The 72089-nt window shown below is 37.4% G+C and overlaps 1 protein-coding gene and 2 long non-coding RNA genes across 5 annotated transcripts; 1 reads left to right on the forward strand and 2 right to left on the reverse strand.

The window, feature by feature from the left end:
* The first annotated feature begins 2782 nt into the window (after positions 1–2782).
* On the forward strand, positions 2783–3281 carry LOC113346353. Its single transcript, XR_003358490.1, has 3 exons — positions 2783–2806; positions 2903–2976; positions 3264–3281. It is a non-coding gene; the product is annotated as an uncharacterized LOC113346353 (long non-coding RNA).
* A 797-nt stretch (positions 3282–4078) lies between these two features.
* On the reverse strand, positions 4079–8740 carry LOC113346262 (caffeic acid 3-O-methyltransferase-like). 2 transcript variants are annotated; one of them, XM_026589814.1, is made up of 5 exons: positions 8365–8740; positions 5277–5374; positions 4838–5148; positions 4614–4678; positions 4079–4504 (listed from the first exon to the last, which is right to left on the reverse strand). In XM_026589814.1, exons 1-5 carry the CDS (start codon positions 8701–8703, stop codon positions 4196–4198), a joined length of 1122 nt encoding a protein of 373 aa, XP_026445599.1. In that variant the 5' UTR covers positions 8704–8740; the 3' UTR covers positions 4079–4195. The 2 variants fall into 2 exon arrangements, with proteins under 2 accessions (XP_026445599.1, XP_026445600.1); XM_026589815.1 differs by lacking the exon at positions 8365–8740 and adding an exon at positions 5523–5634 and having other exon boundaries at positions 5277–5425.
* Positions 8741–28363: 19623 nt separating this feature from the next.
* Positions 28364–30012, reverse strand: LOC113346317. Of its 2 annotated transcripts, none has more exons than XR_003358482.1 (3): positions 29880–30012; positions 29323–29408; positions 28364–28419 (listed from the first exon to the last, which is right to left on the reverse strand). It is a non-coding gene; the product is annotated as an uncharacterized LOC113346317 (long non-coding RNA). The 2 variants fall into 2 exon arrangements; XR_003358481.1 differs by having other exon boundaries at positions 28371–28419; positions 29323–29423.
* Positions 30013–72089: the final 42077 nt, after the last annotated feature.

Here is a 72089-nt window from a genome sequence, read left to right on the forward strand (position 1 = left end):
ATTTATATCGTCACTTTCAGGTAACGTCCTTGCAGGAACTTGTTTTGTTCCATCTACAAAGCCACTGAGATCATAGCCTTTTAAGATTGGTTTGAACTGTGCCTTCCAGAGGATATGATTTGTTTCTGTGTGTTTTAACGTGACTAGGTGATGAATCTGCACCTGTCTTAGGGTATTTGTTGTCTCTGCCATGAAGTTGTTTTGGTTTTTTTTTTTGGTGGTGGGTTTTTTTTTTTTTTTTTTTGAGCGGAAGATGGCTTGGATCAGGCTGATACCAAGTTAGAAGATAGGTTATCGGTGAATGCTTCCACACATTCAGTGTGCAGAGAGTAGTTCTATTTATATTAAAACAGTTTCAATATTCTGTTACAGATTTTGGTAAAAGATACAGAGACTGATCATGCCAATATTGTAGGCTTTAGACTCTGACACAGTACTTGGTCAAGAGACTTGGTGTAGAGACTTTTTAGCAGAGTCTTCAGGAGTTTGCTTAACATCAATGTGATGGATATTTTGAATAACTTTGAACTGTTAATTGGTTTATTCGATTATATATGAATGAAATTGACAATCAATTTGATAGATTATTTGAATATTAATCTCAATTTTGAGAAATTTGTAAATCAAAAATTTCAATTTTATTTTCTCTGGACATTTCTTGTGACGGACAAGAAAGCATTTTTTCATCCTATAGATGCCTCCCTTTGGTCGGACGATAAAATGCCTTAAAGCTCTTAACCTTACACTTGGATTTCATGCGCACATACATGTGTTTGCGGTTTACCAACAAAAAATCTGTGTACTGTATCGAAAAAAAGAAAAAAACGGCCAAAAGAAATCGGGACACAAAAAAAAATGTGGGGCCAAAATCTCATGGCATTTTCCCTTCCTTTTCCACGACCCACGACTATTTGACCACAACTTATCTATCCAGGTATTAAGGCCGGTTTCTATGGAAAATGCCTAAAGCTTCCATATACCATGCCAGGTGGCCTGCAAACTGTCCGAGTCACTATGGGAGAAAAGGTAAGCGGTCGAGTCTCCACTGTTCGGTGGATTTTGAAACCTCCAACGGTTTTTTCTCCACCGCTATTAAAAGGACAAAAATTCACACAAAATTTACACCAATTTTTTTACACAAAAAATTTCCATCTTTCTATCTTATTATCTTTTAAAATGGCAAAGTTTGAATCCCAACTTGACTTGGCTACCCAACTTGATTTTTCTGGAGTGGTGTTTGAATCCGCTCTTAATAAGACATGTGAAGGTTTTAAAGAAATAGGTAAAAATCAAAGAAGTATACAAGTTTTGGATAGTAACCAAATCAAACCTCCAACTAAGAGAAGACCAAGAAAAGTTCAATGGAAGGAAAATTTGAAGGCAAAGAAGAAGATAAACAAAGGAGACTCCGTTCATGAGCGCATTGATTGGAAGTTTGGTGAAATGAAGAAGATAAACAAGATGAAGAACATTGTCCCAAATTTTTACTTTTAAAGTCTTTATTGTAAGTTATGTCAGATGAATGAAAGAGGCACTAATGTAAATTAAAATTCTAAACTTTTAATGAAAGATGCACTAGTTTTATATTAATATATCTTGAAATTAGAATTTGATACAAATGATAGTTGCATCATCCAAACGAAAGATGCATCATATTCGGGCATTTACTCTAAACTGATCATATTTGGGCAACACCCTCAAGATAAGATAACAACCCTCAAAGTGATAATTTTGACCAACTGTGTTGCGCCATTCGAGCTGACACATTTGCTCCACATCATTTGCATTTTGGCCATTTTGTCGGTTTCGATAGCCTTCAGCAAGTACAACATCCCACAACTTCATATCCTTGCTGATTATTCCAAAGCGACGACACAATCCATCTGCATTTCGATTATTGAGGTTCAATGTTTCTTCCTGAAATCTCTGAAATATGTGACTCCATACAACCTCTTGATGTTGATTTTGTCCACCATCGGCCATATCTTGCATAACAAAAACATAATGCCTGCAAATGGATTCATCTTCAGATATGCTAAATTTGCGAGTTCGAACTCGAACTGACATATTGGATTTGTGGAGTGAAAGAATGGAGATTGAAGAAATGGTTTGAGTTGAAATGAAATTTGATATTGTATTTATAGGCAGATGAAATAATGACCGTTTGCCCCCTCCATAGTGGGTGCTTAAATGGCAAACAATCATGTTTGCCACACCCATAGGAAGGGGCCTAAAGTCCATTTCTTCCCGGCTTCCCTAGCTTGACCATAGTCATTTGATTTTAAAGACACCACTGAGTAATCCATCTTTAACAGCCTCACCAAAAGTGCATTATGTGGGACACGCAACAATTTCATGCCAGCATCACCATCTTCACCGGCACCATTGACATGTACGGCCATTACCAGTACAAAATATGCCCGTTAAAATTAAGAAAATTTGCAACAATGCCGTGCAACTATATTATTTTTGGTGGTATGGGTATTTGAGGTCGATGTAAGGTTCATAAATTATATTGTCGGACAATCGTAAATTAATTAGAAAAACGGGCAAAGTGAGTAACATACAGAGTACAAATACCAATTACTTCAGCATTAGTTCTATTTTTATTTTACTTTTTGGATCGATAAAGAATTTGGATATCGTTTTCGCAGTAAATTTGGTATGCCGAGATATTCTTTATAAATTGTTGAACATATTCCGTTTACAAGGAGAAAGATCGGTGAATATCGTCCAGATACATCGGGGAAGACATTAACCATAGCTCCAGCAGTACCCCATCCTAAATTCTTTGCGCCCCCATCAGGTGCATAATCATATTATTTATTTTGAACTTATTACTTGCTTTAAGTTTATTCATTCCGTGCTGACCTAATCACATTGTTGTTTGTTGCTTTTTCAGGCCAGAGCAACGCTAATTCACATACTAGAACTTCAGATACAACGGCGGAGAGAAGCTGTTGAAGATATAAAGAGGTAATAATGTGGTATTACCCCCTGTCTTTAATTTTCTTCTGTTTGAAGTTCGAGAATAACTTGATTGCAACCGAATACATGTAGGAGTGGCCTTCTCAACACACTGCATTAGTACTTCTTTGTATCTATTATTGTTTGTAGCATTTCGTAGCTCTTTTCACTGCTTTTCTAGCAACATAACTCATTCAGTATCAATAGTGTAATCAAGTGGTGACATGTGAATTGAACCAGTGGCTAGAGTAATTTTTCTCTTTTTATAACCGGTGTTTTCTGTCTTCATAATTCAGAAGAAGAGAAGAGGCACAGAAACTTCTGAAAAAGTCACTCGGGTGCTTAGATGGTCACTAGCCGCCAAGAATTACTGACATCTCTTGCCAAAACTTGTTGTTTGCATGCTGGTTCTGACTTAACCTCATTACAAGTGCATCCCTGATTCAATAAACTCAGACAGTTGATGTCACTATGGAAAAGTAGAATGTAATACTTGTTCTTGCATATTTTCATATTGTAAAAAGCCTCCCACAAGTTTGCTAAACCTAAAATTGAAGAATATGGCTAGTCCTTGATTTGGTCTATTAGTGTGCCAGTTAACTGCTTTGACTGCTGCCTTCGTGGTCGTATCAATGTTGCAGAAGTAGGCACTCTCAGAGCCTTCTCTGAATTTAGTTTTTGTTGGCGATAATACTTGGTAGGGATGTTCATGTCTCATTATATTACTCTTACGGTTGTGTTGTTACTTTGCTTAATCTTTCTTTCAGTGAGTATTCCGAATCTGGTTATCATTCTTACTTAGTCTGTATATATAGCAAGAGCCACTTACTACCGTGCTTCTCAGACTTTAATTGTCTGAGAATTTTTTAGTGAGGCCATATCTTTGTTTCATTTTTTTGACCTAATTGCCGTCCATCACCCTGTAGTTACCTCGTCAGTCGTCACCTTTAAACTATAGCAAGGGTTTGGTAGCCCCACTATGGGATGCAATCCAACAGTTATGGGACAAAATGTCGAGACCATTATTACTACAGTGGTGGGTTAAAACGTCTGGATCGGGATAAAATGCAAGTGTACGATTATCAAGACTAAAAAAATGCAGACGATTGGAATTCATGCCCATAGGATCCGGAAGATACAGAGTTTCATCCATCATATTTTAAGCCAAACTTGCAAAGAAACCAATAAAATACTCTTAGGAACACTAATTCCTAGCAAAAATAAAATGCTAATTCTTTGCTGTTTTATGGAACTCCATGACGTAACTGTAGTAAACAGAACACAGAGTCTTACAGCTAGCAAATCCAGATTGCTTTGCCAGGGCTTCAAATTCTGAAAATGTCCTTTCTTTACCTCCAGGGTTCTGAGTTAACATGACCATATCTTGTTCAAACAAAAGTTTTGAGGTAACACTATCATCAATGACTGCGGGAAGATTCCCTTCAACAATGATCACTTTTCCGCAGTCTGGTATAGCTTCATAACAGTTCTTTAAGAGTTTCAAGCAGTACTCATCACTCCAATCGTGAAGAATCCACTGCAAGTAGTACATGCATCGTAAGTCAGTAATTTAAAATGAAAGAAGATCAATAACAACAATTGATCCAGTTAACCTAATAATGTTTACAAGAAGCAAAAATGGTCACCTTCATGAAAATGGCATCCCCTCTTGGAACACTGACAAACATGTCTCCTCCAACATTCTCCACTCCTGCAACATGGTTTTAGTAATAACTCTTGGTGATAACAGAAAAGAAAAAACTTTTATGTTTTCTTTCTGAACTGTCGACGAACGAAGAAACAAGCATACAGGATGTTTAGTTTGGCTTAAGCACACAACATATGACAACATGATGGAAAGAAGTGGTACCGGGATATGTTGGTGCATCTGCTAATACATGAGGCAAGTCTAAATTGATACCCTTAAGTTGAGGATACTTGGCAGTAATCATTTTAGTTGTGACTCCAACACCACCACCAACATCAACAAAAACTTCAATACCTTCAAATCCTTTGTATTTTTCAAATACTTTTGCCATAGTCAAGGTAGTGTGATCTGACATAGCTTTATTAAAAACTTGATTGAATCGAAGATCTGCCCCAGGATATTCAAATGCACTCATCCCATGAGCTCTATTAAAAGGAATTCCACCTTCCATTACAGCATCTTTAAAGTGGTACCTGAGGACACAGGAAAAATAAGCACAGACGAGAGGAGTTTAATTTATGAGCTAAACGTTTTAAAGCCAAGCAAGAGTTTTGGCTGCTGAATCTTTGCTATATTTTACTCGTACTAAATAAAGTCTTACCAACTATCCATGAAGACCCTATCTGTATTCATCACAGCTAAAGGAGCAATGGAGACACCGTTTTCTGGATCCCTAGTAAAATACTTGCAAACAGGTGCCTAATGGCGCCCCTTATCTTTAGAGTGTCTGTATTTATAACTCTGTGTCAACTGCACGTGTATAGTGTAGTATAAATGCTATGTTCAGACATATCCTGTAATAACAACTACACTGATATTCATACACTTAATGAAATATCTTTTTCACCTGTCATTATGGTATCAGAGCAGGTTAAGCTTTTGATCCTTCAATGGTGATTTTTTCTTCATCTTCAACAAAATTCGGTGTTCTTTTTCTCTTGCAACACTGATTCACAGATACTCTCTTGGGTGAAGATTATTTTTCTTCATATGGAATGTAATAACAATTACCTTTATTTTGTAATGACTGTAAACTTGGAAGAATGCACAAGCTTCCTTTTAGTCTTTCTAATACTGTTGCTGCTCAACCATTAGAGCTTCTTCATATGGACTTATGGGGTCCCTGTCATGTTAGTTCTCTTTCAGGCTCATACTACTATGCTAATGTTGTAGATGAGTACTCCAAGTATTGTTGGATCTTCCCACTTCTTTTCTTTGTCTGTTAAATGTATTAGAACTGATAATGGTGGTGAATTTACTGGTAATCTTCTTAAAGCTTATCTTACTCAAAAAGGCATACTTCATGATTTTTCCTGTCCCAATACACCTGAGCAAAATGGGGTTGCTGAGGTAAAACACAAACATATTTTGGACATTGGTAGAACTCTTTTGATTCAATCTGGTCTCCCTGCCATGTTTTGGGTAGAGGCTTTTCAAACTGCAAATTATCTAATCAATAGATTACCAGCAAAAGCTCTAAACTTTGTATCTCCTTTTGAATTTCTCTTTCATAAGTCTCCTAATTATGACTTTTTGAAAGTCTTTGGTTGCTCCTGCTTTCCATGGTTGAAACCATATACTTCATATAAGTTACAACCTAGAAGTAAGCACTGTGTCTTTCTAGGATATAGTCTTTATCACAAAGGTTATAGATGTTATGACTTCACCACTGGCAGAGTATATATCTCTAGACATGTGTTATTCAATGAATCCAGTTTTCCTTTCAAGACTTTTTCATCTCATACTATTTCTGCAATTGTTCCATCCATCATTCCTACTTGTGATGCTTCTACTGCTCCTTCAATCTCTGAGTCAGTTCCTCCTACAACTCTCACCACCTCCACTCCCAATACTACAACTAAAGTCATTCCTCAAAATGATCATTCCATGATTACTAGGGCTAAGAGAGGTGTGTTTAAACCAAAAACTATGCTTGCCACTAAACATTTATTGCCTGCAGCTTACTTAAGTAATACAACATCTCCAGTTCCAACATGCTTCTCTCAAGCAATAAAGAATCCAAAATGGAAGGTAGCACTTTTTCAGGAACATGAAGCTTTACTTAATGCTGGTACTTGGTCTTATGTGCCTTCTTCACCTGAGCAAAATGTAGTTGGCTGCAAATAGGTCTTTAGGATCAAATATAATGCAGATGGTTCACTGGACAAATATAAAGCAAGACTAGTGGAAAAGGGGTTTCATCAACAACCAGGACTTGACTTCACAGAAACATTTAGTCATGTTGCCAAACCAACAACTGTGAGGATTGTTCTTTCTCTTGCAGTTCAATTCAACTGGGCAATTACTCAACTTGATGTAAGTAATGCCTTTCTCCATGGGGATCTGCAAGAAAAGGTATTTATGGCTCAACCACCTGGATTTATTAATCCCCAATACCAAAATCATGTCTGCCTACTTCATAAATCCATCTATGGACTCAAGCAAGCACCCAGAGCATGGTATGCTAAACTTGCTCAAGCTCTTATTTCTCTTGGCTTTGTTACCTCATATGCTGATACTTCATTGTTCATTCACAAAGTTGGATCATTTATTATAATTATCCTAGTTTATGTGGATGATATCTTACTCACTGGCAATGATTCAAATCATATGCATAATATTGTCACAAACCTGCAAGCTAGTTTTCCCATCAAGGATCTAGGCAACATACATTATTTCTTGGGTTTAGAAGTCAAAAGAGATAACTATGCTCTGCATCTTTTCTCAATCCAAGTATGCACTTGATCTACTGAAGAAAACCAATATGACTGGTGCTAAAGCATGTTCTTCTCCTGCCTCAGCAACAGTCAAACTGAGCAAGTCAGTTGGTTCCTTCCTTCCTGATCCTTCAGAATACAGGTCAATTGTTGGAGCTCTTCAGTATTTGACATGGACCAGACCTGATATATGTTATGCTGTTAATCAGGTCTGCCAATTCATGCAGAATCCTACCACTACTCATTTTGAAGTTGTCAAAAGAATTCTCAGATATATAAAAGGCACAATTGAGTATGGTATCAAATTCACAAAAGGTTCTTCTTTTTTACTGGGTTTTTCAGATGCTGACTGCGCAGGCAATATTGATGACAGAAAGTCCACTGGTGGTTACTGCATTTTTCTGGGTTCCAATCCTATCTCCTGGTCCTCTAGAAAGCAAAGTACAGTTGCCAGATCCAGCACTGAAGAAGAATATAAAACTCTAGCTCATAGTGCTGTTGAACTAGTTTGGGTCTGCTTTATCCTCAATGATCTTCATTTCCCACTACCTGCAGTTCCCAGATTAGATTGTGACAACATAAGCTCAACCTCTTTAGCTTCCAATCCTATTCAGCACAGTAAAATGAAGCATGTTGCTCTGGACTTTCACTTTGTCAGAGAACTGGTACAATCTAAAGCCTTGGATGTCTTTTATGTTCCTACTCTTGAACAGGTGGCTGATATCTTCACCAAAGCCTTACATGGTCCCAGATTTGGCTATCTCAGAGACAAACTGCAAGTTCATCCTTCTTCACTTCAGTTTGAGGGGGGGTAATGGTGCCCCTTATCTTTAGAGTGTCTGTACTTATAACTCTGTGTCAACTGCACGTGTATAGTGTAGTATAAATGCTATGTTCAGACATATCCTGTAATAACAATTACACTGATATTCATACACTTAATGAAATATCTTTTTCACCTGTCATTAGTGCCAACCCATAGAGTCGTTGAATCTTGCCATCTTGGGTAGTGATTTGTGAGCATTTGAGAATAGAAAAGCTTGTTAACAATCGCAAAAGCCTATCTAACATGGAAGGTGCATTGGGATTTTGAGTACCTAACTGGGATGAAATCTCTAGTGGTGAGATATATGCATTTGGATCCGCTTTAGCTACGATTTCGAGTAAATCAAGATCTAATGCAGCTTTTAAAGCCATCGGAAGTCCTGAACAAGCTGCTATTTGGCATGCTAAAATGCAGAGTTGATCATCATTTTCTTCTAAATTTTGATGGTTTAATTCATTAACATTAACGGGTATGGAAGAACTCATTTTCTTGTTTTTAGTTTTGTTTCAGTGATTGCTTGAGAAAGGCAAAGAAAGACGGTGTGATCATGATTTATGAGCTAGTTTTTAATTTTATAGCTTAAAACTGGACATTAGAATGGCCCTGTCAATAGCAACTTTTCATACTAATTAGAAACCTTCTGTACCCAAGAATCCCATATTGACCAACCATTTTGGAGCGAGTGGTAGAGTCTGTGGACACATGATCTCCTAGTACTGGGTAATTAATATAGGGAGGTGTGCCCCCACATTTCATTGTCCTAAGGGTTGATTGTTCGATAGTAGTACTAGTACCCCGTGCTATATTACATGGCTGCGGAAATGAGAAAGGAAATTAAACATCGTACAAATAGACTAGTCACCAACAATTTTGTGTGGTGTAGGCTGTAGCTGGTGCTTCTAGAGAGTATGAAAGCCCGTTGTAAAAAGATGTCTCTCGACTATGCAGGTTTCTGGTAATTAATTTGAGTATGAAAGCCGGTTGTGAAGATGTCTTGACCATACATGTTTCAGGTGATTAATGAAGGTCTCCGTCGAGGATTTTTGAATCCTTAGACTTCCTTGGTGGTAGTACTACGTGTTGGGAACGGCAAGAAATCTCAAATAAAAACAACCACTTACACGGCAAGAAATCTCCAATCAAAATCCAATGAAGAATGTTAGGAGAATTTATTTAGAGGGCGATTGTTTAAAGAGTTTTGTTATCTCGTGCATACATGGACAAGATAAGAGTCAATCATTAGTATGGCAAAGTGTAACATATAATAAAATGTATGAGAAAAAATGGTTAATTTTTTATTTATTTTTTTGATGCCAAAGAAATTTTATTAACTAGAAATACTTTCAGTGTCTAACAAAAGATAACTCTCAATTATGCCAGGAGGCTCATCTAGCCAGACTCTAGTAATACCATTCTTGCTGCTATACTTAGCTAGTTTATCAGTAGGTTTATTACAAACTCTAGGAATAAAATTACATTCCCACCGTATGATGTTTTTTAACTTATTGATGGCATCTAACAGAATGTCTTCATTCTCCCAAGCAATGACTGGCGCAGAGTTGTTGATATAGTTGACTATTCCTTGTAAGTTTGCTTCAAAGACAATGTGTGTATATATTAGCTCAATACCCCAGCTAACTGCATCAAAGAAAGCTAGGCATTTTGCTTGTTCAGAACTCCTTATTCCTGCATAGCATTTGGCTGCATAGCAATGCCTGTTAGACCTGTATTAGCGTCATAGGAAGCATCACAGTTAATTTAAATGAAAGGATAAGAAGGTGGTTTCCTCTTTGGTAAATCTGTCCTAGTTGACGGTTATATATTATGAGTAGCTAAATATATAGAATTGAGCTTCTCAATATAGCTAGCAAAAGTGAGAGCCCTTCTAGCATTAACTACTGTCTTTTTTTGAAATTGGACTTCACATCTCTCATTCCAGATGGACCATGAGACTATCATTGCAGTATTCAGCCAAGCAGCTTGATTCGACTGAGGCTGTACTTGAGTCATCCAACTTTCGAACATAGAAAAAATATTATTATAAACCCCTGCTAAAATTTGCTTCTCTCTTTACAAATGTAATAAATGCAATATATATGCGGAAAAGTAGGTGTTTCCCACTGGACTACAAACAACATTATCACTGACTGTTTAGAAGCCTGTTGATAAGTAGCAATGTCATAATGTTCCTAGGTAGACCAGTGAGGTAGCTGATTTACCAGCAAAGAAAGCTAGAAATATCCCGACCACTATGTTTTGGTCTCAAAATTTACCAGTCTGAGTAGAAATTCTATTATGAGAGAAACTTCATTTAACTGTCTAAGTCTTTTATTTAATACATCATCCTCTCTTATTATAAAAAAAAAGTGGTAAGAGCGACTCCTATAATACAGATGTAAAAATATACATAAGTTAGTGAGTATCCATACATATATGTGGATCCTCAGCGAAAAGTTAACCCATCCAACCATGGAGTCAAAACCTACCGTGGGAATACAACCCAAAAATTAATCTATCCAACCACTCATAGTCAAGATATTCAGAAAAGACATTATGCAAAAATCTTATCCGGCTCTTCGGTGACTGGATGATTGTCTACCTCAGTGACATTCAAAAACTTTAAATTCGCAATGGTTAAAATTGTTGCTAAGTTAAAAATAAACCATTGCTAGTTATAGCAAACCGTGGCTATTATCACACCTGCAAATGTCCCTCAGAAAATTTTGCGCAACTGTAACCCGGCAATACAGTGGTTCAGTGATCTCTTATAACCCACTCGTATTTTCAGCCTTATAAGTTTGCACCTATGCAAACAGCCAACTCTACCTTGAGTGTGCAACGGAAGACTTACTTAGATTTTCTCTTCACCAGCAATGTAGCCCATACTACAAAGAGGTTCCTGCCATGTTTATGCTTCACAGAATTATGGAGTATTATCGAATCAACAAGATAGTAAGGCAAAACGTATAAGCCGATAAACTTTCTTTTATTATCTTAAGGGGAAGATACAAAACTTGTCCAACCAATTAACTTACAAGCTTATTCTCTAAGCCTAACACAGAATTCACTCTCTACTGCAATGTGGTTCCTCAACACTTGAACAACTCTCATCTGCAAGGGTTATCTGGCTATTTATAATGTCAAGAACCAGGGCCAATCCGTATGCAAATCTGTTGCACGCCCTATGAACAACCATCTGTCCATAGGCAGTTCCTTAACCGCCACAATTCACTTTTTAACTACTAATTTTAATGTTGGCGTGTAGAATGGAGCCACACTTGTTTCAAACGGTTAGGCTATGCCAAACTCGGTTACAAAGCTCATTTATAACCGTCTCTACCTAGCTCTTTCACTTTGGCATGCGTGTGATGCACACACACTCGCAACTGACAGCTTGAACTCAAGTCCGACAATCATTATGCTTCACTGAACTTCGGCCCATGCCAAAGTTCGACAATGATTGTGCTTTAATCACTACTGGCTTACGCCAAATGTCCGGCAATGGTTGCGCTTCATTCAACTTGCACTTCTGCCAAGTATCTGGCAATGGTTGCGCTTCATTCATCCCGATCATGCACTTAGCTTATTTAGATGCCAATACCCAAATATCATGCCAACCGAGTCTTAACTTGCTTAGTTCAACTTCACACTTATATGCATCACTTGCATTCCTTTTGCCTGAGAAATTGATACCAATGGCACGTTTAGCCCCGCCGTTGTTGCATATGCATTGTCCAAGTCTTGGCCAAAGCTTAGGACAATGACAAAGTCATCGCATGACTTGCATCTCATCCTTTATTCCTTCCTTGATATGGGACAACTCTGAATAAGGATATGCAACACTACCGCGTTGTTGCGCATACTAAGTAGCCTTTCTTGTCTCAGCCATGTTGGCACTACATCGTCGGACTGTGCAGCTCCATTATCCAGGCTACAACTTCAGTAATACGCAATGATTGTGCACCACTGTTGAGGCATGTCATAGCTATACATTAGGAACTAAGGTATATGTTCTCAATTAAATCAACTCAAAAGGAAAAAAAATTCATCCGGTCACTTAGTGACCTGATGGAAAGAAATGTTTTATAGTATCTGGTTATTAAGTGACAGAATAATTTTTTAAGAAAAAAACAAACATCTGAACACTTAATGTTCGGATAGGGTATCCGGCCAGCCTATGACCGGATGGACTACTCCATAGCGACCTCTTCAAATTTTAGGGGTAGTATCTAGACTTCACAAACTTGTGGATGAAAAATTCACCCATAATAAAATTTCCGGTCTGTAAAATGTGGATCATCACAAAGATGCAAATGTATTTTCTCTCCATAGGAATCGGCTTAGGGAAATTCCTATGCAACTCAATATAACGAAAACTAAATTCATCCAGATGGATAGACAAAGTGGCTTTTGCACTATGGTAAAAGTGTTAGAGCACTGCTCGGTCGAACTCGCATACGTTGATATCTCAAGAATGTTTATCAACGTTAGTGATCAAAACTATAAGTCTTGATTTCTAGCCTATTTATAGATGTCTAGGACTAGGACATAGATTGTGTAGTTGAGCTTAGACTTCACGGCGTTCATCATTTGAAGACGAAGAACTACTAAGGGAGCTTGTGGAACTTCATCGACAAAAGGTATGTGGAGACTGAAACTCATCTATCACCTGGAAAGTCTATTTCTACTCTATCTCCTATATTGAGACATAAGTCATATTACGATATAGTTTTCTATATACACATTTGAGATTTCGAGCTGAGTTTATCTCGCTTACATATTTCTCGAAATATGTATTGGAAAGCTTTCGCTTCGACCAAGTTCCTCTTATATCATGTGAAAATTTCCGAGTAACATCTTACATGGTTTGTGTGATACAATCATTTGGTGTAGTATTGGAATGTTTCGTTATGATTATTTAAATATCTTGAAAATTGATTTGATGTTAATAATGTGTGAAAACGACTATTGTCACCCTCTAAGAAAGTTTCAATGATTCAAATAAATAGTTTAGAATCATGTAACCATGTTTGGATATAAACATAGTGTGTTATCACATTTGTGTATAAGTCCAAAACCGGGAACCTGAATTGTGCGTACCCGTACGCGTACTGGCGTTTGTTGGATGTCTGGGCAAGTATGCATACCCATACGCATACTGGAGGAAGTCTCACGTCCGTGAATTTTTGCTGGAGATTGGAACGTAAATTGGTATGCGCACCCGTACGCGTACTGGCGTAAGCAAACTCGGTCCAGCTACTTAAGTATGCGAACCCGTTGGCATACTTGAGTTGGTTACTTTCTAAAATCGGTTGTGTACATGAACTTAGACATTTATAAGATAAGGAATGCAATCTTTGGAAACCATGGCTATAATGTTCATGTATTGATTCAAGTGAATCAAATCGATTTTGCTTCAATTGTGTTCTTGTATACTTTTATGAGAATATAACAATTGAACGGCTCTTTAACTAGTTTCATTTGAGTCGTTTGAACTAGTTATGGTTAAGATGAATAAGGTTGATATGAGAGTAATCATATGGCTAACTTCGGTTAACTATTGTCGAGCCAACATGGTGTACATGTTTGGGTACGGTTATATAAACCTAAATGAGGGTACATTTCATTTGTGTGTAACAAGATAAGTTCGATCTAACGGTTGAAAGATATTAGCTTGGATGAATCAGTTTTTTCATCTAACGGTGAATATTGAATGCTTTGTTACCCAGATAACTTAGATTGCAAACCCTGCTTTGAAAACTATATAAAGAAGAACTCTAGCAACTGGGAAACCTAATCCCCAGACCTGTTGTGTGTTACTAGTTGCATAAACTAGAGTCAATTCTCCTTTAACCTTAGGTTTCTTCGACACCCTGTAGGTTAACGACTTCAAAGACTTCATTGGGATTGTGAAGCCAAACCCAACTATTTTATTTGTAGTTGCGTGTTCTGATCTTGTCCGATTATGTCGTTTGAGTACTATCTTCTCTAAGATTTGCTCGAGATTTAATCTCCGACAGGCAAGATAAAAAGTAATCACAAACACCTTCGTCTCATCATTTGTGATTCCACAATATATAGTTTCGCCATCATACAATTAAGATTATTGTGAGGTGATTTATAATACTAGGTTGTTCTTCAGGAATATAAGTCCGGGTTATTAATTGGTTCATGTTCACCTTGATTTATCAAAATACGGAACAAAAACTCTTGGGTATTTCTGTGGGAGATATATTTATTCAATATATAGACTTTTCTGTGTTAGACAGATTTATTTATCAAGTCTTCGACTTTGGGTCGTAGCAACTCTTGGTTGTGGGTGAGATCAGCTAAGGAAATCAAGTGTGTAGTATCATGCTGGGATCAGAGACGTAAGGAACGCAAGTGTACCTTGAATCAGTGTGAGATTGATTAGGGTTCAACTATAGTCCAGTCCGAAGTTCATTGGTAGTAGGCTAGTGTCTGTAGCAGCTTAATACAGTGTGGTGTTCAAACTGGACTAGGTCTCGTGGTTTTCCTGCATTTGCGGTTTTCCTTGTTAACAAAATTCCGGTGTCTGTGTTATTTCTTTTCCGCATTATATTTGTTATATAATTGAAATATCACAGGTTGTGCGTTAAGACCAATCAATCAGATAATCCAACCTTTGGTTGTTGATTTAAATTGATTGACACTTGAACATTGGTCTTTGGTACCGTTCAAGTTACTCCTCTTATATTCAATCGAGGTCGCAGATTTCCATTTGATGATTGCAGATTGAATTAAGAGTTGGAGATATAAACTCTTTGATGACTCAAATTACTTGTGGTGGAAAATTATTATACGTGCCTTTCTTCAAGCGCGTGATTTTCAATCATGGGTTTATGTAGTTAATGGCTATGATGCCCCCGTTGTGGCAGTAGGAGATGCGACCGTTCCAAAGGATATTGGTGCATATGACGCTGCCGAGATACTTGATGCAAAGCAAAACTCTGACGGTTTGAATGCCATTACCCCAGATCTTCAGCACCATGTGACCACGTGTACTCGGTCTAAAGATGCTTGGGATATCTTAGAAACCGTATTCGAATGGAATATCAGTGAAAAGGAAGCTAGGCTTCAAAACCTAAATTCTGATTAGGAAAACCTTCGTATGGCAGATGAAGATTCATTTGATGAGTTTAATCACAAAGTGTCTGAAATTTTTAATGCATCCTTTGCATTGGGTAAGACTATTCCTGAAAAGGACATTGTGATGAAAATTCTCAGATCGTTGTCATCCAGATATGATTCTAAGAAGCATGCCATCGTTTAGGTAAATAACCTTGATGCTCTCTCCAGAAATACGTTGGTTGGAAAGCTAAAGATCTTTGATCATGAGCATAAATCCAAAACCGGAAAGGATGTTGCCTTTAAAGCACAAAAGAACACTAAATCACTTGACAAAAGTTAAAAGTGTCTGCGTCTCTAAGGATGATTTTTCTGAGGCTGATTCATCAGATGAAGATTTTGACAAGTCAGTCTCTTTGATCACAAGACAGTTTATAGATCTTTTATTGAAGAGAAGTAAACGGTTCTCCAGAGACAAACCCAGATCATCAGTTAAACCTCATAATCGCATTCCTCCTAAAAACAGGGATGCTGACAAGGATATGCCACAGTGCTTTAAGTGTAAAGGTTTTGGTCATTTTGAAAATGAGTGTCCGAACCGTAGAAAGTACATTGGGAACAAAGGTCTTTCTGCAACTCTTGATGAAATGTCTGATCACTATGATTTCAATGAAGACGGAAAATCAAGGGTCGCACTTCTTTGTGAAGATATTGATTTTGATAATTGTAGCTATACATACATCAATCTTGATATTCTTTCAGAAGAAGACTCAACCAATATGGAAGAAAAAATTGACTTTTTCTGTTGGAAACTCTCTGTCTGATTTTTCAGGTTTCACTATGTGTCTAGCAGCTTGCACATCTCGGGCATCTGAATCATCTTATCCGTTGACATGCTCTTATTGTTCACTCAAGGGTCATGAACTTTCAAAGTGTTTCAAGTACAAACACAAGATGAGATATGTCAATAAACTTCAACAAAGAGCAAATCGACTAGCAAACAAGCTCAAACTTGTTCAAAAAACCGCTAAGGTGTGTAAGATTTTATCCTCTTCAAAGAAGTTAGTTTCCAAAGATGAGACAAGACCGCTAGAAATAATAATTTGGTCTAAACATTTTGATAGACATGGTTCTATAAATTTCTTTCAAAAAGGTTATGGTGGACAAATGGTTGTTCACCGCAGCACAACTTAATTGTGTTGTTTTGGTGCATCTTGTCTCATGTGCCTGATCAAAAGAGACAAGATTTTGCACACCTCAGGCTTTAAGAAAAGAAAAATATTTTGTTGTTTTCTTAGCTTTGCCGTGTTTTGCAAATTTTGGAATTCTTTCATATCTAATCGATATTGGAAGGGACTTCCCTGCTTTATCATTAAAAAAGGGTTATTCTCGACAATTCTACTCTCTTTAGGGTTGGGTTGTGAATAGTATGTGCGTGAACCTGTGTGGTTAAAGGTTCTGTAACCCTACATTCATTTTCCTTCTCTGAAACTCTTTGTATCTTAAGACTGCTTGTTGAGCTTAAATTGTGATTTCCTCTCACAAACCCATACACGTATGGATACTCCAAGCATCATATTTTATGATGGAAAAGATGTTAATATGATTGTTAATCCATCAATCATGAAGGAAAAGGATAAATCTCCATTTCCTCCAACTTTAAAAAGAAAAAGAAGGAATGTGAGGAAGCCAAGAGTTGTTCCTTCAAATTCTCAGAAGTTTTCTGGTGTTCTTGAAGAGTTGAAGGAAACAAGGAAGGAGATTCAGAAAATAAAGGCTATTGTTATGAGAACTCTTGAAATTCAGAAGATCATGGTTCGACATCATCAGCCTAGAAGGTTTTTGGAATTGACTCCTTTCTTCACGAACCCTATGTACTTATAGTTGTTGATGACAAGGAGTTCGGGGACGATAAAGAATTCTTCAAAGGTCTCAATGTCTAGGAAACTTCTTATGAGAATTTATTTCTTGTATTTTAGAAGGATTACTAGGGTTTGGAATAGCCATTATTGTGAGTACACATAGCTATTTCAAATGTTTTCATTTTCAATGTTTTTAGATTTATTTATTCAATTTCTAAGTTTTTTGGAAGATGATTTATTGCAATTTTAATCTTTATGATTTTATATATTGCAAATTTTTATGGGATATGCTGTTTACGTCCGTGAACCTGTGACTGTCCCATACTTGTTCAAAAGTTATCTCTATTATGTCGGTATGAAAGTATTGATAAAAGATAGAATGAACTTTTGACAAATAAAATCTAAAGCCTTTTATGTCATTATGCAAATATTGATGGAAGAAATGGTGCACTTTTGTTTACAAGGATTAAGTCTACTATACATTGTGCAAATAGTGAGGAAAAATATAATGAGTCCTAGTGTATTCCGCAGTATTGGTCGATCTCCGATCCACATTTTTTGTGCATATACTGTATTGCTGCGTAAGTCCTCTTATGTCGAGCATGACCAATTGAATTGATAATTTTGTGGTTGATTCAATTGAGATTTTTGGATTCAAATCCATGTTTTCATGTGATTTGGTTATGTCCAAAGAAAGCCTTCTTTTCTTGTAAAAGCAAGGTCGCCTTTGTTTTTCTTTCGGGAATGAAATTTTATGGGGGAGAGTTATTTTTGAACTTGTGCTTTATTGCCAAATCTTTGTGGGGAGTGCAGTTGTGGAATATTATAGAGGTTATCTTGTATGTTTATAAACTCCTTGATGAATGCATTTAGCTTCGGCTTTATGATTACATCTAAATAAGTTGGTATGTTATTCTCTTTTGGTCATGAAGTATCTCTATGAAAATTTCATGAGGATCCCACTAGTTTTCGTACCTTTGCCAATTTATATTGACAAAAAGGGGGAGAACTAATGTGTAGTTTTATAATACAAATACATATGGTTTATGGATCATTATGCAAGGGGGAGTGGTTTTCATGTCGAGATGAAGTATTGACTAAGGGGGAGTGATACATATCACCATAGTATTGTTGTCAAAGTTGTGATACAATTGAACTTTGATGTTGTGTAATAATACTATGACACTGTATAACAATGATCGAGAGCATTTTTTTCTCATTGTTATCGCTACTGATCTTCAAAAACTATGATGCTGAGTTGAACATGTTTAGATTTATGGAGTATTTGGAAGTGACGAATATTTCAAGTCGTGTTGAAGATGCCAAGGAGATCAATCATTTAGATGAGAAGCTACAAAGTTTTATTTATTTTGTAATCCATATGTATTGATAGTTTTGTCACTAAAATTGACAAAGAGGGATATTGTTAGAGCACTGCTCGGTCGAACTCGCATGCGTTGCTATCTCAAGCATGTTTGTCAATGTTAGTTATCAAAACTATAAGTCTTGATTTCTAGCCTATTTATAGATGTCTCGGACTAGGACATAGATTGTGTAGTTGAGCTTAGACTTCACGGCGTTCATCATTTGAAGACGAAGAACTACTAAGGGGAGCTTGTGGAACTTCATCGACAAAAGGTATGTGGAGACTGAAACTCATCTACCACTTGGAAAGTCTATTTCTACTCTATCTCCTATATTGAGACATAAGTCATATTACGATATAGTTTTCTATATACACATTTGAGATTTCGAGATGAGTTTATCTCGCTTACATATTTCTCGAAATATGTATTGGCAAGCTTTCGCTTCGACCAAGTTCCTCTTATATCATGTGAAAATTTCCGAGTAACATCTTACATGGTTTGTGTGATACAATCATTTGGTGTAGTCTTGGAATGTTTCGTTATGATTATTTAAATATCTTGAAAATTGCTTTGATGTTAATAATGTGTGAAAACGACTATTATCACCCTCTAAGAAAGTTTCAATTATTGAAATAAATAGTTTAGAATCATGTAACCATTTTTGGATATAAACATAGTGTGTTATCACATTTGTGTATAAGTCCAAAACCGGGAACCTGATGTATGCGTACCCGTACGCGTACTGGTGATTGTTGGATGTCTGGGAAAGTATGCGCACTAGTACGCATACTGGCGGAAGTCTCACGTCCGTGAAAATCTGCTGGACTTTGGAATGTAAATCGGTATGCGCACCCATACGCGTACTGGCGTAACCAAACTCGGTCCAGCTACTTAAGTATGCGTACCCGTTTGCATACTTGAGTTGGTTACTTTCTAAAATCGGTTGTGACATGAACTTAAACATTTATAAAATAAAGGATGCAATCTTTGCAAACCGTGGATATAATGTTCATGTATTGATTCAAGTGAATCAAACCGATTTTGCTTCAATTGTGTTCTTGTATACTTCTATGAGAATATAACAATTGAACGGCTCTTTAACTAGTTTCATTTGTGTCATTTGAACTAGTTATGGTTAAGATGAATAAGGTTGATATGAGAGTAATCATATGGCTAACTTCGGTTAAATATTGTCGAGCCAACATGGTGTACATGTTTTGGTACGGTTACATAAACCTAAATAAGGGTACATTTCATTTGTGTGTAACGGTTGAATTTGTTCGATCTAACGGTTGAATTTTCCCCACATTCTTCGAGAATCAGAAAGATCCTTTTCGAGTTTGAATTTGTTCGTTTGGACAAGCTAATTTCGATCTAACGGTTGAAAGATACTAGCTTGTTTGAATCAGGTTTTTCATCTAATGGTGAATATTGAATTCTTTGTTACCAAGGTAACTGGATTGCAAACCCTAATTTGAAAATTATATAAAGGAGAACTCTAGAAACTGGGAAACCTAATCCCCACACCTCGTGTGTGTTACTAGTTTCATAAACTAGAGTCGATTCTCCTTTAACTTTAGGTTTCTTCGAGACCCTGTAGGTTAACGACTTCAAAGACTTCATTGGGATTGTGAAGCCATATCCAACTATTTTCTTCGTAGTTGCGTTTTCTAATTTTTCCCGATTCCATCGTTTGAGTACTATCTTCTCTAAGATTTTCTCGAGATTTAATCTCTGATAGGCAAGATAAAAGTAATAACAAACACCTTCATCTCATCGTTTGTGATTCCATAATATATAATTTCGCCATCATACGATTTAGATTATTGTGAGGTGATTGATAATACTAGGCTGTTCTTCGGGAATATAAGTCTGGGTTATCAATTGTTTCCTGTTCACCTTGATTTATCAAAAGACGGAACAAAAAATCTTGGGTGTTTCTGTGGAAGAAAGATTTATTCAATATATATACTTTTCTCTGTGAGACAGATTTGTTTATCAAGTCTTCGACTTTGGGTCGTAGAAAAACTTGGTTATGGGTGAGATCAGCTAAGGGAATCAAGTGCGTAGTATCCTGCTGGGATTAGAGGCGTAAGGAACGCAACTGTACCTTGAATCAGTGTGAGATTTATTAGGGTTCAACTATAGTCCAGTCCGAAGTTCTTTGATAGTAGGCTAGTATCTGTAGCGGCTTAATACAGTGTGGTGTTCAGACTGGACTAGGTCCGGGGTTTTTCTGCATTTGCGGTTTTCCTTGTTAACAAAATTTCGGTGTTTGTGTTATTTTTTTCCGCATTATATTTTGTTATATAATTGAAATATAACAGGTTGTGCGTTAAGATCAATCAATTGGATAATCCAACCTTTGGTTGTTGATTTAAATTGATTGACACTTGAACATTGATCTTTCGTACCGTTCAAGTTACTCCTCTTATATTCAATCGGGCTCGCAGATTTATATTTGTTGATTGCAGATTGAATTAAGAGTTAGAGATACAAACTCTTTGATATACTTTTCTCTAGATTGAGTCTGACTGTCTAGTTGATTCTCTAGAAAGTATATTGGAGTAAGTCCTCTCAGATTGCCAAACGAATTGTTGGGTGTGGTTGTTAGACCCCCGCATTTTCAAAAAGTACTGGGCGGGTCATGAAGCGCGCGGTCGAAGATTACCCGTTGGCGGTTTTAGAAAATCCGCGCTGACGTATTCAGCCCGCTTGCGGTCTAAGTAAATCCGCCAATGGTTATTTCTCCACAGTAAAAAAATAATCATATTTTTACTACTTTAAAATGCCACTAACTTCAAACACTCCATTGTCACCAAAATTCACTCATCTTGAGTTTTATCTACTAATCTCTTTTAACTTTTATTATAATGTTTTGAATTGCTTAAGTGAAATGTCTCAAAAAGCTATTGCACTTTTTTGTGGTGCAAAACTTGAAGATGTTGTTTCTAAGATATGTGGTAGTTTTAAAAAGATTGAAAATAGTAAAAGGGAAGTACACGTTTTAGAAGTTAATCCAAGCAAATGTTCCACTGAAAGGCAAAAAAAAAAAAAAAAACTCCAGTTTTGAAAGTTAACAATCGAAAATTCAAAAACAAAGGAGAAACGTTTCACGAGCACGTTGAACGGAAGATACGTCAAATGAAGATAATTAGGAGGTCAAATATTGTACTATATTTTTTTATTGAAGTTATTATTAAAGTTCTAATTATTGTGTAAGTTTATATTTTGTAAAAGAAATGGCAGTATGATGTATCGTTATACATTACAGTAATATTAATTAATGAAAATATTTAGACCTTAAATTAGACTTCCATTTTATATTAGACCTTAATTTGATGCTTATTACATTTATACTTACATATATAATAGCTTGATTTCATAAAAACAACAACAAACTGTGTCGAATCCCGCGACATTAGCCTTATAGAGTTCGTAACGTTCAAAATGCTTAAACTCTCTTCTGTTTTCTTCAACAAACTGGGCTTGAGCCATGGTTTTCTGGAAAACTATATAAACAACAAGTTATTTAATATACGATTTTAATTAAACTATGATGCAGTTGCTCAATGAGGACAAAGGTATAAATACTCACAAGTTCTTCGTTGGACAATCCATAATTATCACAAGTCCTTTGATAAATCCTACCAACATGGGCTAGAACTTAATTCCGTTAAATCAAAAAGCCACACAAATCATAAGGGCCACACCATATGAGATAGAATATTAAGGTTGATAAAAACTGAAATCAGACATCTCATAAAACTGAATAATCACATAGAAAAAATATAAGCATCCATACACAGGCTATGTAATCAGAAATTATCTCATGAAACAAAAATTATTCATCAAAATAATATTCATAGTTTTATTCAAAATAGACCTTAAAAATATCGAAATAAATCAATACATTGATGTCTATTTTCTGGATCAAATCTATGAACAGTTTTTCTCAAAGATCATCTTAAATATCCTCAAATTTCTCGGGATCTTCACCTACAACATCACGACTGATTTCCCGAATTTTACATGCAGTACCTTGATTATGTTCACAGGCCAAAGCATTAACCTTTCGATTAATATTCGGAGCATACTCCCTATAAGTGATTCCAAGTTTAAACAGTTTTCTTTGGTATGGATAACAGTTTTTAGTAATGTTGTCTGTTTATCATGAGTTTCTAAAAGGACTTGACGAATATTGAGAATATCAATATTAGCATCCATACAGCTTTGGACAAGAATATTGAGATGTTACATCATCATTCTCTTTTCCTTTATCCTCACCACCAGATTTCTTGAAGGAATCAACAATATTAACAGTTTCAATGGAAACCATTTCACTCAAGGCTTTCACAATCTTAGCTTGAGATCTGGTTTGAGGATACATTTCTTAGTATAATTTATCAAAAGATAAGCAAATATACCAGAGTATTTCAATACATACCAAACATAGGTATCAACATTAAATAAATAATTTTGACCAAATTCAAATATAATTTCACATATTATGTGTTTCCAAATCCTAAAGATATTTTTGATAAGAATTAATATTTAAAATCATGTATCTAAAAATACATCAGACCAGAAAACTCATCTTGTTTACACAAGTTTTTGTAAGACAACTTTTATACACATAAAGAACTATTAAATATCTTCAAGTAGTTTGTGTATTCTCTCTATGTTAAACAAGAGATATTTACAGGATACCAGATGCCCAGATACTTGTGCTTCCTTACATCAAAAGACTAGGCATTGTAAGGATGCACTTTACAACATTGTTAAGTGTTGGGTGAGAGGAATTTTCCTCACCAAGTACCATTGGAAAAGCGTTTTGATTATCGTTGTGGGATTGAGATTTACTCTAAATAGAGTTGTTGTCTACATAATGATAATTATTAGAGATTTTATCGATAGTGTTTTTCTGAATCTGCTCAGAAGAAATTCCTTCTTTTAGTTTTTCATGAGTTTGATCAGACAAATTTTCCCACAATGAGATCTTTGATTCAAGATCCTTTTTTTGTATGCACAAGATGTTGTGACTTAACATACATTGAGTCTCAAGAGAACTTACATGAAGTAATTTCTATTTGAGTTCATCATGATGACTTTTTTTGAGACTGCTGATCTCCTTTTGTATACTATTATTTCCCAAGAATACCTTGATAAATTCTGCCAAATTACTATTAGAGGTCATTTGAGATTGTAATAGTTATTGGAATAGTTCAAAATTTGTTTGCAAAGTACAAAACAACTTTACAACATCATCCAAGCAAGTGATGGAAGTATTACATATCTTTGGAAGTCTATTGATCTTTATGAAGAAACCTTACAAGATAGTCATATCTTCCATCGTTGATCGAGGTATTTGGATGACATTCTCCTCAAAAGAAACAAAGCTCTTTGTATGATGATTGTTTCTGGTTCCAAAACAGATTCCGGTATAGGAAATTGTACCTCTATTTTTGGATATACCCTTCTTTTGTCATGAGAAGTTCCTTTCAGGGATTTATCAGAGAGATGCTCAGGACCTGATTTCAACTTAGAACCAATATTTGACCGGATACTTTTAACTTGTTTAGAGACAATATTCACCAAATCTTGATTACGCTAATTGAGTCATTTATAAGTTCAACTTTACTTTTCTTATTTCGACTCATGTCCTATAGGTTGGATCACATCAAACACAGATTGTTATATCTTTTCGTGTTATCTGGCTCTGTTATCAATTGAAAAGACGAGGGTACCCAAATACACCACAATCTTTTATTTATCAACCTATAAGTCTTGTATCGAATGTGATCGTCTATGGAGAGATTCGAGACAATACAACAAATTTGGTTCATACTTCGTGTGATCGTATATGAATACGAGATCGAGACAATACAACAACAAGGTCACTTGTGCGATTGACTATGGATACAAGATCGAGACGATACGAAAACAAAGTGTACACTTGATAATAGGTTCAGTAATAACCGAAACTCTATAAGATCAATATCAAGTGTTACAAAACTAATGTACGTGTATAATTTACTTAATTATAATAACAATTATAATACGGAAAACAAAGTAAATAACACAACAATATTTTGTTAACGAGGAAACCGCAAATGCATAAAAACCCCGGGACCTAGTCCAGTTCTGAATACTCACAGAATTACGCCGTTATAAAAATCTAATACCAACTTCGTATAGTTGGGACCAAGCAGACTACCACTAGCTACTTAGTATTGTCAGTATCCTTGCGCCTTCGACTTCTGGAATCACGCACGTGAATAGCAAGTCCTTTGGATCGTATTCCAAACAACAAAGGAAGAATATGTTTGGTAACCACTCTAATCAATCTTGATAGAAGATATGTGAGTTGTTGACAAGGGATTTTATGTTTAATATAATAAACTCCTTTGTCTGGTTAGATCAATCTGTCCAATAACTACCGAAATAGTCAAGTTTAAATTTGCAATCAATCGATACAGATCTCAAATAGAAATTAAAGAATGGTTATCTCATGCAACTAATAAATCGGATATATCAAAGATAAACTGATTCTATTTGGATCCCAGCCGATCAAGGTTTGTGTACTAAAAAACCATAAGATACGAAAACTAATAAGAATTCTTCTTCATCTTCAAATCTTCTATTGCCTTCAAATACCTACACAACAACACTTGAATCCTCTTCTGATCGATCACACACAGAGCGGAGTCTGTTAACTATGATTATCACAAGATGTGTTTAGATCTAACAACAGTTTTAAAGATCCCGTCGTTACTTTGATCTAGTATGAGTGAATCTTATATCAGAATAGAAGATTCTCAAGAATAAACAAACTAGGTGCAATCAAAGTTTCAACAACCGTTGGTCAATCAAATCAAATCAAAAACTAATAACACTGCAATTATCTAGTGTCCCACCAACGGTAATCGTAGAGCTTCTTGATCCCACAGAAGTCTTTACGAGCGGTCGTAAGAGATTTCACCTAATTAGGATACTTTCCTCTCTGAATAGATGGATCCACCAGAAACAACACGAAATGAAGTTTTCCTGGCTTTTAGAATAGTTTGCTAAAAATGAAAACTTAGGCATTTATATACCAAGGATGTTTGGACACCAAGGAATTTCCAAAACCGGAAATATACTTAAAATATGGAATGAATGCCCAAATTTGGTTTTCATATTTCAATAAATGCAATCCAATATGTTTTTAGATCTGTTTTATTTGGTGTTCATTCGAAAGAATAATTCTGTTTTTATCCATAGCAATGAAAGTTTTGTTGTGTGTTTATTTGAAAGAATGGACTCTATTTTATATAGGTTTTATTAGGTGTTCATTTGAGAGAATGAACTTTGTTTTCATATAGGTTTTATTAGGTGTTCATTTGAAGCATTGAACTTGGTTTTAGTTGATTTCGTTTTATTAGGTGTTAATTCGAAAGAATGAACTCTGCATTTTTGTTCACAACAATGGAATTTTTGTTGTGTTCATTTGAAAGAATGAACTCCATTTTCATATAGGTTTTATTAGTTTCGAACGAACTCTTATTTATTTTTTAAATAAAAAGTTTGTGTTATGCAGTTATGTACTGTAAAGTTAAGATTTCATTGAATGTAATGAAGTTCATAAAATATAATGAAGTGCAGAGTTTTCGTGAAACAAATATAACTGAAATCTACAAAAAGCATGATAGTTCATCAAACAAAATGAATTGCTACAAAAAAATAAGTAGGAAATTAACACGAACGAATATTTTTGTCCATTTTATATTTTTAAATAATTATGGACCAAACGGGAAAAGCGTTTTCCCACTGGACCAAATAGTCATGAGACCACCTAAAAAAGGACCAAACGAGAATTTCCCCCAAAAAAAAACATATTCTTATTTTTCTCCCTTTTCTTTTTGGCTAACATGAATTTTCCTCAGAAACTTGTATCCAATAAGACCCAATGGTGACAATTAATACCATTAGTTAAAAGGAATAGTAAAAATAAATTTGACAAAACAAAATTTAATTATTTTTTAATGTAATTTTATTTTTATTTAATAATACTACATTACACAACAGAGCTTTTAGTTGGCAGCCGAGCAACAAGATAGGCACCAACTCCTTTTTGAATAGCAACACCCAATCTATGAAAAATAAAACTACCTAGGCCACTACCAGCATCGTTACTAACTAAGCAGTTCTTTAGACGCTTGAAAAACAAACAAAATCTTCACTAAGCTCTCCTAAAGTAGTGGAAGCTAAAACACCTAATCCATAACCATGTGAATCACATTCATTCAAGTATTTAGTAAACTTGCGCGAAATTTCCTTCGAAATAGCCTGGCCTGGGACGAAGGAACGAACTCCGTCACCAGTGAAAGGTGAAACACCTGTAACATCCATACACACGTCTTGTCCATTTTTCCAGTTGAGCACAAGGATATCCGCCGGGCGTAAATCCTTGTTATTATCTGACGACAAAAAAATGTATTTTAAGTAAAATCTTGAACTGGTAAGGAAAATTTGTTGGTTGGTCCTGGGCCCATATAGTTATTTATAGTAGGGTCCAACCGGAATTTTCTTTTATCTGGAGGTCCAAAATTAATTGAAAACATTGAAATGACCATAATACCCTCTACTACCAAACGCGTGTGTGTGTACACCCTTATTATATTGAGTACATATCTGCTGCACTGCTTACAAATTTGAGTACACATAGCTTATATACTTATAAATTCGAGTACATATCTTCTGCACTGTTAACTATCAAAATCAACGGCAAGAAGCTTCACTCTCTTAACTGTTTTTTCGTCCAAGTTTTACAAACCCAATCTTTGAATATTCGACCAATGTTTCCATGTTTATCTCAAGTTCTAAATCAAGCTTTTGCCTTTGCCAGACAAACCTTGTGCACAGCCTCGAGCCAAGTCTAGCAGCTACACAATACTTGGCCAGAACTGTTGCCCTCTTCACTGATTACTCGCCTCAAACTCTTGTCGAAAGTCTGGTCGAACCCTTGTACAACCAATGTAACCATGGCTAATAACTGCAAAAGACTTACTTGGATTTGTGAATACTGGTTGCACAATCCCTTGTCTGCATTTTTAACATCTCCTACATCTGACATACTAAGCTGGTCGCAGCTGATCTTGAAACTGTGAAGAAATGCTCTTTCCGGCCTTTCTACAAACAACCTGTGTGCAGTTTGCTTATATACAATTCTGAGCTTGATGTTGAATCCTAAGCTCTTTCAATCTCCTTCCCTGCGACAATAATTAAATTACACAAGCATCCACATTTCTAATTCATTCAAAAATCAGAAACATTCATCATCACTTATCATCATAACGGCAGCAACTTGTCTTCTCTTCACTGCCTTCTCTTGGCAGCAAAACGACTTCAAAATCAAACCAAACTCTCCAAAATTGAATACCCAATCTTTATTTCCTTCTCAGCTTCGAGATCCCAGTCCTGATCTCCCTTGATCTTCATTCCAATCAATGACAGACAACAACTCTTTCCCAACTGGTTTCTCGGTATTAATCTCTCACTCTGTCGTGTTGTTCTGAGCTTCTGTATCACGCCTTTCCTCCTTAAACACGGCCACAAGAACCGTGACTATCTGCTGGTCGACTTTGTTGGACAACGGTGAACTCTTGGCAGCAGCTCTTCGTATTTTGGTTGTAGACTGAGATGAAATGAGCGGAACTGGTCGAGTGTATTAGGACCTAGCTTTGTTGTTGCTGCATATAATACTGGCCCTTATCACAGCAGGTGGCTACCCCGATTAATAAGTGCGACTGCCTTGGCTTCAAATCCATTAGCACCTAGCGTAACCAAAATGATGAATTATGCCTCTTCTCCTCTTATTTCATGTAACATGACTCCAAAATGCCTGCAAAATAAAACAAGCGTAATATACAAAATACAAGAGAAATAACTAAGAAAAGCATAAAAAATTGACATTCAAAAGATATATTTAAGGCACTTATCACCCATTACCAATGAAAACTCTTAAGACATGTAGGCGTTTAGCAAACCATACCAACTAACGAAGAGTAATAATCCTGCAAAATGTTTTCCAGTCTATAAATGATGTACTTAATTTCTTGACAGTACATCTGCACTCAATTTATTCGGTCCTTTCTTTTTCGAAGGCAACAAATAACTATTTCTTGACATTACTTATACACCCAATTTATTGACAGTATACCTACACTCAGTTCATGTTTTACATCTACACTTGAATAAACTCAATTCATACTGTATAATCCAAAAAAAAAAATCGTTCTCGAACCGATACATAAACTGCTTAATAAGCCAATTCCATTACCAACCCAAAAAGATCATATAACCAATGGATAATGCTAAGAAACAAAATTCTTCCTTTCACACCATGACAGTGATTGCGTTACAAAACACAACTAATTCTATCTAAACCTATGTGTAATGCTAAGAAAGGCAAGTCTTCGTTTCACAACTATCAGTACATATTGGATGCACTCATATTTTCAGTGGATTTTAAACATAATAACACGGATTTAATGTTAAGAAAAATATGTACAGGATCCTATCAATGTCCCCATAATGAACAATACTTCACTTAGTCCAACTTGGGTAATTATAGAGTGAATATACTTAAAAATTGAAACTAAAATCGTTATGGGTTGTCCAACGGATAGACGACGGTGCTGGTATACTAAGAGAAAAAGGTATAGCAAGGAGATAAACTGTTTATTAGTTGTTGTTTTTTTGGTATTCCTCTATGCGAAAAAAGAAACTTAAGCAAGAGTCTTACGTAGTTGTGTTGATAAGGTGTACCAATCTCTGCTTGTAAGAATGACTTTATGCAACCATATCAACTAGCACGTCTTGTTGAGCCCCCTGCTAAGTGACCAACTGAGATGATCAAAAAATGTATGAAAACTCCAAGAGGATTACTTGGTTATGCTTAGTGCAGAATAATAGTTATGGAGAAAAAAACCAGCAGCTACTGTAATGTTCAATGAAGTGTAGACTATTATTTTTACAGAGTGCAACATTTATACACTGATTTCTCGTCAGTGTAGCGTATATAAACTGAATTTTCAGCAGTGCAGCATATACGCACTGCCAAATTATACCAAATGAAGCTGCAAAAACCTTCTACAATACTTATCTGGGAATAATACAGTACATTCATTATGGACTCCATCAAACTCACTAAAAATGCATGAGAATGCAATACATGCATTACACACTCTCATCAAAACACACTAAAAATGCATGAGAATGCAGTACATACATTATGCACACCCATTAAAACACACTTCATACTAAACAAGATTACATAAACAAGAATATCGAAACACTTACATGTTTGCATTATATCGTCCCAAGAACTTCACCGGAGTTTGATCCTTCAGAGAAAGGACGCAACCATCAGGAAATTCAGGAAATCCCATTATACGCCACGGCCACCACGATCCATTCCTACGCCTAACCCGAACTAAACTACCAACAGAGAAATCGTTCTTCTTCGACCTATATCCACTAGACGGATTCAAAAACTAAAAATCAATTGCATATCAAAACAAGTAATGAATATAAAAAAAGCAAAACAATTCTTTTTCAGTATCCATATATGCACTGCTGGATTCTTTTGCAGCACTACATATATAGCATACTGATATAAACAGTACATCATATATGCACTGTTGGATCACACCCAAAATCAACTGAAAATAGAATCAACTATAAAAGAATAATCAGAATAAAAAACTTAAGAGCTACCTACCTGAATTATGTTAGTCTCTAGATCAGAATAAGAACAGAGCATGAATCCAACGACAAAGGCCTGCACCAAATTAAAAGAAAGACATATACCAATGCTGATTTATTAGATTATCAAACTGATACTTATTTTTTTTTACACAAATCACACACATATACACAAAATTTAGATGTTACACATTTTATAGACATACAACGACCGTATTATATTCAGTACATCACATATGTACTCCTGATTATGAAATTAAAACAACAAGAAAAAGTATGATTTTAACTGGGAAAAAAAATAATCTACCAAAAACGGAAAATTATCTCAAATTGACAATCCACCCAATCAAAATAATATCAATTACAAAAACAGATTCATAAACAAGAAAAATTCAAAACAAAGAGATGGATTTTACACATCTTAAACATATACAACAATTATAATACCATCAGTACGACATATATGTACTACTGGATCCTGCAACCACGGATCTACAATCAGACATCAACAACTCAGATCTATACAACCAATCTTTAGCTAAAATCACCGAGAAAGGAAATGAGATTACAGATCTAAAAACTAATTGTGAATCGAGTTAGGAATACAAAGTGAATTTAGTGCTATTAGGGTTTTTGAAACCATAGATTTTTCTGTAAATTCTTATCCAAACTGATAAATCAAGGATTACGACCGAATTAAACAATCAAAATATATGAAACTTATCTTGTTGGTTAGATTTTATTGATGATTCATTCAATAAAACTCGTCGGTGATGCTTTCAAATGGAGTTTCTTCGATCTTCAACGCAGAGCTGGAGTCGTGGAAAGAGAAAATGAAAATAAAAATGAAAATCTCTGTGACTGATTTAGTCTTATCGTTATTATGTATGAAGGGTAATCCAGACATTTATCGAAAATATTTTCCTAGTTTCGCACGTGTACAGGACCAAGTGATAAAAAATTGGGTCCATTTTTCTTCTTTCTTTTAATTATGGACCTCTGGTTATTGGGCTTTAGTGGGTGGACCTGCCACTAACTAAGAACATTATAATAGGATCTATAGGTAATTCCTACAACTGGTAATGCCAATTTTATGGAAATTCGGAGCATATGATAGGATTGTGGACAAACCTTAGCCTACCCTTATGACCTGACTTAAACCACACAGGCATTGCACACGTATGAGAGATTAAAATATTCTTTCACATATTGAATACAACCTTTTAAGACTTTTTTTTACTAAAAAAGGGCATATAGATTAAAAACAACTCACCACTAAGAAAGTGATAGAGTTTGAAAGAAATACAAAAACAAACTCATTACATTTGAATTTGTAAAGCAAAAGAAACCAAAATACATAACCAACAGAAGTCTGAAAACAAATATCACCAAAAACAAAAGAGGCAAAGCCTTATCTCATGACTGCATCCCAACTACGAAATACAGTATTTATCGAATAGCCATGAAAAATATCAGTTCCCATGCACCAATTAAGGATCAAAGACTTCACAATGTTTTTAATTAAATCCAAAGTCTTGTGTTTTCCATTAAAATGTCTTGCATTTCTTTCAATCCATAATACCCGTCAGATAGCAAAAGCCAAATTCTCGTACTTATAGAGAGACCATTACATTTCTTCTTACTCCATTCCGAAATAGTATTTCTAGCTAAATTATGAAACACCCACTGCACATTGTAAAAGCTCCAAAAATAATGCCAAATTGACCTTGCGGTGTCACAATGAAGGAAGGTGTGTTGGTTTGATTCAGAGGCTTTTTTGCATATGAGACAACCATTTATCATAATTATGTTTCTGTAAAAGTCCATGATAGGAGCATCCTCGTATCAAAGAGTCCAAATGAAAAATATTACCTTTTGAAGATTCTTGGGTTCCAAATACATTTGTAAGGGAACATGATAACCACATCCTCTTCCAAAGATTTGTACCATTCTTCCACAGAGAATCCTTTACCTCGTGTGTGCCAAATTCTTTGATTACTCCCACTGTTAATGTTAACTGCTGGAAGTAAATTGAGGAGATGAGCAATCTATTCAACTTTATCATCTTTTAGCAATCTATTAGACGTTAATGGCTAACATATCATAAAAAATAAAATCTTTTTTCTTGCTGATTTTGAAAAGAGAGGGATGCAAAAATTTTAGAGCTTGGCCATTCAACCAAATATCCTCCAAAAGAAGCATTTATTCCTACTATTCACTTGTATTGTAGAATTCTGCTCCCCACAAGCACTACTCTTCATCCGATAATTTTTCTTCTATTGGTTTACCATTAGAATTAGGGTGAAAATCTTTAAAATTGCCGCCAAAGTGTTTTATAATCTTCCTCCATAATGCATTTTTCCTCATTCACATATCGCCAAATCCACTTAACATGTAAATCCTTGTTCATTAACCTCAATTTTTTTTTTTTGACTCCAACTCCTTTTTTTTTAAAGCATATTTATCCCAACCCACCCAACTTCTCTCCAAGAATCTGAAACAAAGACAAATAGCATATTGGAAGACTAGCAAATACTTGATCAACATCAACCTACCTCATTTTTGAAAGATACCTCCTCTGTTATGTATTCAACATTTTCTGAAAATTATGCAGAATAGTCTACCATACGCCAATAGCTTTGGATTTACTTCCCAAAGAAATGCCTAAGTACTTCACAGGAAAAATAGTTAAAGAATGATGGGTGCCGTAGGCTCAACAAATTAATAATCTTATTTCAACACAATTAACTGGTAATATAATGGAAGTAAGGATCGTTCCTACGAAGAGAAGTGAGTTTTAGTTGTCAAAGTGTCACAACGGGGGTTTTTGTTTTAGAATTTGAATAAAGTAAATAAAACAGATAAAGTCGGATTGTAATCAATAAAGAGAGGTATGATTGAGGAATCCTTCTTCGTTAATAAACCGTCAATGAGTTATTATAATTTCCTACTCGTCGTTAATCATAGATTATCACCAACTGTGGAATAACAGCTAGCTGAGTGTTGTTCCCTAAATTCCTTTTATCACTGAGTACGGAAGCTCTCCAATACCAAATTATATTCGTCTAAACCACCTAGTAGTATCTCACTCAAGGTGTAATTTGGTCGAATGCTTTATCTTCTGTGAATTTATAGGTTGATCCTAGTAGTTAGACTCTTAGCTCAAGGTCCACTTTCTAGTGTTTTTTATACACACAGTCGCTCCACATGATCCCTCTGTAAGGTCTTGTGTTCTCTACTTGTGTAAAGGTTATTCGACGATTACTTATCTCCTAACTCAATACTAGCAATAGATAATCTATCAATCAATCATAAATATTCGAGATAGTATAAACAAACGATAATCATATGAAGAACTTCAAAGTAGATTAATATAATAACTCAAATCTTGTTTACAACTTAGAATTCATCTTCAATCAATAAGTGTTTAGATACTCATGGATGTAGAAACATCCATGATACATATGAGAAAAGTAAAGAGATAACGTTACGATTAAGAATCGCTCCGTTTGATGTTTCTTCTCTCCAAGCCTTACAATTTCGTGACCTCTTGATGTGATATCATTTCACATAACCTAATAACTTTTTATAGGTTTACATTGCTTGGCCTTCACGTATTTAATTCGGTTCAAAAACCCGACCCGAAAACACCAAATAAGGGTCCTAACCGTGAGTTTTGGCTTTCCATGGTACTTAAGTATGCGTACCCGTACGCATACTACAAAATCCAGCAGAAATTTTCGGAATTAAAGTATGCGTACCCGTTTGCGTACTTTACTGTCTTCGGTATTCGATAAAAACTCGTTTTGGCCACAACTCCTTCGTCCGAACTCGGAATGACCTCTTTTTTTTTGCATTATTTTTGTCTTTCAATTCTATTCAAGATGATGATGATGAGAAATCCTTAATTTGAATGAGTTAATATCGTTCTTTGGCATGTCTCTTGATTTTGAGCATCTTTGCTCCTTTTCATCGCACTTCTTCAACTTCTCTTGGACTTGGGCACTTGGATACTTGGAATACGTATCTTCCTAGCTCTTTTCAGCACTTTGAAGCTCCTTTTTGGATGATTCACCTAATAGAGGCAAATAAAAGAAAACAAGAGTAATAACACGAAAATATGCAAGAATAATAGCTAAAACAAGTATGGAATGGACACTAAAATCATATGAATTATGCACTTATCAAAGAACAACCAAAAATGACAACACCTTCGGCAACATTTGATAGCATCTCCAACTGCAACTAAAGCATTCTATTTGAAACTAAACCAATAGATTAACCCAAAAGCCAATAAAATGTTTTTTTTAGATTTTGAACTTGAACCACATCATCATCTAAAAACACTACCAAATCAACAACACATTGCAGATGATTTATAGCACTAGCATGAGCTGCGGGCTTAAAATCTGCAATCAACTGAGTAGAAACAACTTTCTTTATCATTACAGAGAGCACCTCCACCATGAAAATAAACAGAAAAGGAGACATTGGATTTCCTTGCTTTATTCCCTTACCACTTCTGAATAAAGTTAAGTCAGTATCATTAATAGTCACTGCAAATCTTTTTGATAAACACCACTTTATCCAGTTCCTCTAAACAAAACCAAAACCAAATCTACCAAGAGCGTAATCTTGATAAACCCAACTGATTTTATCAAAAGCTTTTTTCCAAGTCCACCCTCACCACTTGTCCGAGAGACTTGTCTCTTTTCCTTAAGTTTATTAATTCTAAAGAAATGAGTACAGAGTATACCATCACTAATTTGTCTACCATCTACAAAGTTCCCTTGGAATTCAGATTCCCTCAATGAGACTAATTGGTCTAAAGTCACGCATAATACAAGCTCCATCACATATAGGATTAGCACAATGTTTGTGCAGTTAAGCCTCCAGCCTAACTTACCAGATGTCTGAAACTCCTTCATCATATCCATCAAATCACTTTTCGTAATCTCTTATACAGCTTTGAAGAACTCCATGGTGTAGCCATATGGACCACGAGGTTTTTTAGTACCAAAACTCCAAATCACTTGTTTCGCTTCCTATTCTTCAATAGGCTTTTCAAGCAATGATATTGTCTTGCACACTGATAATTGGTAGTTGTAGGTTATCAAAGGATGGATGGTCTTGCAGGCACATTCTCAGTGAGTTAATGCGCATAGAATTTTTTTGCTTCTTCATTAATGAGTTCTTTTTATCATGGCTCATCTCTCCATCAATCAACAATGAGTTTATAGAGTTTATCTTCTGGTCATAAAAAGCACTCTTGTGGAAAATTTTGGAATTTGTTTCACCATCTGCCAACCACTGTCCTTTTGATCCGGAGAACCACTTTCTAGCCAGGTTTAGTGAAGCCTTCTTGTGCTTAATTTTAGTAGCTTCTCTGTCAGCAAAATCCTCTTCATTAAGAAAGTTTATCTCTCCCAAACTGTCATAAACATCAATGAGCTTCTCCAAATTATCAACCTCAGCTTAAAACCTTATTTAGAACTATTGTTTTCCAACATAAGTACCAAAGCTTCAAATATGAAGATAAATCGTGGGTTTGCTGCATTCATCCTTAGCAGAAGAACACATAGAACTGAAAAATAATGTGTTTCCAGAAGCACGATTATCACATGAACCAGTTGTCTAACTAGAATAAAACAGGGAGGTTGTGCTAAGAGATGTATATACAGCAACAAAGATGAGGTATGAAGGCACTGCGCATTCTTTTACACCAATATACAACTTTGGATGCCAAAGAATGCAACAATGGCTTGCAAATATAGTCAATATGTTCTTGATTTCTTTTTTACTCTTACTCGACTTTAAGTGTCTATTATTAGGAGTGGAACATACAATGTACCAGGAACTCCCGGTAAGCACCAGTGGCTGCTGTCCTGCACAGATGCAGCTCGTTCTCGATCAATCTTATAATATACTGTAACTGAAGGGTGACCATCCTTTCTGATTTTCTGTAGTCTATCAGCCTGCTTCTGTTCATATATGTTTACAGGAGTTTTCATTTGTTGCAACATGTTCCCTTCAATTACCATCTTCTTTATGTACTAAGCTAAATTAGATGCCCCGAAAGGTTGGCTTGGTTTCTTTGTGGCAATGACTGCCTGAGTTCCATTGTCCACCCTTGAAATGGGAAACTGAATACCCTCTGAAGATAACCTGAGTTCTCTTAGTATCAAAGTACTAACAGCTCATTTTCCCCAAGTACTGAGCTCTATCTTGAATGCTTCCAGTTCCGTCTCTTACCCGTTTCCCTTGTACACACCACATTTCTTCTTATAAGAACTAGCACTATTGTCCTCCTCTGCAAGTACTGAGCTCTATCTTGAATGCTTCCATTACCTCTATCTTTCCATCTCTTACCCGTTTCCGTTATACATACCACATTTCTTCTTATACCTTCATTAGAAGAACTTAGCACTATTGTCTTCCTCTGCAACTAAATTCCCCGTTAAACTTTCCTCAACGGGGCTTCCTTAATAATTAACATTCAGTTCACGGGATTTGTTTCCTCATCCCAAAATCAGAATACCTGAATCCCATCCTCCGAAATAAGTATTGAAGATCCTACTCCTGTACTAAACCTTAAGAATACCTCTGCTTTCATTGAAAACCAATGAGACAGTTCTTCCGAAATGGAAATTTCATTAAATCCATTGTCCTAAATGAAGATTGTATAACTCTCTTTGCAGATAGAAACCACTCATAAGTAGTCCATTATTGCATCCTTGAAATCTCATCAATCTCTATATACAAGATGGACAGACAAGGTGGCATTGTACGATGCTGCAGAGTAGACTTTTTAGTTGCCTCTTTCTTTTGTTCAAATGAATAATAATAAAACAGCATCAAATCTATGAACCAGATACATCGGCCATGTTAGAAGAAATAAACTAGAATAGAAATGAGGACCTCGCATTTTAACTCATGATTCATGAAATGTATCTAAATTTTTAAAACAAAAACCCAACAATTTCTTTCATTTAAAAATATATCATCAATCAATAATAATATTACATCCATGTTTTATAATGGTAATGTAACAAGAAGCAGGCCAATATTTTACTGGACGCAGCCAATCAATGTCTGAATAACATCGTTTCTCTAATTCTCTCAGTCTATCTCCTCAAATGTTGAGATATTTTACAGAAACCCTAAGAAAACAAGCAATTGAATCCCTCACCGCAATAATCAAATAATACACCTTATCTCAGAAACCCATTTCTTTCCAGCCAGAAAATTTCTTTCAATTATAGAAAAATAATTGGAAGATAAATATGAAAAATCCAGAATTGAGATTAGGAAAGAATTTAGGTGTTATCTATGTGCAGTTATTAGTGTTTCGATGAATCTCAAACCGTCGAATCTTGGCGCAAGTTGATCCTTTTCTAACGAAGAAGAAGAAGATGATTTCCCTGAAGATTCATCTTTTGATGGAGAAGAACAACCCTAAATGAAATCAAAACAGAAGAGCAAACAGAACAGGAAAATTAAGAAACTTCTGTAAACAGGTATTAAACAACATTGATTCATACATTAAAAATCTAATCTTGGAAGAGAAGAAAATTACTAAACGAGCGATCTTTGAAACTAAATTTCAGAAACGGTTTAGTTTTACAAGGCAAATACAGGAATACCAAAACAGAATCAAATTAATCCGAAGGAAAAAAAAAAGATCTTGAAAGAAAACCCAAATATTAACAACGTGAAACAGAGAATGAAATCCTGTTACCTTATTAGAGGAAGGGTAAGCGGAAACATCCCAATCACCGGAAATAGAATAAACCATAGCAGACGAAGCAGCCATGATTGAAGCAACAAGGCTACTACTAGATCCTTTCATTATAGCTGATGATAATAGCAGAAAATTTACAGAGCAGAGAAAAAGCTGGATTTCCGAAATAATTGAAAGAAACCAGACGAATTAGACGTCGGATCTCAATCAACCCGTTTCTTGCTTCCTTCCTTCTTCTCTGTATTTTGTTCTTTCTTTTGCTTTACCTTCATTTGTTCCAACCTCTTCCTATGATTTATACCCGACCCTAAAAATAAAAAAGCATATTTAATTTAGAAAATTATTTTTTTATTTTAATAAATTAATTAGACTGATCAAATTAGCGTAAGCAGATTCGCGTGACAACTCGGTAACAAGAAATCAAAATTCGTACCAGCATTAGTTAAATCAGACTGATCAGTCAGACACCGAAAGTATACCAGACACGTGTACAGAGGGAGGTTGTGGTTTTCATTAAGATTGATTCTTGTGTTAGGTGGAAGACGATGTAGGGTTTATACACGTGTGCTCTGTTGTACTGAATAACAATTAGCTGCATTGATTACGGGGTTTGCTACTTTGCTTCGTAGATGTGAAAGCTCGATGCCGTCGAAGTTAACATCGTAAGCCGTGTAACTTTTTTAAAGGAGAGTGATAGGCAGTGACTTTCTAGAGTCTGTCTAGACTTATGCAGATTCCCACCCCCAAGGAGAGTGATAGGCAGTGACTCGAATAAAAAGAGGAGAGGGAAAGTGGGCGCAGATTCCCACCCCCAAGGCGTAAAACTCTACGGTTTTCTCACCTACTGCATAGACAAACGAAATCCAAGTTGGTCCTTGTTTCTCACCGATAGGTATGCATGGATCAGCGAGCCTCCTAGCTTTTGTCGGAGGCTAAGCTAATCGTCCTTTTCTTTTTTCAGTTCGTGGCATAGATTTTGGCCCACTGAGTCTGAGTCTCTCCCTTCGGAAAAGATATTAATACGTCGTTTAATTGGGACCCAAAAAACAATTAGGGTCCTGGCCAATTTATGCACACACCCAAAATTATAGAAGGGGTTCCAAAAGGTGGTGAAAATATTATTATGCCCTTCTCTAATAACTAAACTAAACAATCTTATTAACCTTTAACCCATAGCCCCCAATTTCATTCTTATCTAAGCAAAAAACTTTTCTTCTCCTCCCCTATTCCTCTCTGCTCTCTTCTCCTCTATTTTTTCTTTTTTCTTTTAAACATGGCAAGATTAATTTTTATTACAAAAATGGCTCCAATCAGAAAGTATGTGAACTATAACCCCCTAATCTAATTTGGATTTGCGTTTGATTTGATTTTTCGATCGAAAAATTAGGTTTTCAACTGCAAAATTGCAGTTTCAGGTGTAGGGTCGTCATAGTCGAAGTCCGTATTCCTTAATGATTTTTCATCTGTATTTTGATATTATGAAATCAACTACAAAATTGCAGTTTCAGTTCTAGGGTCGTCATAGTCGAAGTCCTTATTCCTTAACGATATTTCATCTGCATGTTGGTATTATGAAAAATCGTTAATGTTTATGCTGAGGGAGATAACGACCTTAGGTTGGAGAGGAGGATGTTTTAAGTACCCGATGACGATTCTTGTTGACGACTTATTTTATTGCTAAACGACTCTATATTATACAAAACTACCTCTCTGTCCAAAATAATGAAAGGTCGTTAGTTTTAATATATAAACCATTAACGATTTCTTATGACGACCAATTTTTAGAATCCAACGACTCTGTATTTAAAATAACTTGTTACTGTCCAAATAATCAGAAGGGTCGTTATCGATAAGCAGTAGAGTCGTCATTATGTATTTGAGAATCGTCATGGTCTAATTTGGAGTCGTCATTTGTGTTGAAGGGTCGTTTGTGATGATGGTCATGATGGTAATGGTGGTTCTGGTCGAGGTGGTGGTAAGGAGGATTTGGGGATTGAGGAGGAGAAGGAGAAGGATGAACGTAATGATGATGATGAGGAGGATGATGGAAATGGTGGTGGTAGTGATGATAAGGATGATGATGATGGTGGTAATGATGATGGTGATAAGGAGGATGAAGAGGATGATTCTACCATTTTTAAGCTTGTGGTGAGTATTTATTTTTTTAATTGTAATTTTCATCGTCATCTACATACAAATATAAGTTTGTTAATGTGAATTTGTATTTGAATGCAAATAGAGGGAACAAATGAATCTTTTTGCCAAGGCATTGTGTTTCTCGCCCGACAAAGGGGAAGTGTTTGATCCTGACAAACAACGTCGGTACGCTAATTACTGCAGACACGTTGAAAATCCCAATGCAAAGAAAATGTTTGCTGAGCTGGCTAAGGAAGGTAAGAGGACCAGGAAAATACGTAGCCAACTAGGAGAAGAACGTGCTGAACATGGACAAGGTAGCCATCATCCTCTTGATGAACAAGACAGTAGCGAAGATGGTGGTTCCCCAGAGGGCAGTGCAACTCAGGGTCCTTCTAATAGAAGATGGAAAGTTAGCCGATCAGGGAGGTACTGGGGGTTACTGTCGAAATGAACTTATGTTTTATGTTACTTTTGACTTGAACTTATGTTTCTTAACTTTTCTTAGATGCAACTATTTTGTGTATTGATACTAGGGGTTTGGTTTGGATGGTTTGTTGAAACTATTTTGTTTTTGTTGAAACTATTTTGCTTTCCTAAGATTTTAGAACGTTGTGTAGAAGTTCTTTCTTTAAATGTTGGCTAGAATGAATAAGGACTCTGAAGCTGATAGGGTTATATATTGTGGCAGTTTAAGGATCGTCAACTTTATATATAGCAGAATAACGACTCCTTCATAGTCGTAAATGTTATGGATGTCGGGAATGACGACTCTAAGCTATCTATGAAATGGTTGGTTAGTGTCGTTATTGAATATGATTACACAGATGACGACCCTAAGGGTTACATTTACAGAGAGTTTTTGGTTTTAGAGTCGTCTTGGTATAAAACAAAGTAACGACGCTAAGTGACCTAGCTAGATAGATGGAGTCGTCAATGTTTATCACACCACCCTAACGATTTTTCATACCCTGGAAAAGTTGCAGGTTTGACTCGTCATTGGTAGTGTCAATAAAGTGACAACATAGGAGAGTTGTTTAGGTATACACACACACACACACACACACACCCGACTATGACGACCCTTACACTGAGTTGTTCCATGGTGTGGATGATTCGACCACTTGGAGCAACAAACAGACAAATCGAAGAGTATAAGAAGTTTACCTGATTGTTTTGAGCTTCGGGTTCTTCATTTTGAGGGTTAGTTCCTTCATTTGCACCATTATTCAAAGTTTCCTCTACTAACATCTCTTCATCAATTAATCTTACCATCATCACAATCATGTTTGTTATTTGAACCTTCACCAACATCATTTCCTCCACTTGAATCACTCATTTCTAAAAACCCTAAGTCCCCCCCCCCCTAAATTTAACTCTTAAATATGATTTTAACTTAAACAAACTAATTAACTTAATTTAACTAATCATTTAGGGGTAGTTGGGTAGTTTAGCCATTTCAAAAAAAATGGGATAAGGGATGACCCGTATTTGCTATTTCATGACCCTTTTTGTCCTGTAGTGCAGGGCCCCTAATTGTTTTTAGAGGGCCCCAATTAAACGAGGATATAATACCATGCAATCCAAGACCAAGTGAATGTGGAGCCGTTCGTATCAAGGAGCTTCACAACCAAAGACATATCGCTTGTAAACGAAGACAGAAATTGCTTTTCTATGCACTGCACTTCGACCGTGAAGCAAAAAAAGTGTTAGGCCAAGCATTATGGGAGGGGCTATCCCTTTCCTATCCCTTAAATGTGGGGAAGGGATATGGATCATAAGGCGGCCTCGTTACGTTATGTTTTCATCCTTCCCTACACTGCACGGAAACTTAATTTTCATGTGAATAGTGCCAAACAGAAACTTAATTTTTCTATATTTTGAGTTTCCGTTTTTTTCCCCAAATTTTTTTCTTTGATTTTAGATAATTATAATTTACATATTAAGCTCTAAAAAATCAAGGTGATACTCTTGAGTTACAAAAACTCAAGTCATATGTTGGGATCTATACAAACTCCATTTCCAATAAAAATGATACAAAAACCCCTTATTTTCAATAAATTTATATTAAATCGTTTTCATTATTAAAAATCCATAACTGCCCTCCCATACCACATTTCTCCTTTATTTGTATCGTGTTTCCTCCCCTCCCTCTGAAATCAATAACACCTCCTCCTAATACTCCTGCACCACCACCAAAACGAGTCGATCATTTCCTGATACTCCACCAACACCGTCACCTTTTTTTTCTTCCCCCACCGCCACCAGCACATCGTTTCCCTTTTTCATTTTAGTTGTTGTGTAGAACCTAGGGTTTGAAATTGTTTGAAATAGAAGATTAAAAAGTTGATATTGGATGACGATGTGATGATCGTCAGTGAAACAATAACAATTCGACGGATTATTAATCAGGATACCTGTAAGTAATAATTCCTGCGAAAATTCATCATTGTTGTGATTGAATATCTTCATCCCCAAATCTCAATTTTCGTTAATTTTAATTTTAATTTTAATTGTCGTCTTGTTAGGTTTAACTTTTCTCGATCTTTCATTTTAAGTTAGATTTTCAGTATTATTCGATTAGTTGTTTTGAGAAATCATATTGACTAATCGGGTATTGAGAAATCTTGTGAAAATTAGTTATTTAATTTGTGTCTGGTTTTATTCATTTTTACTTTGTTGGTTTCATCATTTTTTTTTGTGAAACCTTTTTTCCTGTTGGTCTGTTTTTTTCCTGGTTTTGTTGTAACATTTTTTTTTCCTGTTAGTTTCATCGTATTTTATGATAAAGCCTTTTTTTCATGCTCTTTTTGTGTTCATGTTGCAGAAATTTATCCTTTAGCTTTATGCTATCCGTTGTATATCACGTTGAAATGAGAAGATTCGTATAATTATGTTGAATATTACTTTACGGTGAAGTTCTACCGAGAAGCATATTCAAGAGCAACTAATCTAGTTCCCGCAGTTGAAAGGCCAGTTATAGTGTTCCAAAAATCCCTTGTTATTAGTCCCGATACTCTGCCACAACCAGGTATTCTAAGTAAGAAGAAGAGAATTTTTAATACATGTTCATTTCCCAAGAAGAAGAAGAAAACTTGTGGTAGCTGCCATATTTTGACTACCCATAACTGAAGGACATGCCATGCTCAACAGATGTGAAGCCATTTCGACGACAATTCTTCGAATTTCAGTCTCGATTTAGTTTAGACTACATACAATATGTATTTAATCTACTTTTCAGATTTCATTTTGATATTTGTTTTCGAGTTACTTTTCATTTATTCTCTTTTCTATTCTTTCTACAGTTAAACATGTTAATTTGTTGCAGGTGTTTCGTGTTTGTTTCATTTTTAGATTAAGTTTGTCAAAGCATGCGGGTTTTACAATCTATTGTAACCAAAATATCATCATATTTTTGCTGAACCCTTTTCGGTTTCATCATATTTTTGCTGAAACCTTTTTTGGTTTCATCATTTTTTACTGCTATTTTTCTTTCGCATCTTGACAACATAAAAGATAATGTTGTCTACTGTTTTCTAAATTAAAATTACTAAGTGGTGTTTTCTTGGTGCCGCAGATATATGATACACCTATGAATTTTGAAGATCTGCTTACATGCTTATCAAGTGATACAACATAGTGAATTAATGAAAATTTGTCCCGTTTTTTTTTAGTGACAACCAATATTCCCAACAAAATTAGACATCATATTATGTAGACATAAGCTTTAAGGGACAACAAACTGAAATCCATTAAATCTTTTTTTACAGAAACTGTAATTTGTCAACTTTACAATCGGTCGATAACCATTTTACAAGTAATTTAAACTTCGACAAAAGATGAATTTTCCAAAAGAACCCTACTTTCTTCTATATCGCTCCAGTGGAACATAAAGAGGATGTTACAATATTTTAGGAACGACATGTGAGTATTATTTCTCTTTTGTCAAGGAGGATCTTACAGGCCAGCTTTGGTCCCACACTCTGCACCTTTTCTTGTTGATCATCTTGACGGCTTTCGTCTTTTTCTTTAACTCGTCTTCTTTCAATATATCTTCATAGAAAGGTTCGAAAAAGCGCCAAAATGGAGATGAAAAAATATCATGCATAGGTTGTCCCTTATTTTGTATCAAAGCATATAATGTTTCCGTGCACAAATGATGCAACGAGCATCTATATGGCTTTGTTTTTCTTTTTTTTCCCTGTTGTGAAACCAAAAGTAAACCATAAGTACCAACAAAATGATGAAACCATAATTGAAAAATGATGAAACCATAACTGAAAATGGTGAAACCAAATCTGGTTACATCAAGCAAACATCAAGTAAACACACCCAACAGAAAACACATGAAACAGAAATATGTAACCATAAGTGGAGATGGTGAAACCAAATATGGTTTCATCAAAAAAAATTGAAGACAATATAACACACCAACAGAAAATGGTTAAGCATATATAAACCACAAGTGGAAATGATGAAACCAAATCTGGTTTCATCATAAAAATAATAAATAAAACACACCAACATAATTGAACGGTTTTAAAATTGAACGATTTCACATTCAACTGAAAAAATGAAACCTAAGCTTAATTAATGGAGTGACACTGATCAGTTTACCAGATTAAACCTAAACCTAACAGAAAACCCAAAAAATCAAGAAAGATTAAACCTAATAATCTTTGTTTCACATTCAATTAGGAAAAAAATGAAGTATCAACCTAATTAATGGCTAGGCTCGTGTTTATTTCATCAAAAAAAAGACCAAAAAATTAACACCATCACCACAGAGTTGGTACGATTCTTACCTTTTGGAGCTTTTTTCGTTATTTTCTTTAACTTTTCATCTCTGTTTTTCTCCTGTTGAGTTTGCTTCTTCACCATTTTTTTGTTTGAGAGGATTTAGGTCATAAAATTGAGACGATTTAGGTCAGAATTGGTTTCATTGGTTGAACTAAGTAAGCATTGAAGAAGAGAAGAAGGGAAAATCGAAAATCGGAGGATGATTTTCGCTACGGATGAAGACAGATCTGATTTTCTCTCATGTTTCAAAGACTAGGAAAGAGAACTAGAAGAAGATAACGATGAAGATGAAATGAGTAGGGAAACTTGTTCTGTTAGTTTTGGGATGGAAAAAAGGGATACTTCTGACAGTTCGGATATTTTGGGATTTTTTTATATCATTTTTTTTGTTGGGCTTTTCTTACATCGATGTTGACAGCTCTGGGGCTGTAACGCGCGCGTTATATAATTTATGGGTAAAAAAAATTTGAAGAGAAAAAAATGGAGATATAATAGGAAATAAAGAGTTTTAGTAGAAATAAAAGAGTTAAAAATGAAAAACTAGAGTAAAACTAAAAATTCTCAGCGGACACTCAATATCAGTTTAAAATCACACGAAATCTGAGTTTTCGTAAAGTTGGTTTTTGAGTTTCCGTGTCATTTCCCTTCCCTACTACTTAGATCAGATGTAATCCAGTTTGGGGAATAGGGAAGGGATACCCCTACTTATGTAGGGATATGGTAGACCATAAGACTTGGTTTTTGAGATTTTTTCCTACATCAAGAGATAGGGAAGAGATAAAGTGCACCATAGTGCTTGGCCTTAACAATCGCCAAATACACGCTTTGTTTCATCGTCGTGATGCAAGCAAGAATCTGTATACTACGTTATGTGGATTTTTATTTTCCCGATTATGGATCACTCAATTTCAAATAAATAACAACATAATCAGCCTAATATTAGCCTTATTTTTCAATATTTCAACTAGATTCATATACCCAATCTTCTGATTACTCCATATCCTTAAGACTTAATATAAAAAGAATCCGCGAAACAACAATTTCAAATTCATTACAATCAATATCGCTTCATGCAAAAAAACTAGTCCTTTACAACCATTCCAACGACAAAACCATTAAGAAAATTCAACATTCATGAAATTATCCAAAAAAACATAATATTATTTACATCATAACAACCATAAATATTACTAGAAATGTTATAAATCCTTGCACAAATACCCCACCCCCCTCCAACAAAGGGTAAAAAACCTTTTTTGAGCCAACTTGAGAAAGTGGAAGCAACTTATATAGAGTTACGTCAACTTCTGAAAACAACTTGTGCTAGTTGCTTCCACTTTTAAATGGTAGAGGTATTTTTTAAGTTGAATAAGGGTAGAATTTAAGAGGTATATTTTCAGGGGTATTTAAATAAGTTTCGCATATTAAATATTTGTCGATCGACAAACACCGGCAACAACAAAATTTATTACCTGCTTCCTAATTTCCATAAAACGAACTACCTCAAACCAACTGAAAAAAAACCTGATTCCTTTCCAACAGATGGAAAACTACAGAAGACCAAGTACCTCTCTCAAGTACAACAACTATAAGCATCAGAAATTTCTATGAACCTAATGTCCAAAATTTCTCCTCTAAGAGTTCCCCTAATGCTTTTAAGATGATCACCATTGATCATCATAATAGTCACTGTTAAATTCATCCTCTTCATGATAAAAGTCTCGTCCACTAGCGCTGCTGGAGAAAGTAGCGGTGTCATAACCTTTATCCCTATCTTCCTCATCATTTTCCTATGGCTCCTCATCGTGGTATTCTAGACCTCTTCTTTCGCTACAAGATTGCCATCAACATCCAATCCGAGTATATCGAGCAAATACCAAACGGAGTCTCTTCTCGGCCAGATAACATCTTTCCCTCTCTCGTGCTGCTTCCAATGGATTAGTTGAGGATTCACTATCGCTTCCTTCTTCTTCAATTTCATCTGTATCTTCTTCTTCTTTGCTATCACTTTTTATTGCGCTCATTATTTTCCTCTAATAAAACCTATGGTTTTCCAGCCTTGCCTGCCTCTCTATCGCCTTCCTTTCACCTTTTACATCATTTTTTATTATCCAAACTGACGATCGAACTCTTATTGATTTATCTTCTTGTCTAAATCTTGATTCTGAAATGGTATCAATCTCCCTATCTGGTGACTCGATAATGGTTCGATTTCTTTTTTCGCATTCTCAATTTCAAGCGAATCAATTAAACGATATATAATATTTCAATTATTTGCAACATTGCCTGGTTCTCCCATCCCTTAAATTTTTAAACTTTGGAGATATTTTTTTTTTGGTGCTTAAATAAAAATAATAGTGAAATTACTCTATTTTTCTTCTGGAATGATGAGGGTACCAAGTACACCATAATCTTTTGGATATCAACCTATAGGACCAATACCTTATGTGATATAATATCGATAGAGGTTGTCAAGAAAATGTCAACAACAAGGTATACACTTGGTACATGCTACAAGTCTGAAACTTTACCTATCTATAGGGATCAACCCAAGTGTTTTGATTAACGTACAAGTGCAATTACTTTAATTATGACTAAAAGATAACGATAAATGTGGAAAATAAAGTAAAAGCATACAACAAGATTTTCTTAATGAGGAAACCTTCAAATATAGGAAAAAAAAATACAGGGACCTAATCCAGTTTTCAATACTGTCAGAGTTGATCCGCTATACAAATACCATTACGAACTTCGTATAGCTGACATCAAGTAATCTACCCCTAGTTGCCTAGTTTCCTTAGTATCCCTGCGCCTACAACCAATCTGGAAAACACGCGTCAATCTTAGGATATAGTCCATTATCTTTAATTGCTTCAGCAACTGTGAATACTTGAAGCACTCGAATATTTTGGATCGTCTTCCGAAACAGTAAAGGACTAATCTGTTCGGTAACCACTAAATAAATCTCAAGAAGTAAATCAGAGATTATTGTTGAGTCTAACAAAGTCTCTTATGTTTAGTCTAACAAACTCCTTTGTTCGGTTTAGATCAACCAAGATCTAGGTTATCAAGATAACCAGATACAGGTTTACAAATTATCATAATCGGATACTGAAGAATGCCACCAAATGACAATTTGAAGATCTAATATGACTAGCAATCAACTGTCTATCAAAGATAAGCAAAGATTAGTCGGATCCCAGACGATCAAGTGTGTGCATGATAGACGCATTTATGTGTCTATTTTGATCCCAATTGTATATATTGTTAGTGCTCGATTTTGTGCTTATTTGGTTATTTTATGTCTTTGTAGGTGTTTTTGGAGAAATAAGCTTTTGCGAAAAAATTGGCTCAAAAAGTGGTATTTGCGCTTCTGGGAGAAAATCACTAAAGACACCCCTCATTTGGATAAGGGGCACCTTACTAAGGGACTCCCACTTGCTATTTACACCCCAGGACACCCTAAGTGTTAAAGGCACCCAGCAGCAGGATAAGGGGCGTCATCTTTTACATTTGAATTTTTGCTTTTTGCCGGGAAACTTGTTGCAGCGAAGTTCAGTTTTGGACTTGATTTTTGGGGGATTTCTGAAGAGACTCAATCGCTAGAAATAGTTTGCATGGACTCATAAGAACAAAACATGCCTGGTATAAGTGGTTTAATAAATCAAATTGGGTCATATCATCAATTGGGAAGAGACATGAAATTGGATAGTGTTCTCGGGTTTCATGTTTGAAACAGGGTTGAATTTGGACGAGTTTTCCCTGGATTTTTGTCTCATATTTGGGATTATTGGACCTGTTAACGGAAAACATGATTGGTAGGGTTCTTACAATCGAGAAGAAAGGAAGGTTCTCATCAGTTATCGATAAAACATGGAATGAAAGTTTCCCGGGATATGGTGGCTTATATTTGGCAGTTACGTCGGAAGTTGGAGAAGAAATATTACCCTATGTTTCGACTCTTATCTACTTTAGGAAGTTTCAACAAAACAGAAGTCGCGTAAAGATAAAAAAGGAAGGAAGAAGAGGTCGTGACTTGCAGAGAAGAATACGGAAAGATAATTGAAATATTACTCGAAATATCGTGGTTTATGTGTATATATATGAGCTGTATGAGTTCCAGGAGGGGGGATCGAGTAGTTGGGGGTCGGTACGAATCCTTTCAGAGAAATTTAGAACACCACAGAGCTCCAGAGATTGAGTTGCAGGAATATTCACCTGTTGCTGGTGAAGAAGAGAAGCTGAAGAACATTGGACGGAGGAGGACAGTCGCAGAGGCAGTCTTATTCAAACAACACAACAGAAGTATCGTTGTTCAACAGATCTCATATATCACAAGCTTGTCATCTTTTCTCTGTAACAGTTCAAAACCCATTGTAACAGTCTGTTTGTAACGCCTTTCTAGCGTTGCAAACTGTCTGCTTTATTAGTTTTCTCTTGTTTTTCACACTTTTGAGCTATAAACACCTATTTTGAGAACGTGAATAATATGAGGAGCTAAACCCCATTGTTGAGGCGATAGAGGAAGCTATTTTTCCAACAAAAAGCGGTACAATCTATTTTATTTAATTTATTGCAATTATTATTATGATTATTTGCCTTGAATTATTATTGAATATGATTTTTATTTGAGTGATTGTGATCTATTTTGATGGAGTATGCTTAGACTCTTGATGCTTCATACTTGGTATTTACAATTATTACTTTTGAAAATCTATTAGTTGCAATATTTTAGAATCAAATTAAACGAGAAAATTGCATGAATATAAATTTTTGGACCAAATCACAGAGATTTTGGAAAATAGTGGAATCTCAGCCTCAGTGTTCTTTTAATATTGATACCAACGTTGTCGGTGTTTGTTATAATTATTAGCGAGTTTTCTATTTAGTTTTGAATTTAAGTCTAAAGTTATCCTTCACAAGTTTGAGAATCGAATCACTTTTTACCACTATCTACAAATCAAAAAAAAAAGTTGAAAAAAAAAGAGAAATTGAGACCAGACCAACTGGAATAAATTTAATAAAGTCGACCACTGGAACCCTTGTATATGCCAGTTGTGTTGACCTAGAGTTAGGATTATCGACCACTGGTACCCTTGTATATACCAGTGTGTTGATATTAGTCAGAACGGTATCTCAGTCCATTAGGATAGGTTCATTATGGCAGTGGCCTTCAGACAGATATGAGAAACACCGTTCACTTTAATCAACATCAAAACCATCTATGTTTTTTCTATATCCATCTTCTTAATCTATCCATGTGATTTATTTGATTCTGAGTTTGGATGCAACTATCTGAGTAGAGCTCTGTCACTTTATATGAATTTTAGTATGCTTGAGTGCGAACTCGTGTACAACAATTGGAATTTCGCATCAGGGTACTTCCTCTTGTAGTCAATAAGTATGCCAACCAAGGAGATTCTTCAGTGCCTTCCAAGGTTCTGTGTAGATAGCTAGGGTCTGGAGTAAAGGTTTTGTGGGTATATCTCTTGTAAGCCCTCCGGAGACAACACTCCGCCACTAGAGACACCTAGGGGTTTAAAGGCTTATTGCATACGCTAAATGCAATCGACGATGCATGCGACAATGAGTTAGGATTTTATTTCATTTGATTTTCTCGAGGACTAGCAAATAATAAGTTTGGGAGTATTTGATAGACGCATTTATGTGTCTATTTTTATCCCAATTGTATATATTGTTAGTGCTCGATTTTGTGCTTATTTGGTTATTTTATGTCTTTGTAGGTGTTTTGGAGAAATACACTTGTGCGGAAAAATTTGGCTCGAAAAGTTGATAAAAGAACCCCAGGGCACCTGCTATTCGCACCCCAGTAACGTTTAGGGGGCATCTTTTCTTCACGTTCAAACCTGCCAAACTGGCGGGAATATAACCAACTGGCTACCTGATTTGCGGGATACGATTTGAGGAAATTTTGTTCGATGCATTTGGTGATATTGATCGGTTCTAACTTGTTGAGATAAAATAGGGAATGTATATGTGTCAGAATCGATTAAACAGGAAGGTTTGGGTATATCTCGATAAAACAGGGCAAGTGAATGATCTCGTCTATTTGGATTTAATTTGGGAAGTTACATGCAAGAATTAGAAAGCGTTTCTCGGATTTCTTCGAGTGATTGGATTGATACTAACTTGTCTCCACAAACCAGGACGGGTAATGGAATTATTTACGTAAAAAGGGAAGTTTCCACCTCGATGAAATAAAGAAAGAAAATCTAGGGATACTCTGTTGATATGTGGGGACCTAACAAAGGAAAATATACTTCCATTCGATTCTATACTTGGTAGGATTTTGAATACAGGAGACGCGTGCACGAGATAAGAAAAGAAATAAATCTGTAACTTGGGGTGGAGGAAAAGAAAAGATTGTGAAGATTTTCCCGGGATTTTATTGATCTGTTGTGTATATATAGGCTGTTAGGAGGTCGTGCATGGGAGGCGAGAGTTGGGGGGAACCAGTAGGGATAATTGGGAGGCTACAGTGTGGAACAAATCAAGTTGCAGAAAGGTATTCTGCTGGTGCTGAAGAAGAAGGAGACGAAGAACATTGGACGCACAAAGACAGTGGAAAATTCTGCTGCAATAACAAACTATCGTTCTTTCTGCAATCTTATTCTTTTGTAACGGTGTCTTCTGTAACGACTATCAAGTGTTGTAGATTCGCTGTATTATTATTTCTCTTCAATAAAAACACCTTTTGAGCCATGTTTCTATCTTATTAGTGTGTTTTTAGCATGATGAGCTAAACCCGACGGAGGAAGTCACGTTTCACAATTGCTTGGTAATTATAATTGATTCTTCATGACTTTTTGCATTGATTTTAATTGATTTATGATTTTTATTAATTAGTTGTGATTTTGTCTGATGATGTATGCTTAGACTTGCAGCTTTTGATGCGTCATGCTTATGATTTACAATTAATCTTTTACAAAATCTACCTTTGGCAAAGAAATAGAGTCCATAAAAGAGCTAGAAGTGTTATGAATCAATATACGAACCAATTAAATGTGATTATTGGTGGAAACCCGAGTCCCAGTTTTCTCGATATTTTGTGACAACCGTGTGAATATATTTTCTTTGTTTTTATTTTTTCAGTCATAAACCTAGTCTTATCAAGTCCGAGTTGAACGAACTTTACTTACCACTAGAAAAAACCACATCAATTTTTTTTTTCAACTTTTTTTTTATATGGCTTTCTCAATCACTCTATTTCACCCTAGCAATGGTAACAACTTGAATCGTGGGCCCCACCTAATCACTTAGAGAAACATATTTTTTAAAAAAAAAAAAAATAGAAGTGAAAAGGACTCAATGAGATGTGGCGAAACTACCATGTTATTTCTAACACATGAGCTCTGTGCTTTTATGAATAGACTCTTTAGATGTTTCCATCTAATCAGATTGGTCCCTCAACTCCTACAACCAAAATGCTTCCATCCACTTAGACTGGTTAGTGCCATCCTTAATAATCATAAATTTCTAGGCTCCGGAGTTTAATAATGCAACTAAAAAGTTTCTCCCATACCCCCAAACTTAAATCTAACATTGTCCTCAATGTTCCAAAGGTGAAATTAAAATCATGAACAAGGAGAAACTGTTACCATTTGAAGCAAAAGAGATAAGGAAATATATTACCGTGTCGTATGAATATTGGGTTACCTCCAAAGAAGTGCTAAGTTTGATGTCTTCAGCCAGACTAAGAAAGGATTAGTCACCTTATAAAATCATAAAGTAATAGCCGAAATATCTGTGGGTCATCAAAACCAAATAGAGCTATCACAAGTAAAAGGAATCCGCAACATGCCAAGAAAATGAACAAATAAAGCACACCCTTGTCTAGTTTCCTGTTTAAGACAACTACATCTAGTTGTGGTTCAGGTTCAGGATCTATAACTGGGTCCAAATAAAATATTTTCATGGGTTTCATTTCCTCATAAGTTAGATCCAAATGTTCAGGTTCTAGAGTCTGGAAAAACTCAAATAAAAAATTAGAAGCACATAATAATAACCTGAATAATTGAGGATCCTCTAAGTCAATCATATTTGACTTACACAGCTGACCACAATGAGAGTGGTGATCTTCCTTAAACAAGTATGTCGACCCTAATCTCCTAAAGTAATTAGGTTTAGTCTCAAAACTTAATATTCGACACATTTGAAAATCAAACATTCCCACATTTGGAAGAAAAATATTTGATGGGAAAACAAAGTCAATCTGGGTATCATAGCCTGGGTAAACCACATCAACCAGAGGATGGGTTTCTAATAACTGAAATGCCTTGTGGACATCATTAGGTTCAGGAAAACGTGTATGAAGATAATCTTGTAAAATGGTTGAGGCACATATGTCAAGTCCCAAGTGAGGGACCTTTCTAAGAGTTAAATCACATGGAGAATGATAATCACCCCCAAACTTAGAGTTTTCAGTGTCTCTAGAAAGACTAGTCACAACTTCCCTAATTTCAAGGTCATCTAATTCATGAAAATGGTCAATTGATTCTTCTAAGTCAGGTACATCCTCACTCATCTCGACGAGTTCATTTTCTTTTTCTAAGTCTATTGTTTCTAAATCGCTAGACTCAAAATATACTTGTTCCTCTAAACCATTATTAGCTTCGTAATCAAAAGGAAATACTACATCGTCTAAAACGGGGGTATCTCTAGTCAAAGCCTCGTCCTTTTGAATAGGTGAATAATTATTAAAATTATTTGGATTTGAACTAGAAATAATATTATTATGAAGCTCAGTTGGAGTAGCAAATTCCTGATCACTGCGCCTATTTATTTCAAGTTCTTCATCAACACTATCCTCATCATAATCATTATAATAACATGAAAATGGTTGAACCTCATCTAAACAAGTAGTGTAACCAATTTTATCTAACCAATTTTATCCTCGTCATCCTGTTTATGCAAATAACTATCCTCATTTTCAAGGGTATTATTGGAGACATTGTATTGAAAATTAAGATTATTTCGAGAAATTCTTTCGTTCGTCTCAGCTATCAGCTTGATCTATAGAAAGTTTTCTTTCGTCATAAACTAAGTTATTCATCTCAGCTATCCTACGTGTCGACTCTTCTAATTTCCTGAGAGACTCTTCTAAAGGAGAAATATAAGAATTTTTCTCATATGACCGGTGCCTATGTGGATAGTAATTGGGCTCACCATGGTATGGACCATAATCTTCAAAAGGATGATGTTCCCAACCACTATTCACACTATGGTCAAAGTAGTAACGTCCATTTTGAAACTTAGTCGGATATTCGTTGTATTGGCTATTGTAATACCAGTTCGACATTCTACTGCAGGCGTGTGAGTTGTCACACAAAATAAAACCCACTGACAGGGGATTTGTGGGTGGATAGAGTCTTACCTTCTGTAACAGACGGGCGATGAACCGTTGAAGTCGACTCAGGCCACCGACTCCAATGTCAGTGTACGAACCCGAGGGGCCGAGACAGTATCGTAACTGTCATCCTTCCCTGCAAACAGTTTATATTTAATTTTTTAACCTTTCCTTAGGGTTTCAAAATAATAATAATGTCAAGTCCAAAATAAAGTCCAAAAATAAAAATGTCCAAAAAGGAAAAGAAAAATTACAAAAATAAAATCATATTTACAGTTTCTAAAAATAAACAAAATAACTATATACAAAATCTTCTTCTTCACTCCTTTCGGATTCCTCTTTTCTTTCCTTCTTTGGCGATGCTTTCCTTTTATAGCAATTTTTCTTTCCTTGTAGCTTCTCTCCAAATCTGAAAAGAATCGAAAAATACCAAAACGCGTAAAAAAGAACAAAAAATAATAAAAATAAAAATAAACCTTAATACAAATCCGCGTCGGCGGCGCCAAAAATTGATGTGGTTTTCGAGTGGTAAGTAAAGTTCGTTCAACTCGGACTTGATAAGACTAGGTTTATGACTAAAAAAATAAAAACAAAGAAAATATATTCACACGGTTGTCACAAAATATCGAGAGAACTGGGACTCGGGTTTCCACCATTAATCACATTTAATTGGTTCGTATATTGAATCATAACACTTCTAGCTCTTTTATGGACTCTATTTCTTTGCCAAAGGTAGATTTTGTAAAAGATTAATTGTAAATCATAAGAATGACGCATCAAAAGCTGTAAGTCTAAGCATACGTCATCAGACAAAATCACAACTAATTAATAAAAATCATAAATCAATTAAATCAATGCAAAAAGTCATGAAGAATCATTATAATTACCAAGCAATTGTGAAACGTGGCTTCCTCCGTCGGGTTTAGCTCATCATGCTCAAAACACACTAATAAGATAGAAACATGGCTCAAAAGGTGTTTTTATTGAAGAGAAATAATAATACAGCGAATCTGCAACACTTGATAGTCGTTACAGAAGACACCGTTACAAAAGAATAAGACTGCAGAAAGAACGATAGTTTGTTATTACAGTAGAATTTGCCACTGTCTTTGTGCGTCCAATGTTCTTCGTCTCCTTCTTCTTCAGCACCAGCAGAATACCTTTCTGCAACTTGATTTGTTCCGCACTGTAGCCTCCCAATTATCCCTATTGGTGCCCCCCAACTCTCGCCTCTCATGCTCGACCTCCTAATAGCCTATATATACACAACAGATCAATAAAATCCCGGGAAAATCTTCACAATCTTTTCTTTTCCTCCACCCCAAGTTACGTATTTATTTCTTTTCTTATCTCGTGCACGCGTCTCCTGTCTTCAAAATCCTACCAAGTATAGAATCGAATGGCAGTATATTTTCCTTTGTTAGGTCCACACATATCAACAGAGTATCCCTAGTTTTTCTTTCTTTGTTTCATCGATGTGGAAACTTCCCTTTTTACGTAAATAATTCCATTACCCGTCCTGGTTTGTTGAAAAAATACAGTATCAATCCAATCACTCGAAGAAATCCGAGAAACGCTTTCTAATTCTTGCACGTAACTTCCCAAATTAAATCCAAATAGACGAGATCATTCACTTGCCCTGTTTTATCGAGATATACCCAAACCTTCCTGTTTAATCGATTCTGACACATATACATTCCCTATTTTATCTCAACAAGTTAGAACCGATCAATATCACCAAATGCATCGAACAAAATCTCCTCAAATCGTATCCCGCAAATCAGGTAGCCGTCTGGTTATATTCCCGCCAGTTTGGCAGGTTTGAACGTGAAGAAAAGATGCCCCCTAAACGTTACTGGGGTGCGAATAGCAGGTGCCCTGGGGTTCTTTTATCAACTTTTCGAGCCAAATTTCTCCGCACAAGTGTATTTCTCCAAAAACACCTAGAAAGACATAAAATAACAAAATAAACACAAAATCGAGCACTAACAATATATACAATTGGGATCAAAATAGACACATAAATGCGTCTATCAGTGCATGAAGTAACTCACTAAGATCAGAAAACAGTAAGAAATCTTCTTGTCTTCAAATATTCAATATCTTCAAAGTACCTGCACAAACAAACTTGATTCCCTTGTGATCGATTACACATAGAACGGATTTTGTTGATAATGGATCATAAGCCTATCGTCATATCTGAAAATAGATTTGAACTACCATTAATCCTTTTTCTAGTTTGACCGACCTTATAACAACAAAACAGAAGGTTCTCAAAATAAACAAACTAGGTGTAATCAAGGTTTAACAACCGTTAGACAATCGAATCAATAATCAAAAATAAAAATTCTAGTTTACCATCAACGTTACTATCTAGACGCTTCTTGATCCCACATAAGTCTTTAAACTAGCAGAAGTAAGAGATTTAGCCTGATTAGGTTACTCTCTCTCCAATACAGTATTACAAGTAATACTATTAGTCGGATACAACAATGACTACAAAATGAAGTGTTTACCTCAGGATGAGTTTGGAAGAAGAAAAAACATCACTATTTATAGACCAGGGTAGTTTAGACACCAAGGAATTTCCATCACCGAAAATATTCTCAAGATATGTTATATATTCTCATTTTTGGTTTTGTCTAACTCTGACCAGTATCCAACTATAACACCGAAATCCCTCTTGGAAAACAACTCAATATTAGCTAGATGCAAGTATACTTTACCGATATATCTTCAAGAGATGTGTTTTCTTTGCTGGTAAAATAAAACATATACATTCGAAAACTCTTAATAAAAAGATTCTCAAACATTTCAGTTTGGGATCTCTTCTCGAGTATCAAGGAATATCTTTGAACAATAAAAGATAAGATTTTACAAATGTTCAAATTACTCACAATGTCGACATATTGAAATTTCCTATTTTGCAAACCCAACATCCAAAATCACAAAACCCTAAAGTATACGTGATATCGGAAATCGGTTGTGCCATGGGGATCGGTCCTACTATAGATCCCCAATAGGTAGGAATCAGTTATGCTAGAGATTCCCAATATAGAACGGTCCTGCTACAGGTCCCCAAATAGGGAACGGTCCTGCTATAGATCCCCAGTAGGAATCGAACCACCAATCCGTTGATTTTTTTCAATTATGAAACAAGTTTCTTATGTCTACTTCCTTAAACTCGTGCAATAAAACATAGTTTTTTAGTCATTAAGTCAATCCTAAGTTCATTACACTACTTAGTAACAAGTTATAAGATAGTTTCTATATCGCAACTACGAAATTCAAAAGATAAGCTGATAGGCTCAAAAACCTACAATAAATATACTACAAGTGCACAATGTCTAACTAGTAGACAATGGCAAGTAAAGGTCGAACCTACGAGGAGTGTGAAATACTACTTCTAACTTGCATCATGAATTAACTAAAATTGAGTAATTCGAAAATTTATGAGTTTCGTAAACTAGTTGTGAAACTACGATAGTGAAATGCAACAAAGGATGTGAAAGTGTTAAGGTTCCGTTAATTTGTGTTAGGTAATTATTTGTATTCAATCACAAAGATCTCGAATTTACTCATGTAAAGTAGAAAACCTAGCTACTAGTACACGAAAAATATTTCGTTAAGAATCGTCGACAAGAATTATCATTATCAAAACGGTAGTTTGTTTTCATCTTAAAGTAGAATTGCAAAGCACTAAGTATACATGGCATAAATAGTCAAGAGATATTCATAAATCGATTATTTCTAAGGTTCAACAAGTCCTTTTACTAATCTAACTATGTACTATACATGGCATAAAACATGAAAAATATAACTAGAATGTGAAATACTGAAAGAGAATTACAAACATTATCATTAAGTTCAATTGGTAGAAGCCTTGTTCAATAACACAAAATAAATAACCTACGAGTTCATCCTTTCACCCTAACATGGATTAGCTAGACTTGGATTTTTCAAAATCCATAAATCAATATAAATAAATCCCTAGCTAATCAAAACAGAATGGAAAACACAAGAATCTCAAACCCTTTTTTTTGATGTTTCAGCTTTGTAGCCGCCTCACTCTTTCTTTATTTTTTTTAGATAAAAAGGAATTTTATTAATCTTAGGCAGGTGCAATATGCCTGCCTAGAAATAAGTCAAGACAACTTGATACATCTTGTTGAACCTCAACTGAAATACTATATATCCTTACTTTCTTTGCAATGTTGTCTGCTAAGTTATTATAATCTCTTGAAATATACCTAAAACTCCAAAAACTGAAAGTTTTAAGAAAAAAGCTTTATGTCTCTTATAGTTTTCCTGGATTCCCATATAACAAAGAGATCATATGAGGTTACATAATTAACTACATTTTTTGCATCAGCTAGTATGTTGATTCTTGTGTGACCTTGAGCTTTAATCCATCTCACTGCCTCCAGAATAACAATGCATTCACCTTCCTATGGATCCCTTACTCGATCTCATAGGAGCCTTTGAATCCTTCAAGCTCACATGTAGAAGAAACCAGCACCATTCCAGTGCCACAAGTGTTAGTATCATTGTCAAAAGATGCATCAACATAGATATTTAAGGCATTATGATCAGTTTTCGTATTCAGATGTTGATTTCTAAGAACCAAGCTATTCTGAGTGTCTATGTTCTGTAATGGCTGGCTGGATAAACTGATAAGATGATATTTAATTCTAGCCACTGTGTTGAGAGGATTGAGAATTTTATCCTCAAAAACACATTCGCATCTTTCCTTCCAGATTATCCAGCATGCTACCATAAGAGTTTTCACTCTTTGTTTATGTCTCTCTAGGAAATGTATTTATCCGCTCTAAAAGGTTCGATTGTGAGTAAAGAAGAAGTTTCCCAATATGCCAATTCAATACCCACTGAGGTTCAGCCAAAAATAAGGCCATTACCAATTCCGACCAATGCCCATTCTATCCATCTAAACACCTTCCCGTCTAAATCCCTGTTGGTGTAGACAACGTCGCTTAGCTACTGCAAATGGTCAGCCTGAACTCGACCATACCCATTTTAATTGACAGTTTAATTCGTACTCTGGCCATCTAGAGCATCTTCCAATCAACCAATATTTCTGGTATCAAAATTAGACCGTGTACTTGGGTCGCTGTCAACATCTTCATTCATGCCTAAACTGTCTTTAGAATGACCACGCAATACCCATCCATTTTCATGCAGCACCAACATTTCTCAATTCCAGTTTCTCCAACCATAAGACAAAACCACCACAAGTAACTTCAGTTCAATCCAAACTAAAAACCCACCAAATACAAAAGCCATCAAACCATAAAAATGCGTCTCTACCAATTCAGTTACGAGATAAAAACTGTTAGATCATTGCTCGGTCGAACTCACAAGTGTTGTTATCTCAAGCTTTTTGTCAAATTTAGTTGATAAAAACTATATCTTGATTTCTTGTTTACATTTAGTCAGGTCTCAGATTAGGATAGAAGTGTGTGGTAGAGTACCAGACATCAATGTGTTCTACCTTTTGAAGGCGAAGATCAACTGAAGATTTCGGAGAACTTCATCAACAATAGGTAATGAAAATACTGGGGTACCAAAAATACACCACCAACTTATTCTTAGGTAATCTGTATGGACAAAACCCAATACAATTCCGAGAGTTCAACTTAATGAATCTCAATCAAGGAATTATATAGAAAGCTTATATCTCTTTGCTCTTGCAAATAGAACGTTTACAGAACCAAGTCCGCCAACCTAATTACCAAGAGATTATTTAGACGGTACCAAAGACCAATGTCCCTAACCGAAATTCATCAAGTATGAATAAATGTTCATTAAAATTAGTATTATTTCGAGAGCTAATTACAAGATAAACTTGACTTGAAATTCCTTATATTCTTATGATAGTATAATTAGTTATGATACATCGTCTCATAGATAGTGTAGGTGTAAATAATCCACAGATCCAGGTGGAGCGATCCTAGGAAATAGTGTACCGATAAAAATAAAGATGCGAGGCACCGAATCACCTTTTTCTAAGCTTGGCATGAGTAAAGAGACACCAAAAGAACCCGTGAAGCTAACACGTGTAAAGATAAAGCTTGGATGTGATGGAAGAGACGTCTATCGGACGATAGGGTAATAAATGCTCTGACAAAGCAGTTGAGAAAATAAAAATAATCTAGTCAAAACAGGACTCGCGGATAATAACATCGGGCCAGGATAAAGGGCGACATCGACCACACTTTACTAGACAACCAACATCGGGTAGAAGAACATCGGGAGAAAACTTCACCAAGCTCGGCTCAACATCTCGGGAAGGACGTCACTCATCACCCGAGATGAACATCAAGGAAGATATACTGTGACTCACACTGTAAACTGGATGTATCAACATGTTGGCTATAAATAAGGATCCTTGTAGAGATCTAAGACCAGGTAATTCAGTAGGGGAGAGAGAACACTAAGAGCTTTGTAGAGTGAATAGAGATCTTTTTAGTGAGAAGCACCATCTTGTAACCTTGAATCTAGTAATAAGATCATCCTTTCACCCCCGTGGACATAGGTAATCATACCGAACCACATATATCTTGTGTTCGTGTTCATCTCTTGCTTATTTACTTAAGTTGTGTGTTCTTGAGATTCATTGGATGTAGTAGTAGGATTTTCCATATATATATTCTGGCGCCGACTAAGGGGACCGTATAACATCTTCGGATGCCTTGAAATTATTCGCTAAAAGGGAGAAATCCAAAGTTCCTAAACCACCTTGAGTGTTAGTTGAAGCTAAAGTAAAACTCTTTTAGTTAGACAAGTCAGTCGACGAGATTTATAGATTGTTGTTTCTTCATTTATATAAACTATAGATTGTTCTTTATTCTTTGCGTCAAAACTTCTTGAAATGATCATAAACAAAACCTCTCTTTTGATTATGACTTCGAGTTTTGGTCGATAACGATTGTTCCCTTCCATTCTCATTCTTTCACTAAGGCGAGTTGTTAGAAAGATTCAAAAGCTCCCAAAATAACATCTTTGATGTTTGGTTGTAGCTAAAAGGAAACTTCATCTCGCTGGTTGTTTTTCGTTTTAGACCAATGAGGTCTGCTAAGCTATCAAACACGACGTTAGCACCGGTAAAACCGACTCGAAATAGTTGAGTTAGGTTTACCAAAATTATGGCTAGAAAGGATCTGATGAGCACTTCGGTGACGATCTCACTTTGATCCCATCATAAGAGCCTTACAACATAGCTATAAAACCTAAGAGAATCCCAAGGTAAAGCAATCCTTGAGGAACTCTAAGGAAAATTCATAAGGAAGAGTCGAGAAAACTTTACTTCGGAAACTTGTGTGAGTGGTAATACCGGCAAAATAATGGAGGGATTTCACCATGTCAAAACTTGGCCAAGAAAGAAACTTTCCGATTGATTGCACGGGAAGTTAATGATTTCTGGCACAAGAAATGTTAGGACAAATAATGATTAATGCATGGTGAGGGTACCGAAAGCGACATAGCAAGGCACTTTTACTAAAGTTGTTTTATTAGCCAAAACCTCCTAATTTGCTGAGTTCATCATGTCAAACTAGAAAGAAATTGTACTTGGTTTGGTCTTTTCTGAATATCAGAACTATTGCTTCTTGTACTTCATCCGTAAAACTTTTTCGAAAACAGTTCAAAGTGAGGTGTTACATGTTTCTCTGACGTAAGTAGAGGTGAATCTCGGAGAAGAAAGTGTGCCCGAGACGATGTCCAGCACTTTAGGGACAGGCAGGATCCTGAGAAACCGAACAGTAGCAGGAACAAGCGCGCAGGAAGGAGTGACGGATTCCCGACAGCATAGCAGCCGACAACACCAGCCGGGGAAAATCCATAGCACCAGGTGGAGGAATGGCCACTGTCAACGAGGAAGTTTATCTGGGAAGAGACGATTCTCCTCCCCCGAGAAGATTGCGCATCAACCCGATCAAAGGGAGACCAGAGAATATGGTGGATGGAATGACTGCATCAGACACAAAGGACGATGAAGAAGCGATAATGATGCGAAAATATCGTAGGCGGGACCAGCAACGAGCAGAGTACCAGTATGCTTTGAATCAAGAAGAAGAAAGGCTTAGACAAGTGCATTTGGGAATAGATAACACAACCCGAGACATCCCCCCCTATCGCACCTCCAACAGCACCACCAGCTGCACCACCTACCACAGCAGGAAACCATGTGAATGGTCACGCCAGCCATGAGAGCACCAACCCGAAATTGATTGCAATTCTGGAAAACCAGAGAAGGCAGGACGACCTGATGAAGGAATTACAAAGGATAAATATAGCATCAGAGTACGAGAATTACCATCTTCAGAACATGAGATCTAGGTCAGGAGGATCCTAGATCTAAGGGGCCTCCAGCAACCACACCCGATCAAGGCTCACCAGAACTCCACCACTCGTCTAAGAGAAGGCACCCGAACCCAACCGCATGAGAAATGGATACGGTCCTCCTGAGAGTTCCTCGTCCGATGAAGAAGTGCAAAATGGTAGACCCGATGCTTCGACTAAAGCTAATCTCGAACAACTCGAACAAATAATTAATAAGTTGGCTGGAGTTGGGGAGGACGACAAGTTGGCAGAGGTAATTAGTGAAGCAAAGAAGACTCCGTTCACCCAAGAGCTAGAGCGAACTCCGTTTCCCATGAAATGCACACTTCCCACATTTCCATCCAGATTCGACGACACAGGTAACGCAGGAGAACACATCAAGATGTATAGCATGTCGCTGTTACAATAGAAGAGTTTTGATGTAGTGATGTGTAAATTTTTTCCGGCGAGCCTGGAAGGGGAAGCAAGGAATTGGTTTTATACCTTACCCGACGAGTCCATAGGAAATTACGAAGTCTTGGTGGTGTTGATGGTGGTTTTTAGCTTAGGGTTAAAATCGTAAAACCTTAGTCAGACAGTGACGTCACACTTGAGTAATAATGTCGCCACTAGAAAATTTATTAAACCATTCAACAGGTCTGTGTAAAATTACCGGAGTACCTTTTTTTTTATGTAAATGCCATGCTCCACGGCAGAGCCCTCGGTACTGACTGGCATCATCTCTACACATGCTAGCCGCGCATGCTAGCCAAACGTGCCAATCACGCGTGCCACATATTTTAAACTACGATTTCGACACGCTAAACCATAATAGTTATATCTCTGCGCCAAAGGAATGCCAACCATGTCAGCTGCACCACCGTGCCAATGGCATGCCATGCCATCCACATATCCGCGCCAAAGGCATGCCAACCATGCCAGCCGCACCACTGTGACAATGGCATGCCATGCCAGCCACATCTTCGCGCCAAAGGCATACCAACCATGCCAGCCGCACCATAGTGTCAATGGCATGCAATACCAGCCATATCTCCGCGCCAAAGGCATGCCAACCATGCCAGCCGCACCATCGTGCCAATGTCATGCCATTCCAACCACATCTCTGTGCCAAAGGCATGCCAACCATGCCAGCCGCACCACTGTGCCAATGGCATGCCATGCCAGCCACATCCCCGCGCCAAAGGCATACCAACCATTCCAGCCGCACCATAGTGCCAATGGCATGCCATGCCAGCGACACCTCCGCACCAAAGCCATGTCGGCCATGCCTCCATGCCGCTGGATACCCAACGTAGGGTTGCAACAATCAACGGCCACCCTTCCTTCTGAGATGCAAATCTCAGCCGTCCAAGTTCGCCACCAAGCGCGAGGCAACTTTTGTCCCAATGCCAAGCCCTAATTTTGTCCGCGCTTAAACTATGCCAAAACCCTAAATTTTGGTCGCGCCTAAAACTATGCCAAAATCCTAGCTTGGCCGCGCCTAAACCATGCCAAAGCTATGCCGGCCATGTCTCCATGCCTTTGGCTTCCAAACGAAGGGTTGAAACAATCAACGGCCACCTTTCTTTTTGAGAGGCAAATCTTAGCCGTCCAAGTTCGCCACCAAACGCGTGGCAACTTTCGGCCCAATGCCAAGCCCTAATTTTGGCCGCGCCTAAACTATGCCAAAACCCTAATTTTGGCCGCGCCTAAAACTATGCCAAAATCCTAGCTTGGCCGCTCCTAAAACATGCCAAAGCCATATCGGCCATGTAACCAAGCCGCTGGCTGCCAAACTGAAGGTCACAACAATCAACGGATATCTTTCCTCCTGAGATGCAGATCTCCGCCGTACAAACTTGCCACCAAACGACTTGTGGCAATCTCTTGGCTATGGTGTCAACTCTTGACTACGGTGCCAAAACCCTAATTTGGCCACGGTGCCAAAGCCATAATTTGGCCACGCCAAAGCCATGCCAGCCATGCCTCCATGCCGTTGGCTGCCAAACGGAAGGTTGCAACAATCAACGGATATCCTTCACTCTGAGATGCAGATCTCAGCCGTACAAACTTGCCACCAAACGACTTGTGGCAATCTCTTGGATACGGTGCCAAAACCCTAATTTGGCCACAGTGCCATAGCCCTAATTTGGCCACGCCAAAGCCATGCCTCCATGCCGCTGGCTGCCAAACGAAAGGTTGCAACAATCAACGGTTATTCTTCCCCCTGAGATGCATATCTCAGCCGTACAAACTTGCCACCAAACGACTTGTGGCAACCTTTGGTTGCACTGCCAACTCTTTGGCCACGACACACACTTAGCCATGCCAATTCTTCGGTCACAACACCAAACCCTAATAAGCCACGCCAAGAGCATGCACAAGCCATGCCAGAACTGTGGCCACGCCACTGGATACCAACGGAAGGTAACCACAATCAACGGCTAACCTTCCTCTCAAGATGCAAAATCTCGGCCGTCGAAGGTCACCACCGAACTGGCAAGCCTCTCAATCTTAACTTTCCAAACAATAGCAACATGTTACACGTTTTCCACGAAAAACACTCGAGACATCAAAACATGTCATAAACTGGGGGATGCTCGTCAGGGTATTGGTCTGGCAGTTTACAGCGTGCGGCGTACACTACACCCGTTACAAGAAAGTGTCATAAGAGTGAGGCGGTTAGTAAATACAAGGATAAATGGTGAAACGTATCCTTCATTATGGAAACATCAATTCCAGGCGTTACCCGTTACCGCTTTCTTCCATTTACTCAACCGTTTCCACTTCTTACGAGATCAGGGTACGTTTCTTGCGACTTGTATAAATGGGTCTCACCTATTTCCACCAAACAAAAGTTTTTGGTCAGAAGAACACAACACTCAGAAATCATCTGTTAGCTTTCCACTCTGCTAGCATTTCACTTTCTGTTACAAGTCGTAAAACAACCACTCTTCTAGAATCAACTATTCTGGTCTCTACACTCTCTTCGCCTCCCTCTCTAAGACCAACCCTTCTCCTTCACTTTGTGACCGAAGCAAGTCTGGAACGGCCATTTCTTGGTTTAGGCCGGATTCTTACAGATTGATCTCTCGAATCAAAGTACTCCCGTGCAGTACATTGTTTAAGTTTTAGACTCGTCTCTCACCCACACACAAGAAATTACCGAAATCAGCAGAAACTGTTTTCACCCTCAAACAATTGGCGACCACAGTGGGAGATCAATCTCTCGGTTGCAATATCGATTTCCAGTTTCCAGTTTCACCTTTCAATTCCAACTTCAACATGGTAGAACTCAGATCCGGGTCAGCAACAAGCACTGAAAACACCAGCACGGAACCCGTCCCTGGTACTGACACTCCTTCATGTGACATCAATACGTCACCTACTAATCCCAGCATCACGTAAAGCGCTCCTCCAGGTGTTACACCACCAATCACCAGAGCCAGAGCTGCTGCCACCCCCAATGTTTCTACGTAGCCTGCTAATCCCAGCAGCACGGAAAGCGGTCATTCAGGTGTTACACCACCAGTCACCAGGGCCAGAGATGCTGCTACCGCCCTTAATATTTTGTCGAGTATGGCGCCTCAAGTTACTCCGCTATCAGGACGAGAAACCGAAGGAGCCAGAGGAATCCGACCCCATGTCACCATCGCTGATTTGATGGAAAGACAGGAGGTTCTTGCTAGAGCCCAGACGGACATGGTTTCGACTCAGAAAGAGGTACTTGTCTTTCTCAAGACCCTAACAGAGCGACTACCACGGGAGTCGCGATATCCAGAGTCGATGATGAACACCTCTAATACCCATGGCGCCGGCACCTCAGCAGGGCACACCTTTGCAGACGAATAAACTCGCGCTAGAACCCCATTGGAGAGAAATCAACCGTCCAATTTTGTCACGCGAGAAGATTTGGAGTAACTTCTTCGGAATCGAATCAAAAATGATGATATAGACATGCATAAGCATCAACCCCCTTACCCGCCTGAAATACAAAGAATTCCTCTTCCAAGAGGATACTCTTCTCCTCAATTCACTTTATACGACGACACTGGGAATGCACGTGAACATATCTCTCGATTCTTGAAGTCCCTAGGCGAACATGAATACAATCACGTTCTTCATCTGAGGGAGTTTTCGAAGTCGCTTACCGGAAGAGCATACATGTGGTAGAACAACATTCCCAACTGGGGTGGCATGGTTACATCTTTCTACAAGAAGTACTTCTTCGTGTCTAAGCAAGTTACCTTCTCGGATCTAGGAAGGATGTTCTAACGAGATAACGAACATCCAAATGATTTTTTCAAGAGATTCAGGGTTCAAGCGCTAGACTGTCACGACCCAAACGTGACCGAACAACAATTGGTGAATTCCTGCATCAACGGTATGGCTCTCATCTATCGTGCCTTAATAGAGAACCTTCGATTCCAGACATTCTCTGAACTCCATGAGGCAGCCAAACGATCGGCCACGACAGCACCAGCATTGTTAGAAAGAACCAGGCCAACCAGAGGCGAAGATGCACGCGAAACTCCAGGAAGTAGGCGTCTCGTCAACAAGCAATACAACGCCGGTCCCTCCTCTATGAGCATAATAGACGAAGGAGGGAAAAGGAAGGCCCCAGCGGCAGACCAACAGCCTAAGCGCGCAGCACCGCCAAAGCTCCCATCCGTCATCACGAAGCTGAAGAAGATGTCCTGGATTTCCCGTTCCCGATCGAGGAGGTGATTAAACTCTTAGAGGCATGGATCCAGGATGATGTCATCAGACTACCACCTCCCAGACTCCCACCGACCGAAGCCGTGATGGAAAACCCCAAATACTTCCGCTACCACAGGTTTGTTCACCATCCGACCAGTGACTGCAACAGACTGAAGCATATCTTCAAGAACAAAGTCGAAGCAGGGGAACTTCAGCTAGGAAACGAATGAGTACATAGAGATCCACTTCCAGTCAGGAATTGCGGGATCTCTGGGGACTCCGTACACGAGACTGTACAATCCATGATGCAGCATGTATGCGAAATTCTCTACCTTTCCAAGGCACAACGTCAAGATATCTTTACAGCCCTCAATCGTGTTGTGTCGGGCAAACGAATTTTTCCTGTTACAGAAGCCACGCCAGGAACCCAAGATCTTTCAGGGAACGATGCCGAAAAACACAACTGGGGACTGCTGATCACGGCCTATATAAGAGGCGATGATCTCGACAACGCACTGATCGACACGGCTTCTGACTTCAATGTCGTTACCATCAAGACTTTGAGAGCTGCAGGAATTTTGAAGCAAGAGGCTACCCACTCCCTAACCATGGTCAAGAATTCGAAAGGAGAAGCAATGAACGCATACGGCTACATTAACCTCGAGATCAAGGTGGGAGACGTTATGACGCATAGCAAATTCCACATTGTCAAAGAACTAGGTTATGACATGATCCCGTGTCGCTCGTGGGTATTTGACAACGAAGAAAAATTAGGAGCATCCCCTCTGCCAGTGTCGACACCCAAAAGAGTTTTCCCTTTCCACTCAATATTTGTATTCCCTCCAAGATGAATGCACCGCTTGCATTCTTAATTAGGTTTCCGATTTCTATTTGAAGCATACTTTTCCTTTCAAACGAGTTTTCTGGATCTCAAAAAAAAAAAAAAAACAAATAAATCCCGAAACATCGTGAAACCATTACCCATCAAATCACGACCAGAAAATTCGAAACCCTGCAAAAAATACTTTGCTCGAAACTTTGAAGGGAAGAATATACAAGGAATCATCAGACGACAGGAAAGGTATGGAATATCAAACAACTTATTTTGATGAAGGTTTTGGATCCTTTCGAAAAAAAGGTTTTATTCAAAGAAGCTAAATAAGAGGGATGTTAGTTGGCGAAACCCTAACTTCGCCATGAATACAAAGAAGATAAAAATTAGTATGTGAAACATCAAAGCGGATACACGCCAAAGAGAAACGGCAAAAAGGGAAACTGGTCAACGAAAGCAGACGCCTGGATCGCCAATGCCTCTGTTGCTTTCAAGCACTTTCCCCAACAATCTTTCGGACAACAAACGTTTCATTCAGAAGTCGCCTCCGTAACAGCAACTCCAACATCCTAGCAGGAAACCGCCTCAGCAGCAACAGTTTCCGCCTCTTGTCCAACACCCACTTAGACAACCGTCTCAGCATATGCCACCACAGCTTCTCCAACGTCCCTGACAGCAGTTTCGGCGTCACTCCAAAAGATGCTTCAGTTTCGTCAACCACAGCGGCGTCTTCCTCGGAAGATTTTTCAGCGGTATTTCGAGGATGTCCCTGTTCATCCGCACCAGAATCAAGGATTATGACACCATCTCGGGAAGGAAAATTAAGCTGGCTCTCCCCTAGAAGTTTCACAGACTCAGTCTTCCGACGTTTCAATCGAGAGGCGAGTCGTTCAGCCTTAGCACTGGGCTGTGAAAAAGTTTCGTTGCCTTGAGGTATCTCAACGCGCTGGGTTGCTTCACCATCTCCCCACTTTTCCTCCATGTCCACCAGAGTCATGAAAGCCTGAGCATGCATCCACACTCCACGTAAATAGGTGGAACGCATGTCCTGAATAATTTCACCAGCTTCACGAAACAGAGAATTAATTCTATCCAATGCTTCCTCATGAGAAGAAAACCAGTTTTCGTCAATCCCAAAGCTTCTCTCCGAAGATTCATAGGTACGATTGTCACTGGAAGATCTCATTATGTACTACAAAATCAAAAGATGGGATAAGTTTTTGCCATATCTGCACCAGCAATCTACATGAACAAGAAAACAGAGTGAGGAACCATGAGAAAGCACGAAACGATACCTTTGAAGAGGATAGACGTGATTTCAAGACGATCTGTACGAATGAAGGATTCAAGATCGCCTCTTATATTCAGCAGAGCGATGAAATCCGAAAAAGGAAAACTTTCTACTAGTCGTGAATTAAGGCGTGATATCAGCTGGAAAAGATATTTGTCTATGCGAGTTAATTAGGGTTTGATAAAAAAAAACCCGTAGAAGTACGTGTTTGGAACACGCTGGCCTGCGTTATCGCTTCTGCTCTACTTCCATCCCCGGAACTTGGAAGCGAAACCGGCAGTATAACATGAGGAGGAGAGCTAACACCTTTCATATGGGCGTGATACTTTGGGATATGAATAAGGAAAGGATTTCCTATCTGAGCCACGCATGGAATGAGGCAACCAGGCCTGCAAGCGATGCCAACAGTCCACGCCACGCAAAGCCAACAACCCGCGCCACGCCAAGCCAGCGGTCATCCCAAGCCGATCCAACGCTAACGGCTTCATTTCAAGCCGACCAACGCCAGCGGCTCCGTTTTATGCCACACCATGCCAACGACTTTCCAAGCCAAGCCAGCAACGCCAACAACTCCGTGTTCCCCATCCTAGCCAAGCTGATGCCAACTATTTGCATCCCCGACAGCAACCACCACTATCACTCCGCGACCTAGCTAGCGGTACCACGATCAGAATCTACGCAAAGCTACCAACAAAAGAATCACGAATTCTCCTTACCTCTCGAAAAGGTTAGACGGATCTTCCTGACCATGTTTTCATGACTTTGCATTTCGATTTTGTCCTTGTCTGTCACCATCTTATGCTTACCTCGCAACAATGCCCCTGTTCCGAGCTAAGAAGGGGACTTAATGTTGATGGTGGTTTTTAGCTTAGGGTTAAAATCGTAAAACCTTGGTCAGACAGTGACGTCACACTTGAGTAATAATGTCGGCACTAGCATATTTATTAAACCATTCAACATGTCTACGTAAAATTACCGGGGTACCTTTTTTTGATGTAAATGCCATGTTCCACGGCAGAGCCCTTGGTATTGACTGGCATCATCTCTACACATGCCAGCCCGCATGCTAGCCAAACGTTCCAATCACGCGTGCCACATATATTAAACTAGGGTTTCGACACGCTAAACCCTAATATCCATATCTCCGTGCCAATGGCATGCCAACCATGCAAGCCGCACCACCGTTCCAATGGCATGCCATGCCAGCCACATCTCCGCGCCAAAGGCATGCCAGCCGCACCACCGGGCCAATGGCATGCCATGCCAGCCACATCTCCGTGCCAAAGGCATGCCAACCATGCCAGCTGCACCACTATGCCAGTCGCACCATAGTTCCAATGGCATGCCATGCCAGCCACAACTCCGCGCCAAAGGCATGCCAACCATGCCAGCTGCACCGCCGTGCCAATGGCATGCCATGCCAGCCACATCTCCGCGCCAAAGGCATTGCAACCATGCCAGCCGCACCACCGTGCCAATGGAATGCCATGCCAGCCACATCCCCACGCCAAAGGCATTCCAACCATGCCAGCCACACCACTGTGCCAATGACATGCCATGCCAGCCACATCCCCGCGTCAAAGGCATACCAACCATGCCAGCCGCACCATAGTGCCAATGGCATGCCATGCCAGCCACACCTCCGCACCAAAGCCATGCTGGCCATGCCTCCATGCCGCTGGCTACCAAACGAAGGGTTGCAACAATCAACGGTCACCCTTCCTTCTGAGATGCAAATCTCAGCCGTCCAAGTTCGCTACCAAGCGCGTGGTAACTTTTGGCCCAATGCCAAACCCTAATTTTGGTCGCGCTTAAACTATGCCAAAACCCTATATTTTCGTCGCGCCTAAAACTATGCCAAAATCATAGCTTGGCCACGCCTAAACCATGCCAAAGCCATGCCGGCCATGTCTCCATGCCGCTGGCTGCCAAACGAAGGGTTGCAACAATCAACGACCACCTTTCCTTCTGAGAGGAAAATCTCAGCCGTCCAAGTTCTCCACCAAATGCGTGGAAACTTTCGGCCCAATGCCAAGCCCTAATTTTGGCCGCGCCTAAACTATGCCAAAACCCTAATTTTGGTCGCGCCTAAAACTATGCCAAAATCCTAGCTTGGTCGCGCCTAAAACATGCCAAAGACATACCGGCCATGCAACCATGTCGTTGGATGCCAAACAGAAGGTCGCAACAATCAACAACTATCCTTCCTCCTGAGATGCAGATCTCAGCCATACAAACTTTCCATCAAAAGACTTGGGCAATCTCTTGGCTACGGTGCCAAAACCCTAATTTGGCCACGATGCCAGACCCCTAATTTGGCCACGCCAAAGCCATGCCTCCATGCCGCTGACAGCCAAACGGAAGGTTGCAACAATCAACGGCTATCCTTCCCCCTAATATGCAGATCTCATCCGTACAAACTTTCCATCAACCGACTTGTGGCAATCTCTTGTCTACGGTGCCAAAACCCTAATTTGGCAATGCCAAAGCCATGCCTCCATGTCGCTGGCTGCCAAACGGAAGGTTGCAACAATCAACGGCTATCCTTCTCCCTGAGATGCAGATTTCAGCCGTACAAACTTGCCACCAAACGACTTGTG

The sequence above is a fragment of the Papaver somniferum genome, unplaced genomic scaffold (genome assembly GCF_003573695.1).
Source record: "Papaver somniferum cultivar HN1 unplaced genomic scaffold, ASM357369v1 unplaced-scaffold_99, whole genome shotgun sequence".
In the NCBI taxonomy this organism is placed as follows: domain Eukaryota; kingdom Viridiplantae; phylum Streptophyta; class Magnoliopsida; order Ranunculales; family Papaveraceae; genus Papaver; species Papaver somniferum.

Bases quoted from the DNA above. Each gene is read 5' to 3' on its own strand.
- LOC113346262 (XM_026589814.1), bottom strand. From the start codon at position 8,703: ATGAGTTCTTCCATACCCGTTAATGTTAATGAATTAAACCATCAAAAT. The intron at 5,375-8,364 runs GCACTAATGACA...GGGCGCCATTAG, and splicing joins TTCAACGACTCTATGGGTTG to GCACCTGTTTGCAAGTATTT. The intron at 5,149-5,276 runs GTAAGACTTTAT...CTGTGTCCTCAG, and splicing joins AGGGTCTTCATGGATAGTTG to GTACCACTTTAAAGATGCTG.